Source organism: Chionomys nivalis, chromosome 26 (genome assembly GCF_950005125.1).
Source record: "Chionomys nivalis chromosome 26, mChiNiv1.1, whole genome shotgun sequence".
Lineage (NCBI taxonomy): Eukaryota > Metazoa > Chordata > Mammalia > Rodentia > Cricetidae > Chionomys > Chionomys nivalis.
In genome coordinates this window covers 35871769-35943857 of record NC_080111.1, presented here as the reverse complement: position 1 = coordinate 35943857, position 72089 = coordinate 35871769, and the positions used below count along the sequence as shown (strand labels likewise).

Below are 72089 nucleotides of genomic sequence, written 5' to 3'. Positions count from 1 at the left end.
CAGGGGGCCTTGAGTACCAGCCTCAGTGTCCCCAGAGTGCTTAGAATTGGATGTGTACAGCAGGCAAGGACCTGAGTGTAAAAGTTAAACTTAAGTACATTACCTCTGTGTCTTCTTTATTTTTCATGCAAGGGGAAAGAAATGAAGTGAAGAAGAAGGGGAAAGAAAAGAAAAGAAGGAGAAGGAGAAGAAAGGAGAGTAAGGGGAAGAAGTAGAAGTAGTGAGGAGAAGAGTAAGAGTAAGGGCTGGTCTCCATGAGGTTTCTAGTCTTTACAGACATAGTTGGAATATTCCTCAAGCAAGAACAATGATAATAGGCATATCAGAATGATAAAAACAGGCAGGTAGAACCAGACAAAGCAGGACTCCTGAGCAGGTGACCTGACCCAGGAAAGAAAGCACTAGCATTCAAGAGGAAGTACCTGACATTCCAAACCATTAGATAAAGTTAATAAACTTGCCTAAATCCTCAATTCACCCATTCTCCTTATTTAATCTCTTTGTGATAACCAATTTTGGGAATGCCCAGATTTGTTTTTTAGCAAAGGTGGGGCATGCTGTCTTACTGCTCAATGCCTGCCTTCTATAGAAATTTCTATGTGGTCTGTTAGACGGTAAATTTCTGGGACTGACAAATGTCAATTTGACTGTTAGAAAAAGGAATGAATGTTATCACTCTAAAGTCCACTGGTGTGGGGAAGCAAGGCCACACCATTGCTCCGCAAAAGTCACACTGCTGAGGTGTTTTGGGAGCAAATCCCACTTCAAAGGGAAGAATCATGGCTTCACAAAGTTAACACAGACAGGTATGACAGTGACTTTTCCAAAGGAGGAGTGTTCCTGAAGCTCAGCAAAATAGGTTGTTCCTTGTTTGGGTGCGTGTATGCACTTCCTGTGGATCTGCCTAGTGTTTTGTCACATGTGAATTTCCTGTACAGTCATGGGGTCTTCAAAATTTCTGCATTCCCTCACCTTGTCAGCACAGGTATTCCTTCATTGTCATTGAAGTCTACTTCTTTGGAATTCCAGCATATACACAAAACAGATGAGACACCCAGTCTTGTGTATCTGAGCTAGATTCTTGAACCTTCCTTTCACTGACAGCCATTTTTAGACTGCACTCTGAAAGTTATTCGCCCCAAAATCCCCATGTGATCATAGATAGATAGATAGATAGATAGATAGATAGATAGATAGATAGATAGATAGATGATAGATGGAGAGAGATTTGGTCCAAAAGTTCTATGACTGTAGAGACCCCTGACTAATATACTGTGATTTTTAGTAAATTAAATTTTTAAACTTTTAGTTTCTAATTTTTCTATTTATACTCTGTTGGATTAGAAGTCCAATTCTCAGGGAGGAGTTGCTCCAGACACCACTCACAAAGCCACAATTGATGCAAAAGCAAGAGGATTTTTATTCTGTCATGGCAGGACCCTTCAGGTTCAGAATATGAAGGACATCCGATAGCTGTTACAGTCTATCTTTTAAAGAAAAAAGCCACAGACACAAGGGAAGAAATTGTAGGTTGTTTTCCAACTTATTGGATTGGCTTATTCAGGGCAGGAGAATAGCTGCGTGGTCAGGTGATAAGGGAGAGCATCTCTGTGGTCTTCCTGACCTTGTTCTAGTGACTAAATCAATACATCAGGAACTGAGTCAACATCTGTGGGTTGTCTTTGCCTAAATTCCCAGAACAGAGTTATGTTTGAAGATTATTCACAAGGACATAGGAAGATAAGCAGTCCAGCATGTGTGTGTGGGGGTGACTGTCCCGTTTCCAAGAGTAAGGGTAAGGTTTTAGAAAAATGTCTTAGGGTTGAGGGGGCTTAGAAATGCATTTAGAGTCTTTCATTCCCTTCTGTTCTTTTGTCAAATCCCAATCTTGAGATTTTCTGAGGTCTCTCTTGAGAGCCTGATATTGGTGGGTCAGTACTAAAACTTGGGTAGTATTGAGTTGTTCACGAATGAACGTCAGGAGTTGGTATTTTCTACAGTCCTGGGACTAGGAAGAAACTAGCTGGTGTTTTTAGAGTGGAGGCTGACAAATGGCAGGGCCTTAGGACTTGGTGTGGTGCTTAGGGCCCCTGCAGGAGGGGGCTAGTTCAGCTCCCCTGCCTTGTCAAGTTCGCTTACATTCCGCCCCCCCCCCCAGACAAATATATCAGTCATAATGTCTACATGTAGGGAAGAGTCCCGGGGAGAGTTCGTTTGGTATTTTTTTAAGAGTTCTTAGTTTAGCTTTGGGTGTGTTGAAGCTTTTATCTGGAGGGTCCTGAGTCGTCCTGTGGAGGTGTCAGCTTTATGTGAGATGTGTGGATCCAAATTCAATCTCATCTACTTTGAGAGTGGTGATTGTCATAAGGAGTATGGTATAGGGTCCCTTCCAGGAAGGTTTAGGGCTCTGGGACTGATGGCTCCAGATATATATGGAATAACCAATGGATGATCTCTGGGTGTCTGGGCTGGTAGGCAGCAGCCATAGGCTTCCACACCTTGGCTTGGATGATCAGGAGGGCCTTTCAGTGGGCAGATAACAGTCTGGGAAGAACAGCATCAGGATTATATAACTCATTTGCCTTAGTGAGCAGTGGCAGCCCTCACATAGGATCTCATAAGTAGTGAGTTTAAATCGCCCAGGAGTGTTTTGAACCCAGCAAAGGACAGAGGGAGGGAGGTCTATTCAGTCATTTTGCTGGTCTCTAGAGCAAATTTTTGTTCATTTGTAAATTTTCTTTTTTAGAAATTTATTTATATTATCTATCTGACCTGAGCTTTGGGGTTGGTAAGCACAATTTTCAATTGATCCCCAATGTCTTGGCCATGCCCTGACTTACCTGGGCAACAAAGGCAGGTCTATTATCGGACATGATTACCTTGGGTATTCCAAACCTCGGGAAGATTTCTTTTATGATCTTCTTAGCCATTACATTGGCTGTCCCAGTCCTGGTCAGTGTATGATGGCTATCTTCTTTGACAACTGTGTGGCCTCGAGGAGGCTCAAAAAAATTTCCGCAGATGTCAACAGTCCTCTTTGTCTGTATATTGCTCCTTGTATGTGGGTAGTGGTAAAAGCATACCTACCGTCAGTGTAGACGTTCCCTCTACCATCTGTAGAGCTTGTATCAAAGCCACAAGTTCTGCTTTCTGGTCGGGCTGACATCCCTTCAGGGAGATTACTGGCCCAGATCATTTGCTTCCTGTCCACCATTGCTGCCCCTGTCTTCCGCTTACCTTCAGTCTTGTATACCTGCTTGGATCAGACCCCCAGCCTTCTGCCCCAGGCAAGCGTCGCCATAATTTCCAGCTCTGCCTGGCACAGCTCGGTCTGCCATTCTGCCAGTCACCTGTCCTTTCTGCAGATGCTGGTACGATCCATAGTCCATCATTGTGAGCAGGGCACAGGAGCAGCAGCCCAGTGCAGGAGGGCACCTGTGGTAGCATTGTGAGTGCTCTATCACAGTCTGACATGTGCGAGGGGAGCGAGACTGCAGGGTGAGCAGCCAGGGCTCATGCAGGCTTTAGGGCAAGCATGGCACCAAGGCAGTTGCTAGGAGGCAAGGATTTCTCTGGTGGTGTGGCAGGAGGAGGTGGTCATCCCGGTGAGGAGGGTGTGGTGGAGGCCCAGGCAGACAAGCAGCCTGCATCTCCTACAGAACTGAAAACAGCGGGGAAACAAAGTCCCTCATTTGGTCAACAAAAGGCTTTGATCATACATTTAGGGGTGATCAGGGAGGAACGAGTCATTTATTTGTTCTTTTCCCAAATTTATAGTTTGTAAGGTGTCCAGTTTGTTTAACAGTTGTTTTAGCACAAAGTGGTCAGTTCCTGTGTCCCTTAGAAAATCTCTAGAGGAATCTAATGTCCTTTTTCTTGCCATAAGGACATTGGCCTTTTTCCAAGAAGTGCCTCTGTCCATCTTCATTTGTCTTTGATCTTCTGTTGTCCAGGCTCCCTATCTGTCTGAGTCCTGTCTTTTTTTTTCTAGTCAAATTTCTTTCTTGTTTATGATCCCTCTATTTTTTCTTTTCTCTGCCTCCTGCATTTCTCTTTCTTTCGCTTCCTGCCTCTCTCTCATTTTCTCTGTCTCTCATTTAACATTTTCTCTGTCTCCCCTAATTCTGCAAGCTATAATCTTGCAACCTATCTACTTGTTGTAACTTTCTCCTTATATCTGATGCTGACTGTCCTATGAAGGCCATGGCTACCACTGCCTGCTGACCTTTAGAGGTTGGGTAAAATGCCTGTAAACCTCCATTAAACATTTAAGAAACATATATTTTAACTTGCCCCTGAAGAACCTCTTTTACCTTGGCCAAATTAGTGGGGTGATATGCCCCTGAGATTTGCCATGAGTCTGGCATTTTGACTGTCAGTTTCTCCCTTTAAGAATTAATTAGACATGGTGTGCAATGGTTGCATACAGCAGCCTTCTTGGTAGTGTATGCAGCCTGTTGCCTGTATGGGTTGCCCTAAAGGACCTTGGAGACAATTTTCTGGTGCTTATTCAAGTCTTTGATCTCAATGCTGTCTCCAATGTAGGCTCCAGACAGGCATGTGTGGTGCCTTTGGGAAGCCCCAGGGCACAGTGGCCAGGGTTCACATTGGCCAGATCATCATGTCCATCCGCACTGTGCTGCAGAATAAGGAACATGTGATTGAGGCTCTTTATAGAGCCAAGTTCAATTTCCCTGGCCGCCAGAAAATCCACATCTCAAAGAAATGGGGCTTTACTAAGTTTAATGCAGATGAATTTGAAGACATGGTTGCTGAGAAGCGACTCATTCCTGATGGCTGTGGGGTCAAATATATTCCTAATCGTGGTCCCCTGGACAAGTGGCGAGCCCTACACTACTGAGGGATTTCACGGTGCTCTCCTGTACCCTACCAAATCATGTTCAGTAATAAATCTCACATCCAGTCTGCAAAAAAAAAAAAAAAAAGAAAAAGAATTAATTAGACAGCTGCATGCTTTTAATTCCAGCACTCGGGAGGCAGAGGCAGGTGGATCTCTGTGAGTTCGAGACCAGCCTGGTCTACAAGAGTTAGTTCCAGGACAAGCTCCAAACCCACAGAGAAACCCTGTCTCAAAAAACCAAAAACCAAAAAAAAAAAATTAATTAGACATAGAAGAATGAAAATAGATCCATATTTATCTCTATGCACAAAACTGAAACCCAAACAAATCAAAGACCTTAACATAAAACCAACAATACTGAACCTCATAGAAGAAAAAAGTTTTAAATACATTTTCAAACACAGTCTCAGTGACATAGACATTGAGAGAAACAATCAATAAATGAGATCTCCAGAACTGAGAAGCTTTTTGTGTAGCAAAGGATATAATCAACAGAACATAATATTAACCTGTAGAATGGGAAGGTATCTTTATCAAAAAATTTTTTTTTTTTGGTTTTTCAAGACAGGGTTTCTCTGTGGCTTTGGAACCTTTCCTGGAACTAGCTCTGTAGACCAGGCTGGTCTCGAACTCACAGAGATCCGCCTGCCTCTGCCTCCCGAGTGCTGGGATTAAAGGTGTGCGCCACCATCACCCGGCTTTATCAATTATTTTTAAAACATTTAAGGAACTTAAAAACTTAGTCCTAATAAGAACAAATAATCCAATAAAATTATGTTACAGACCTAAGCTGTAAATTCTCAACAGATGAACTTAAAATGACTAAAAGATATTTAAAATTTGCTTAACTATAACATCCTTATTCATCGGGGAAATGCAAATCAAACAACTCTGAGATTTTTATCTTATCCCTGTAAAATTGACCAAGATTAAAAATATTGTTTGACAATTTATGCTTAAAAGAATGTGGAATAAAAATCTTCTATTTTTGGTAAAAATGCAAACTGATACAGCTACTTTGAACATTAGTATGATGAATTTTCAGAATTAGGTAACATATTACCTCAAAACTCAGCAATATTCCTTTTGGGCCTATTTACATAGCAGAATTATTTTCTCATAGACAGAATCTGAAAACAACCCAAAATGTACCTTTTTTATATCAATAATAAATGAGAATCATCGCCATGTCGGGCAACTTGGGGTCCCCACCTTATCATAAGTATTGCGAGCAGTCAAATGTTAAATTCAGATCTGAACCTGGGCACATGGGTGGCTTAGAAGCTCAGCTGGGCTGTTTACAAGGCCCTGGCCTGGGGTCAGGGCTTTTACAGCAATAGGTCTTGAAGACAGTGTAGTCCTATATCCATCTAATCAGAGCTGGGAATTTACTTTTTTCTGTACACACTGTATAGTAAGAAATATAGAAACCAACAATCTGTAGTTTTTTATAAGCACATTTTTTTAAAAAGTGATTTAGCTTAATTTTCCCCAATTTTTAAATCAGAAGCTTTACCCTGGACACAGCATGTGATGACTAGAACAGAGCATCCCTAGAAGAGAGATGCCACAGGGCTGGAAGGCCCTTCTGATGTTGGCTTGCCCTACTACCTGTTGCTCCTGAATCCACATTTGTGGTTTACCAAAAGCCACAGGTATACTTATTTGCAATCTCTCTATCTGCTGCCAAAGTGAAAAGGTCCAGGCTCTTTACAGGACTTTTGCTTTTTAATAGGTTATCTGACCCCAGAGAAACAGTCCACAGGCTTACTCGGTCCTGTGGGGAGGAATTAGCACCAGCTTGGACCCTTCTGGCACGTGTGCCTCCTGTAGGAAAAAGAGACAGGGGAGGGGCAGACTGCTATTATCAAAGTCAGGTGGAAGATAGCTTTGGTCCCTGCACTGTGCTCTGTAATGAAATGGTTTGACCCAGAGTAGGGGGGTTCTCTGGACAAGCTCTCTCAGGTGACAATATAGGGAACCTGGTCTGGGTGGACATAAGGGTCAGGCTGGAAGACTTTTTCTTTTACCTGCCAAATAGTATCTAGATTGAATGTCCCACCCTCTGGCCAGCCCACTTCAAAAGTGGGCCATTCTAGGAAGCAGACTGCTTGCCAGTATTTCTTTTGGATTTCCACAGCTTGGTCTACAGCTTTTCTCTAATGTCAGAGTTAGGATCAGAGAGGTGGTTACTTACTGACCCATGGTACCAGATTTAGACTCGAGTACAAACAGATATACAAAAACAAAAACACGACATAAAAACAAAGACACAAAAAGCCAAACCAAACTCAAAATCAGAAACTGCATGGCACTACAGATTCAGAGGAGGTGAGTGGCAAAAATCCCTGCCGCTTGGGAACTAGAGGAGTGACCTGGTCACTCTTAGCCCATTCAGATACATGAGTGTCCTCCAGATTTACAGATTACTGGATTATCCCCCCAGATTTACAGAGTACTGGAGTGTTCTCCAGTACAGATACTGACCCTACGTAGGTACAATTTCAGAAGCTGTGCAGCACTACAGACTCAAAATAACAACAAACACAGACTACAATAATCACAGAAACAAAGCAGACAGACAGACATAGACAATAAGAGTGCTCGATGTTACTTCCAACTGGGCCTGCAATGAGTCCAGAAGCAACTCGATTCCTGGCCAATGCTCCAATCATCAGGGAGGTGTTGTTCCAGACACCACTCACAAAGCCTCAATTGATGCAAAAGCAAGAGGATTTTTATTCTGTCATGACAGGGCCCTCCAAGTTCAGGATATGAAGGACATCTGATAGCTGTTACAGTCAATCTTTTAGAGAAAAAAGCCACAGACACAAGGGAGGAACCTGTACGTTGTTTTCCAACTTATTGGATTGGCTTATTCAAAGGGTTACTAGCAATGATTGGTCTATTCCAGGGCAGGGGAATAGCTGCGTGGTCAGGTGATAAGGGAGAGCATCTCTGTGGTCTTCCTGACCTTGTTCTAGTGACTAAATCAATACATCAGGAACTGAGTCAACATCTGTGGGTTGTCTTTGCCTCAATTCCCAGAACAGAGTTGTGTTTGAAGATTATTCACAGGGACATAGGAAGATAAGCAGTCCAGCATATATGTGGGGGGGGGCAACTGTCCCGTTTCCATGAGTGAGGGTAAGGTTTTAGAAAAATGTCTTAGGGTTGAGGGGGCTTAGAAATGCATTTAGAGTCTTTTAACTGTAAGTACACATCAGAAACATTTTAGCAAAAAGTTTAGTATCATATTATAAACATTTCAAGACAACAACCCTTTATACTGAAATAAGGTAAAAAACAAATGTCAAACAGTGAAGCATAGGATTGAGTGCTATTTCTGACAAAAAATATAAAACAGTATGTGTAATGGAAAAATTAAAAATGCTGCAGGATCCCCAGTAGGAATAGGGAGCAGAAATGCTGTAGATCCCCAAATAGTGGGAGCAGGTCATGTGGCAGCAGGGAGCGGGACCTGGGTGCAGCCAGTCCCAGTCAGAGATGGCTGCTGGCGCTGGTCCCCGTGCGGTTGGTCCCAGGCAGGAAGACACATGGCAGGCTGGCAGGAGACAGAGACATGGATAGAAACGACATGCAGAGTGAGGGTGAATATTTATTTGGGGGGTTATGGAGGGGGAAGGCAGAAGGATGGGGAGAGAGAGAGAGAGAAGAGAGAGAGAGAGAGAGAGAGAGAGAGAGAGAGAGAGAGAGAAGATGAGAGAGAGACAGAGAAGGGGGGAAGCAGAGAAGTGGGAGAGAGGCAGAAGCGAAGCTGCCTCTCCAAGAGGAAGTGGGGAAAGAGAGCAAGCTCAGGCCAGTAGCTAAAGATCAACCTGCCTCAGCCGATGGGGGAGGGAGTGGGCATGGCTTGTTTCTTAAAGAGACACAACAATCATTACAGTATGAGTCATTAGATCCATGGAAAGATTTGGTTATTTGTTTTAATCAAGTGGATACTTACTAGTTAGTGGAAAGCTATTTATTTATTAGTTTATTTTTGCATTCATGTGTCTACTAAAAATAGGTAAACTAATGCTTAAAAGGAAAATCAAAGCTTGTACCACCAAAGCATGGGAAAGTAAACTCTGTCTCCTGTTCTAAAGCCACATTTATAATTGTACTTGAATGATGGCACTGGAGAGATGGTACTGTGGTTAAGAGCACTGCCTGATCTTCTAGAGGAACTTGGCTCAATTCTCAGCACCCACATGGAAGCTCACAACTGTCTATAGCTCCAGTTCTAGAGGACATAACACTGTCGCACAGACATCCATGAATGCAAAGCATTATGCACATAACAAAAATAAATACACTTAACATATAGAAAGAAATTCACCATGAGTTTCTAAATGGAGGTTTCCTCTAGTGTCATCCATACTTAATGGATTTTCAGAGGTATGTGTGCATGCTTCAGTAGCTAAACCTCAAGGTATAAAATTGGAATAAAACAATCTAAAATTAAGTGTTAATAATGATGTAGACTCTAAAAAACAATATACCCAAGAAACTTTTGTGGGATTTTTGAAAGTATATGGTTTAATGAAATTTATTTTACATATCACTGTAGTACAACATCTAATTGTTCTTAATTATAAAAAGACAAAGTCAGATATTGGAATAAATTCTGAAAGATCAGAGAAGTAAAGGAGTCAAAGACTATAAAGATCTTTTATGTCTACTGAATCCTTAGACCAAAGTGGGCAAGATCGTGTTTCCATTAATACTCTGATTAAATGTGTGGGCTCCTGTCCCCTCCCACAACATATTCCTCACTCTACCAAGTCAATTTGAGCAGTATAGGTGCTAACTCTTCTTTGAAGTTCTGTTAGAATTCTGCTCTGAACTCATCCAGCCCTGGGGAAAGGGGAGCTGGGAAAGAGTCTCTGATTTTCTTTTTTTTTTTTTTTTTTTTTTTTTTTAGTTTTTCAAGACAGGGTTTCTCTGTAGCTTTGGATTCTGTTCTGGAACTAGCTCTTGTAGACCAGCCTGGCCTCAAACTCACAGAGATGTGCCTGTCTCTGCCTCCTGAGTGCTGGGATTAAAGGTGTGTGCCAGTACCACCCAGCTGGAGACTCTGATTTCCAAGTCACAGTAAGACATATGTATGTATCTTTTCATAGGTAAAGCCCAGTTACTATAAACTTTTCATAAATCAGAAATCTTGCATAGAGTATGTGATGAATTAACTCACGTAATGGAATATGTAAGATGTGGTACATGAATTTATGCTGTGGAATATTTGTTTAATGATGCAAAGATGTATTGCATTCATTTTTTCATTTGTTTAGCTATATAAAGCTGTGTTAATGTGCCTGCCTAAAACACCTGAGTAATCAAATATAGAGCTTAATAGCCAATAGCTAGACAGGAGAGAGGAATATGTGGGGCTGGTGGGCAGAGAGAATAAAGAAGAAGAGATATCTAAAAATGCAGAGGAGTGAGAAATGAAGGAGAGTAAGAGTCCATGAGCAAGCTACCCAGTCACACAGTCAGCTACACAGTCAGAAGGAAAGAGATATGTAAAAAAGCAAAAGAATATCAGAGGAAAATGTGTTAAGGAGAAATGGGACAATTTCTTGGTGGTAGTGCATTGTATCATGTGGGCTCTGTTTGCTAGAGGCAGAGGAAGGTTTCCTTTAAGAGAGGCAGAGACCTTGTAGTTCTTTTAGGAAGATCTACCATGAAATATTTAAATTGTGTTTATAAGTAGTCAGCTGCAGGCTTCTTGGTGTCTTCATGGACCTAGAAACTCCAGAGTTGTGATAATAAACGTGTCTCTCTTCAGTATCTCCTCAGTGAAGCTAGAGTCTCAGAAATCTATGGAGTGCGGTGGAGCCAGCCAACAAAGATGCAGCTTCAATCCTAGCCATGATGCTCAACAGATTAAAATTCCATATGCAGACCTCAGAGGAACTCTAAAGCACAGGTTGTGAGGACACACAGTGGAAAAAGTGGTGAGTGAACACCCATCCAGCTTGATACCCCACTCTCTAAGCCCTCAGTACATTAAGGTTCTGGTTATCCAGCCAGTCAGCAGACAAGCTTCAAGCAGTTTGGCAGCTCCAAAACTCTCAGAGTAGGAGGCTTCAAGCTAGAAGTCCTATCCTGCATGACTTCAGAGGAACTCTGAAACAGAGACTGTTACTGCACAGAGAACATAAAGAGAGAAGACCAAAACAGTGGACCAAGACAGAAGGCCAAGAGAGTCCTCAGTCACTCCCTAAGACACAAACAGTGTCAGTACAGGGCACATAAAAACAGCTCCCAAAGACACAGACAGTAACTGCAATGACTGCACCAAGAGGCAAAGACTCTGTTAGCAACAATTGGAGGAAGAGTTGGGTAGGTACAAATATAAGAGCTTATTCAACAACCTGAAAACTAACACCAGAACCCAATAGAAATACTACAGGAAGACTTGACCAGCCTAAACCAGAAGAGATAGAAAAAATAATTTTAAACATAACTTTAAGAGGATGATGGACAGATTTAAAGAGGAAATAAAAAATTCACTTAAAGAAATGGAGGAAAATGCAAACAAAAAATTGGAAGAAATCAACAAATCTCTTAAAGAAAACCAAGAAAAAAATAATCAAATATGTGAAGCAAAGAGTTGAAACACTTAACACTTAAAAACTGAAATAAAGGCAATAAAGAAAATACCAATAAGGGGAATTCTAGAAATGGAAAATCCATTTAACAAATAGGAAAAACAGATGCACACATAACTAACAAAATAGAAGAGGGGGAAGTAAGACTATCAGTAGTTGAAGATACTAAAGAAGAAATAGATTCATTAGTCAAAGAGAATTTTAAATTCAACAAATTTTTAACACAAAACATCCAGGAAATCTGGGGCATCATGAAAATTCAAACCTAAGAATAACAGGGATAGAAGAAAGAAAAGATCTCCAGCTCAAAGGCATAGAATACATATTCAGAAAAATCGTTGAAGAAAACTTTCCCAACCTAGAGAAGTATATCACTATGAAGGTAGAAGAAGCTTACAGAACACCAAATAGATGGAAACAAAAACAAGTCCCCTCACCCTATAATAATCAAAATGCAGAGCATACAGAACAAAGAGAGAATACTGATACCAGCAAAAGAAAAAGACCAAGTAATATTAAAGGCAAACCTATCAGAGTTACACCTGAATTCTTAAGTGAAACCATGAAAGCCAGAAGGTCCTGGATAAATGTGCTGTAGAGAGTAAGAGACCATGGATGGAACACAGACAATTAGCCCCAGCAAATCTTTAAATAACCATCAATGAAGAAAACATAATATCCCATGACAAACCCAGATTTAAACAATAATTACCCACAAATTCTCCCATAAAGAAAGAAATAGAAGTAAAATTCCAACTCAAGGAAGCTAATTGTACCCCCCAAAAAAGCAACAGATAACTCCCTATCAGCAAACTCCAAAGAAAGAAAACACAAGCACTACCACCAAAAATAACAGGAATTATCAATCACTGATTATTAATATCTCCAAATATTATTGGACTCAATTCACCCATAGAAAGACACACACAGGCTAAGAGAATGAATATGAAAGCAGAATATATCCTTCTGCCATATATAAGAAACACACCTCAACCTCAAGGACAGACATTGCCTCAGAGTCAAGGATTGGGAAAAGGTTTTCAATTAAATGAACCTAAGAAACAAGCAGGTATAGCTATCCTAATATCTAACAAAACAGAGCCTTCAAAGTAAAATCAATCAGAAGAGATGGGGAAGTACACTTCATAGTCATCACAGGAAAAAATCCATCAAGACTAAATCTCAATCCTGAACATATATGCCTGAAATGCAGGCGGACACACATATGTAAAAGAAACAGTGGTAAAGCTTAAATTGCTGTCAAATTCTACACATTATTGAAGTAGGAGACTTCAACATCCCAATCTCCCCAGTGAAAAGGTCAACCACGCAGATACATTTTCCCCCCACCGGGCTGTGGTGGCGCACAACTTTAATCCCAGCACTTGGGAGGCAGAGACAGGCGGATCTCTGTGAGTTCGAGGCCAGCCTGGTCTACAAGAGCTAGTTCCAGGACAGGCACCAAAGCTACAGAGAAACCCTGTCTCAAAAAATCAAAAAAAAAAAAAAAAAAGAAGCCCTATATGAGTCATATGCTCATTCAGCTGACACCTGCTCAGGAAGTCACACTCTGCATTCTTCCCTCCCAAATAAATCTCTTGACTGAGATTCATATGAACACCTTCTTTTACTGGAATGGATCAGAATATCCCTAGTGGAGTTGAACCGAGATACAGTTGACACCACCGTTTGGAAACTCACTTAGCCCAGAAGAGCACAGAAGCAATGGACACATTTTATGGGAGACTCCCTTAGGAGAGTAGAGCAGATCAGCAACAGACATTTTTGCTGGGAAGCTTTCATGGAAGAATGGAGCAGAGCCCAGCTGTAATGACTCTCTCTCAGAGAGGAACAGAATTGCTACATCTAGTGGGGCAAACTTCTTTTCACAGCTGTTGGTATTGCCTAACTTTTGGTAGTCAGTGTATCCTTCCTTCCAGAATTTTAACTCTTGCAAGATGAGTTTGAACAATAATGTAACCCTTTTAGATTTGACACTTATTGTCAACTGCATGGAATATCCAATTCAGGTGCAAATATTTATGGATGTGTACTGCCGCCTTTTTGGTTGTGACATGATGTCTATTTCAACATATAAAAACATCCTATTCAGGCCATGGTTCTAGAGGATAACAGGATCACCATGAAAGAGCCATGACAACAAGTGTCAGACATGGCACTAAAGCTGGAACTTAAGAACTCACAGCTGTAATCTTCCACATGAAGCAGAGTTTTGGAACTGGTGTATGGATGTAAATTCTGATAGACTAAATCTTCCCAAATGATACCTTCAACTTACAAGGATTATTTTCTCTTATTTCAAGTTTAAATTTGCTTTCTCTTTACATGAACCAATACTTCATGAAGAAAAACTCTGTAAGTGAGCTGTAAGATGCCTCTACTCCTATTTTACATTAATAAATGCTTACAGGAGAAAAATTTTCATGAGTGGAAAATTGCTTAAAAAATTGCTTTTATTGTAATGATGTGATGTGTGTGGGGGAATGTAAATGTGCATTCTGTATCCTGGAAAAGTTAAACAACTTAGATCTTCTTGTAGCAGAAATTACAGATAGCTGTTAAAAATCTGACCGGAGTCCTTGGAATGAAGATTTCTTAATCCTCTAGCTATGACTCTAGTGCTATAAATATTTTAATATCTATTTATATCTCATTGAATTTTGGAAATAGGAATAAACTCATAAAAGCAGAAAGCCCTATTCATGAAAACAATTTTTAGTGACTTTAGCCATCAAAGTTGTCTTCAGCTTGAAGAAAAATTATTTTTTCATCATAGCCTTTAAGGAAGTAAATTATGTAACATGTTCATTCAAGATTGATGCTGGAAACCATTGCTTTTTGGTTTCTATTTTGAAACATTTGAGGTAGGTACTAAAGTATTGTATATTGTGGCAACTCCATTTACTAAAATTTATTTTGTAGTCATTTTATTTCTTCTATGGCTTTTGTTCAGCTTCTATTGTGCCTTTACCTAGTAATAGGTATTTTTCTGATGTAATATATAGAATGTCCTTCCCATCATTGAAGTGTCCCATTGGTTATTAAAATATTGGAACATGTCTGATCATACTTTTCAAGTAAGGGTGTCAGTGAAAGTGTGGTCAGTTTTTTTCATAGTTTTGATTTTCATCTTTTTACAAAATCCCTTGTTGTTTTGTTGTTTGTTATTCATCCTGGCTTGGATGTCAGTAATGATTCAGAGATACATTTGAACTCATGATGCTCATATGTCTGCCACCTGAGGAAAAATTCAAGGGTAGATGATGAACTCCCAATGTGTTCTGTTTTCTCAACACAATTTAACAATGTTAATGTTAAAATGACTGAAAAATGTAATTATAAGAACATTAAATACCTCATATATGTATTCAAAAATATTTTCATTTATGTGATATTAATATAATAAAGTAAGATAATCAGCAATCAGTTGTGTATCTCATACCATAGCTTGATGTTCTACAGATATTAAGGTTAGGTTTCTTGCCTAATATACAACAGTTTCTTCCCACAGACCTATATCATTGATGATCAAATTTGGTTTGAAGAAATACTACATTAGTAAATTATTGTCTTTTTTTCAGATTGTAAATGTAAATTCATTCAAAGGTATAAGGACCCCGAACATCTTGAATAATAAAAGTTCTTTGCATATAAAAATATTTACACCCTCATACATATCTAATTTGTTCATTCCAAGGGCTAAATATTTATTTATAACACTTTCTGAAAACATAAGAATTGAATTCTTCAGAGAATTCTTCAGAGAATTGCCTCATTTAGTAATGTTCATTGCTACTAAATCTGAGAACCTGAGTTCTATCTCTGGGTTACCGATAAGACTTCTACAGGTGTTTCGCATATTTTCTCTTGGGTGGTTCCATGTGCACACTTCTATATGAGCACATTGGTGAATAATTTTTAAATACAAAGAAGTGCCAATGAGGTCACTTGCAGCCAAATAATTCTCTAGGTATCATTACTAGAACTCACAAAGTGGAAGTAGATCATAGACCTCTGTTAGTTTTCCTGTCAGTGCTACATACACATCATGGTACAGGTGTATTCACACAAACACACTTCAAACATTTTTAAATGGATGGAATTAACAATACAAAGAAAATAACCCATTATTGAGAATATATGAAATGATTTGGGTATTCAAATTATAGAATTTCAAGAAATATTGCTATTTATGAAAACAATGGTGCTTCCTCTAAATCTTATTTTATTTCTTTCTCTGATTCAATGATAAGTGCTTTAAAAACACCCATTTCAGCTGGACTTCGAGGTGCATGGCTATTATCATAGCATATAGGAGTATGTGTGGGGCCCATCTCAGTAAGTTTGAGGTCAACTTGTTCCCCATCATGAATTCTTGAAATCCCTGGCTATGTGAACTTTTCCTAATAAAAATCTGGCTTGACTCAGGTTTATTTTAACCAAGTTTTTTTGTCTTTATTCACATAAAGAGATCAGTTTTAACAATGAAGATAAAAAGCAATATAGAAATTCCATTCACATTCAGTCCATTAGATCCTTTGACAACCATCTAGATGTGACTTTATCTTTCAAGTGACAAGAGACAGAAGGAAACTGGGACAACTTCAACTTCAGCATTATCATGACATATATGGGAACTGGAGAGTGGTCTCAGGAGTACTGGTCCTCTTGGGTACCCAAGTCTGATTCCTAGCCCACACTTCAGATTGGTCAGAACTCCCTGTAATTGTAGGTCCTGAAGATCTGGTGCATTGTTCTGGCTTCTTTTGGCACAAGATATGCAAATGCTGAACAGAAATGTCTGTATGTGATCCTATACTTATAATAGGTTTTCTTCATGTGTCTGTTATCTTCAAAAAGAATGAAGTTTAATATAGATGTAAACAGGAAGACGGTGTCTAATCCCCTCTCACTGGAATTACACATAGTTGTGGGTGCTGGGTATCAATGTTAGTCCCTGTGGATGAGTCACCAATGTTCAAATTGCTGAGTCTCATCAACATGTCAGTAACAGTGTGGTATGAATGACTGATCTAAGTTCTTTACCACAGCCTTGATGACCTGGAAGAAATAAAAGAGGGGTAGCATGGGAAACTGACTTAGGCTTTCTTTTTTTTCTGTTTGACATTTTTATTTTAGTTTTTTAATTATTTTTTATTTTTTCCATTCAAAAATTTCCACCTCCCCCATCCCCTTACTTCCAGTCCCAGGATACCCTGCCCTGTTGGAAGTTCAAGGTCCTCCCCCTCCATTCAGGCCCAGGAAGGCAAGCATCCAAACAGACCAGAATCCCAAAAAGCCAGTACATGCAGCAGGAACAAGTCCCAGTGCCATTATCAGTGGCTTCTCTGCCAGCCCCTACAATCAGCCATGCCCAGAGAGTCCAGCCAGACCACAGGCCTGCTCAGTCCCAGTCCAGCTGGATTTGGTGAGCTCCCATTAGATCAGGAACATTGTCTCTGTCAGTGGACCAACCCTTCTCCACCCTGACCTTCTTGCTCGTCCTCTCCTTCCCTCCATCCCTCAACTGGACCCTGAGAGCTCACTCCAGTGCTCCAATGTGGGTCCCTGTCTCCATCTTCATCCATCCCCAGATGAAGGAACCATGGCAACATGTGAGATACTCATCAGTGTGACCATGGGACAAGGCAGGGGAGGATGTGAAGAAAGAGGAGCACTCGTCCATTGGTGGAGGGAGTGTGGGCATGTGCAGCCACTTTGGAAATTAGTGTGGCAGTTTCTCAGGGGATTGGGGGTCAGCCAGCCTCAGGGTCCAGCAATACCATTCTTGGGAATGTACCCAGGAGATGCCCAGTCACATTAGAGTACTACTCAGAGGAAAAAACAAAACAAAACAAAACAAAACAATGACGTCTTGAATTTTGCATGCAAATGGATGGACATAGAAAACATTATCCTGAGTGAGATAACCCAGAACCAAAAAGATGATTATGGTATGTACTCACTCATTAGTAAACTCTTTTCCCACGGACAAAGGACATTAAGCCTAAAGTTCGCAAGCCTAGGGAAGTCAAATAACAAGGTGAACCCAAAGAAAAGCATAAACAGATCCTCCTGGAAATTGCAAGGAAGCAAGATTGCCAGGCAAAAGGTGGGAGCATGGGGGTGGGAGACGGAGAGAGGGGGAGAGAGAAGGGAGAAAGGAAAGACTGGAGAGAGCTCGGGGGAGTGGGGAGGTAGAGATGGAAGAAGGGTGGATATAGCAGCAGGGAACAAGATATCTATATTAAGGGAGCCATGTTAGAGTTGACAAGAGACTTAGCTCTTGAAGTGATCCCAGGTGTCCATGGGGATGTCCCCAGTTAGGTCCCTGGGCAGCAGTGCAGAGGGTGCCTAAACTGGCCTTGCCCCTCTATCACACTGTTTATCTCAAATATCACCATAGAATCTTCATCCGACGATGGATGGAGATAGAGACAGAGACCCTCATCAGAGCAATGGACTGAGCTCCCAAGGTCCAATTGAAGAGCAGAAGGAGGGAGAAGTACTCTAATATGTATATATTCCACACTATCTTCATCCATTCTTCCATTGAAGGGCATCTAGGTTGTTTCCAGGTTCTGGCTATTACAAACAATGCTGCTATGAACATAGTTGAACAAATGCTTTTGTCATATGATAGGGCATCTCTTGGTTATATTCCCAAGAGTGGTTTTACTGGATCTTGGGGTAGGGTGTTCCCAAATTTCCTGAGAAATCGCCACACTGATTTCCAAAGTGGTTCCACAAGTTTGCATTCCCACCAGCAATGGATGAGTGTGCCCCTTACTCCACAACCTCTCCAGCAAAGGCTATCCTTGGTGTTTTTGATTTTAGGCATTCTGACAGGTGTAAGATGGTATCTCAAAGTTGTTTTAATTTGCATTTCCCTTATCGCTAAGGAGGTTGAGCACGACCTTAAGTGTCTTTTGGCCATTTGAATTTCTTCTGCTGAGAATTCTCTGTTCAGATCAGTGCCCCATTTTTTAATTGGGTTAATTAGCATTTTAAAGTCTAGTTTCTTGAGTTCTTTATACATTTTGGAGATCAGACCTTTGTCTGTTGCAGGGTTGGTGAAGATCTTCTCCCAGTCAGTGGGTTGTCTTTTTGTCAGAGAAGCTAAATAAAAAGGTGAACCCAAAGAAAAACGTATAGTCATCCGCCTGGATAGGGGAAGTAGACAAGATTGCCGGGCAAAAGCTGGGAACTTGCGGGTGAGGTGGCATGGGGCTAAGGGGAAATGGGGTGAGAAACGTGAGAAGGAGAGGATGGGGGGAGCTTGGGGGAATGGGATGGTTGGGATATAGGAGGGTGAATACGGGAGCAGAGAAATATATCCTAATTAAGGGAGCCATCTTAGGGTTGGCAAGAGACTTGACTCTAGAGAGGCTCGCAGGTGTCCACGGAGAGGTCCCCAGCTAGTACCTTGGGCAACGGAGGAGAGGGAACCTGAAATGACCCTATCCTATACTGATGAATATCTTGCATATCACCTTAGAACCTTCATCTTGCGATGGATCGAGATAGAGACAGAGATCCAATCTGGAGCAGCGGACTGAGCTCTAAAGGTCGAAATGAGGAGCAGAATGAGGGAGAACATGAGCAAGGAAGTTAGGACCACGAGGGGTGCACCTACCCACTGTGACAGTGGAACTGATCTATTGGGAGCTCACCAAGGCCAGCTGGACTGGGATTGAATAAGCATGGGATGAAACCAGACTCTCTGAACATGGCGGACAATGAAGGCTGATGAGAAGCCAAGGACAATGGCACTAGGTTACAATCCTAATACATGAACTGGCTTTATGGCAGCTTAGCCTGTTTGGATGCTCACCTTTCTGGACCTAGATAGAAGTAGGAGGACCTTGGAATTCCTGCAGGGCAGGTAATTTGGACTGCTCTTCAGTGTGGAGAGGGAGGGGGAATGGAGTGGGGGGAGGGGGAGAGGAGTAGGGAGAGGGTGAGGGGAGTGGGGAGATGGGGCAATGTTTGGGAGGAGGGGGAGGGAAGTGGGAAACAGGGAGGAGGCGGAAATTTTAATTAAATAAGAATAAAATAAAAAAAGTAGAAAAATAGATTTTTAATAAAAATGTGGCTTGAGAGATAGCTTACCAATTAAGAGCAGTAGGTGTTTTTGAAAAGACAGAGGTTTTGTTGCTTGAACTTCTGTAACTCTTCTGGTCTCAGCAGGTGCTGCACACAGACACAGGTGAGCAAACATTCTTTTTTTTTTTTTTTTTTTTTTTTTGGTTTTTTGAGACAGGGTTTCTCTGTGGTTTTGGAGCCTGTCCTGGAACTAGCTCTTGTTGACCAGGCTGGTCTCGAACTCACAGAGATCCGCCTGCCTCTGCCTCCCGAGTGCTGGGATTAAAGGCGTGCGCCACCACTGCCCGGCTTGAGCAAACATTCTTATGCATAAAATGAAGCTTAAAGAATGAAATCCTGTAGAGTAATTCAAAAGCCTTGAGACAGGCAGTAGTCAGGACTAGTTAAGATGAACTCTTTTCAGGCCTTCGCAGAAGGATCTCTGGCCTTTGTCTGAACCAGCATGTTCAGTGTCATAAGAAAGCTTATTCTGAGGTTAGAATAGGTCAGAGTAGCTGTTTATTTAAAAACAAATTTTTCAAAGTGGATAGCAGCTTTCCATTTTATTTTGTATTCTTGTTCTATTTTGTTTGAATGTTGATAAATATTTTAAATATATTTCTTACATTATACATTATGATGTATCTTTTAACCATACATTATGATATATTTAGATTATCATGCATAATCAGAAGGATAGTTTTGCTCTGTAAATCTTTATCTGCCTCAGTGGTTAAACACCACTTCTCCTGGAATTTTTTTGCTTTGTTCTGTTTTGTTTGTTAGTTAGTTTGTTTGTTTTTTGCAACAGGGTTTCTCTGTAGTTTTGGAGCCTTTCCTGTAAGTAGCTCTTGTAGACCAGGCTGGACTTGAACTCACAGAGGTCCACCTACCTCGGCCTCCCAAGTGTTGGGATTAAATGCATGCACCACCACTGCCTGTCTAATCTTCTCCTTTATAAAGCTGTTCACTATATAAACTTGGGCTTGAATCCAAAAGAGACTTCACAATGACAGCTTATTGCTAGAACTTCAATCAATATTTTGAAGATATATGGAGAGAGTGGACAGCCTTGTCTTGTTCCTGATTTTAATAGAATAGCTTTGAGTTTCTCTCCATTTAATTTAATGTTAGCTACCAGCTTAGTGTATATTACTTTTATTATATGTAGATATGATCCTTGTATCCGTAAACTCTCCGAGACCTTTATCATATGGGATGTTGAATTTTGACAAATACTTTTTCAGCATCTAATGAAATGATCCTATGTTTTTTTCTTTCAGTTTATTTATATGATGGATTACATTAACAGATTTTTGTATATTGAGCTAGCCCTGCATCTCTGGCATGAAGCCTACTTGATCATAATGGATGATTTTTTTATGTGTTCTTGGATTCAGTTTGCCAGTATTGTATTGAGAATTTTTCATCAATGTTCATGAGTGAGATTGGTCAGTAACTCTCTTTCTTGGTTGAGTCTTTGTGTGGCTTTGGTATCAGGGTGACTGTACTTTCATAAAAAGAATTTGGCAATGACTCTTCTATTTCTATTATGTGGAACACATTAAGGAGTATAGGTATTAGCTCTTCTTTTATTATTATGGTAGAATACTACACTAAACCCATCTGGTCCTAAGCTTTTTTGGTTGGGAGGCTTTGGATCACAGCTTCTATTTCCTCATGACTTATAGGTCCATTTAAATTGTTAACCTGGTCTTGATTTAATTTTATCATATGATATTTATTTAAAAAATGTCCATTTCTTTTACATTTTCCAATTTTGTGGCATATAGGCTATTGTAGTAAGACCTAATGATTCTCTGAATTTCCTCAGTGTCTGTTGTTATGTCCTGCTTTTCATTTCTAATCTTGTTAATTTGAGTGTTCTCTCTCTGTCTTTTGATTAGTTTGGATAGGGGTTTCTCAATCTTGTTGATTTTCTCAAAGAACCAGCTCTTTGTTTCATTGATGATTTGGATTGTTTTCTGTGTTTCTATTTGTTGATTTCAGCCCTCAGTTGGATTATTTCCAGTCTTCAACTCCTCCTGGATGAGTTTGCTTCTCTTCTTTTGAGCTTTTAGGTGTGCTGTTAAGTCTCTCATCTCAGCTTTCTCATTTTCTTTATGTGGGCACTTAGTGCTATGAACTTTCCTCTTATCACTGCTTTCATATCACCACAGGAATGGATAAACATTTAGAAAACTACACAAGCAGCCGGGCAATTGTGGTGCATGCCTTTATTACAAGCACTCGGGAGTCAGAGGCAGATGTCTGTGAATTTGAAGTCATCTTAGTCTGCAAAAGCTAGTTCCAGGACAGGCTCCACTCCTACAAAGAAACCCTGTCTCAAAAAGAAAACAAAAAAAAGAAAGGAAAAGCCGGGCGGTGGTGGCACACACCTTTAATCCCAGCACTCGGGAGGCAGAGGCAGGCGGATCTCTGTGAGTTCGAGACCAGCCTGGTCTACAAGAGCTAGTTCCAGGACAGGCTCCAAAACCACAGAGAAACCCTGTCTCGAAAAACCAAAAAAAAAAAAAATGGCAAAAAAGAAAGGAAAAGAAAAAAGAATAAAACCAGACAAGCAATGTTCACAATGATTTTTATGTACATTTGTTTGTATGTGCCAGTGCACGTCTCTATGTGCATGCATGTGAGTATGTGTGTGCATGAGTGTGTATATACTTGTGCAGATGTGTGTATGTATAGGATTGTGTATGTGTGGATGTGCATTTGAGTATTTATGTGTGGAAGATAGAGGAAAACCATTGGTGTAAGTACTCTCACTGAATTTTTATTTTTTTGAGTTGGGGTCTTTAATTGCTCTGTAACTTCCTAAGTATAAAAGGCTTGCTGGGTAACAATCATCCAGTACCTATTTGTCTGCATGTCCCAGTTCCATCGCTGGTGTGAAAATTCCTTGTGACCATACTTTTTTTCTTTTTCTCTTCAGCATGGATTCTGGGGGGCTCAAATTGAGATTCTTAAGCTCACAAGACAAGCTCACCTGTCTTCTCAGTCATTCACAACTCCAGTCATTTTCTTGTCACTGTGTGGTTTTGATTTAGTTTTTGAGACAGTTCTATGTAGCCACCTAGATACTGGTCCCTCAAGTGCAGTGTAACATGTCTGTCTGAAAGCCAGATGTTGATATGAAGGTTCTTCCTCAATCTCTCTCCCCTATTTATTTGTTTGTGACAGGAACTAACACTGGAGCTCTATGATTCTCCTACTGTAGCCAGTCAAAACATTCCAGGGATTCTCTTGTCTACATTTCCTCCTTAGCTTGGATCACAGGCCAAGGAACCCACAACCTGATATTTTATGTGGATTCTGGAAATCCTCAATTAGGTACCCTATTATTGCACACAGCACTTTAACAACCCCTCAGGCACCACAGACACCTCCTAAAAAGCAGGCTATAAAAACATAATATGAACAGATGAATACTTACTAGATAAACAGATTGATATGTGACAAGATACACTTATTAAATGGCTATCAATTGTGAAGTCTATGTGTGGAGTGTAGGAGTGTATCACCATTGTTACAGTTTGACCATGAGATGTTCCCACAGTTCATGTGCTCAATGCCTCATTTCCCAAATGGTGCCAGCATCTGGAGGTTGTGGCATCTTCAGATCCTGGCCTTTCCTGTATTTTTCCCTCTGCATTCTAGTGACCATATCATAAGAAATTCCAGAGTAACTTGTTTCAGCCACTGTGATTTTCTGCCCAAGGGCACAGGACTAAGGAACTGTGAACAGATGTCCCAGGAGGTAGCCACACCTATACTGTATCTTCTATAAGACTAGCTAATTGATTAGAACCTCAGTAATTGTGGTGAGGTTAAGAAAATAGAGGTCCAGAGCATAATGATAGTTTAAATTAGATTTATATTTAGCCCCATTAATACCCAGGACACCTTCCCTTACAGCTGTAGGTACAGCATGACTAGCTGAGATGTTAAGGTACCTTTAGTTCCATTTGTATAACACTTGTAGGCGTATCTGGACTTTCCAACAAGTTAGAATACCTTTTTCTCCAGAGTTATAACACTTTCAGGGATAACCTGACATCCTGACTGTTATTATTTTTTATTATTAATGCGGGGGGTGTTGTTCGGGAGGGGGAGACACGAGACGCGCGGGGTTGGGGAAGGAGAGACGAGACACGCGGGGTCCCACGTGGGTAAACTTTAATGGGGGAGGGTAACATACAAGGAATGGGAGTGAAGAGACGAAAGGGAAAGAGGAGGGGAGAGCGAGAGAGAAGAGAGAGGGCGGGTTGGAACGCCCATTTTTAAAGGGCTCTGGGCATTTTGGGGTTTGTAGTCCACTTGGAGACTGTATTTTTTGTGCATGTGTGGCCTTGTCTCCAAAGGAACAACATTCCACCCTTTTGGTTTTATTAAAAAAAAATTGAGGGGGGGGTTGAGGGTCTTAACGGGTAGGGAATAGGGGCGTAGCCCGGTCTCTCATGACTGCTTCCTGCTGACTTTGGGCGTCGAGGGGTCCGGGGAGCGTCCTATTGTCCTGATGATGTCATATCGATGTTTTGTCCGCTGGCATCAAGTGGCTGATTGAAGAAATCACATCTGTCTGGAGATTGTATCTGTCTGGCTCTTGAGTAGCTGGGTCACCGTTAGGATGCTGGAAAACAAAAGTTGCATTAGTAGAAAGAAAAAAAGTTAGAGGGGAGATTTGGGGTGGAGGGGGTGGGCTTCAGGAGGCCAGGGGTTAAGAATAAGAATAAAAAAGGTAAATGATACTTATTCCGTTAATTGAATGATACTTATTCCGTTCTGCTTGTGTCTGCTTTGTCCAGGTGAGTCAGGCTGGTTTCTTGGAGCTTAAAGAAAATGTCTCAAAAGAAATAGATTTTAATCATATATTCCTTAACATTTTAGGGGTCACTGCTGCAGTCAGTGACAAACCTGTTATGTCAGGAACTTGGTTAAGCATTTGCTTATCACCTGAACCTCTTGGCTCTGTGTTTGATGATGATTCCTGTAGAGACAACTGGATGGTTATTTAGGAATTTAGAAAAGGGAGGGTGTATTAGCACAGGAGGAAAAAATGAAAAATGAGACCATCGTTTTCCTTAGGCTGGAGTAGAGGGGGTTGGACCTGTTGTCCTTTGGAACTTGAGGGAACATGGTCCCGTCTGAGTTACCGTGTAAGGAGGATTGTTCTGAGCTGTAGGGATGAACGGTTTCAGATGTGACAGGTGAATCCAGTGAGGAATTCCCTCGAGCTTGGCAGCTGTGGGAGTTAGAAGAATTACCCTGAGAGGACCCTGCCATTTAGGGGAAAGGGGTGAGGGACGTTGACCTGGAGGTGAGAATAAAACCTTATCTCCTATTTTAACCGGCGGTGGACATGTGTTAGCACATGGTTGAGGTAGTGAGTGATCCGTGAAGTCCCACAGCAGTGAACGTAGGTGGAAAAGGAGGGGAGTGAGCAGGTGATCAGGAAGGGGAGAGGTTCCCGATGGGAGGCCAGGGGTTAAAACTGGCCGCCCATACATGAGTTCAAAGGGTGAAATGAAAAGGGGTCCCTTTGGGAGAGCCCGGAGCCTGAGAAGGGCCAGAGGCAAAAGCCTTACCCAGTCGAGGTGAAGTTCTTGTGACATCTTAACGAGGGCATCCTTTAAAGAGCGGTTAGTCCGTTCTACCTTACCTGAAGACTGGGGGTGGTATGGTATATGAAAATTCCAGGGGATTCCAAGTGCCCTAGACAGATTTTGAGAAATCTGGGAAGTAAACTCTGGGCCGTTATCTGACTGAAGAGAAGTTGGGAGCCCGAACCGCGGAACAATTTCTCGGAGGAGGATATCAGAAACTGTCTGGGCTCTCTTGTTAGAGGTGGGGAAAGCTTCAACCCACCCAGACATTGTATCCACCAACACCAGGAGATATTTAATTTTTTTAACTGTGGGCATATGAGTAAAATCCAGCTGCCAGTCAGTTCCCGGAAGGGAGCCCCTGGCTTGGTGAGTAGGGAAAGGAAAGCTACGATATTTGGTCCTGGGATCTGACTTTTGGCAGATCTCACAGGAGGCAGTGGTAGCCTTTAGGAACCTGATATCCTCAGGGAGTGAGCGAGGCGGCGGGCGGGAGTGGAGCCCAGAGGTGCTTTGGAAGATCGCGGCCGAGGGACGGGGCGGGAGGGGGATGGGGAAGAATCCGAAGACGTTTTCGACTGTCTGTATGTCCTGCGGTGGGGGCGGGTGGAAGCCTCCACCCCCCCATGCGACCTGTGGTGGGGGTGGGGAGAATTTTCCAGCCGCTCCCGGGATCGCTCCCGGGATCGGCGGGGGCGGGTGGAAGCCTCCTCGGAGGAACTGGGCGAAATCCCTGTAGATCCAGAACGGGAGCTTGTTGGGGAACTAGACGGAGAATGGTTAGGTGACCTGGAGGAGGATTTTCTGTGCCTAAAAGAAACTTTGGAGGAAAGGGGAATGGAAGAACCATCGTTAGATCTGGCAGAACGGGAAGGAGTAGCCCCGCGAGGCCGGGGAGGTGGAGGTTCGTCCGCGGGGTCCATAGCAGGAGCAGGAGGTTCCGGGTGGGGCGGCATTGCTAAGAACATGTGAGCAGGTGAGCACTGAGAGACAGTAGAAGGATAACAGAAGGAATTAAGGCGTGGGGCTGTAGAGCTTCCAACAGCTGTCCCAGAGGAGAGGAAGGGGGAATTGGTTTTGAAGACTTAGCGCCCATGGCTAGAACCGTGAAAATATCCGCAGAAGGCACCCGAAGATGCTCCGAACACAGTTGCTCTGGGCACAGGCATCAGAGTACCCAGGGGACCGTGCTATGGGCTAACTGACCCAGTCCTAGTTTTCGACGGGAGACGGGGGTCTCGGCTAGGAGGGGACAGTTAAGCCCGAAGGCTGCCCGTTGCAGCCGAAATGAACACCCAGGCCCTGTGAAAAGGCGTCCGATTTCACAGGGGGGGTGGTCAGGCCGCACCGGCGGCGGGCCGCACCGTAGCGGCGGTCACGATGAAGAAGAAGAAAGAAAAGGAATGAAACAGAGGACAGAGAACCAAAAGCCCCGGGCTTTTGGGCGCGGATAAAAACAGGTCTAGCCTAGGGCGGAAGGTCGGGGGAAGAGGGGGGGTTAGCAACCACACCCAGGACACGCCAGAGGAAGCCGGGAGCTCGGCCGGCCTCCTCCAGGTGAGAGGGGATGGTTAGCCAGCCCAGGGAAACGGTTGGAGAGGGAGGGCCGTGTCGAGATGGCTGGAACACGTGGAGTGGTCGCAGGTCGTCCGGTTCTGACCTTGTCCCGGGGGAGGCCCCGAGCTCCAGGAGGCGCCAAAACCCAGAGCCGAGGCCTCAGGTGAGGGCCCCGGGGCGAGAAGGTCCCCGAGCAGACGGCACCAATGTTATTATTTTTTATTATTAATGCGGGGGGTGTTGTTCGGGAGGGGGAGACACGAGACGCGCGGGGTTGGGGAAGGAGAGACGAGACACGCGGGGTCCCACGTGGGTAAACTTTAATGGGGGAGGGTAACATACAAGGAACGGGAGTGAAGAGACGAAAAGGAAAGAGGAGGGGAGAGCGAGAGAGAAGAGAGAGGGCGGGTTGGAACGCCCATTTTTAAAGGGCTCTGGGCATTTTGGGGTTTGTAGTCCACTTGGAGACTGTATTTTTTGCGCATGTGTGGCCTTGTCTCCAAAGGAACAACACTGACAAGTTAGGACACTTTTCTTCTGGAGCTGTAACACTTGCAGTGCACACACACCAGCATTCATACACATACAATCATACTCATGCATATGCATGTTACACACTCCCAAACTCACCCAGAAGAAATAGAAATTCTGAGTAGACTTTGTTCTGATTATTATCCATTAGCTTGGCACAAGCTAGGGTTATCTTAGTAGAGAAACCTAATTGAGAAAACACCTCTATCAGATAGACCGAAGACAATTCAGTAGAGAATTTTCTTGATTAATGATTGATATGGGAAAGGCCAGTTTTATTCTGGGTCTGGTGTCCCTGGGTGCTGTAAAAAATCAGATTGAACAAGCCCTGAGGAACAAGCCAGTAAGCAGCACCCTACCATTTCCCCTGCATCAGCTCCTGCCTCGAGAACAAGGAATAAGTTGTTTCTTCCCCATGTGCTTTGTGGGCATGTTGTTTCCTCAAAGCAGTTAGAAGCAAACTAGGCTAACTTGTCCTCAATAAAAAGGTGGAATTGGCAATAATAAAAAGTAGAAGGCCAGTTACTTTTCTGGTCAATTTACCAATTGCTCATAAACTGCTCAAAATAATAAAAAGAAAGATGCCAAGGAACATTTAAAGACATCTTTATGAATTCCAAGGGATGAGAAACCTTACACAGCTGCTAACTTGGAAAATTAGGCAGCTGCTTTGGAATAGAGCCTAGTAGCTCTTCATACATGAACCAGAGTGAAATATCTAACAGTATTGAAAAGGAGAAGAGCAGTTATCTTTGTACAGAGTGGAAGCAACTGTTAGCATCTCACCACTATTTTTGAGAATTCTCTACAGACTTTTCATGGGAGAGATAATTTATAAAATAAGATTAGGACAGAAGCTAATGCAATGTTTGATGATTTGCCTTCCCCCCCACTGATTTTGCTATGATAATTTTCTATAATCCAATATTTCTTTTAAAATGTTTTTTCATAGCCGGGCGGTGGTGGTGCACGCCTTTAATCCCAGCACTCGGGAGGCAGAGGCAAGCGGATCTCTGTCAGTTTGAGACCAGCCTGGTCTACAAGAGCTAGTTCCAGGACAGGCTCCAAAACCACAGAGAAACCCTGTCTCGAAAAACCAAAAAAAATATATATATATATTTTTCATATCTGTTGAAAACCACCATTGAATGCCACAGAAATTTATTTAAACATTCTTTTCAAATTGCACATCAAATTTTTATTATTTTTTGTAATGTGGATTAACATATTTTGTGCTGTAAGTAAAATTGGAACACATTAATCACTGAATTAACCATATCTTTTTTTCTATGTCTCTCTGTGTGTGTGCATATGTGCACGTGTGCACGCATGTGGATGTGTGAATGTATTTCATGTATTCCAGTCTGACCTCAACCTTACTTTGTGCTTGTGGAGTTTCTTTAACTTCTAATCTCTCCATCTCTGTCTCCTTAGTATGAGAATTATAGTTATGCACCACCATGCTATACATGTGCCCTTCACTTTTTCTTAAACAAGATTCCTAGTAATGGTAGAGAAGGATGAAAAGATCTGACATTTAAGGTCCTATCGCAATTACTGTATATGAAGTTTATATTGATTTATTGCCCCCTCCCACTTCTTAGTTAACAATGGACACATAATCAAGAAAAACTGATTCACTAAGTGTGTAAGGGAAGACGGTATCTTGTCAGAGACTGAATAGAAAGTAGCATAGCCATACTGCTGCCAGCTCCGAATCGTGCATGCTCAGATGATATTCATGAACAGTGGCAACTCCCCCTCGGGACTCTGTGTGTATCAACTACAGTGGAGGGAGATTAAGTCCAACATCGCGACCAATCCCTTGGGGACATCTCTACTTAGGAACCACCACTTGGGTAAAATTAAATCTTTGGCTACACAATAGAAAACCATTTTCAGTAAAATTCAAAAAGACATAGAGGGAAAAAGTGTGTATAAGTAAGATAGGTACTACATAGAGAGAGACACTGTGCTTAGGTGTCCTTACAATAGATGCTTAAAGATTTGTCACATAGCTTAACGGATATAATTCATAGTTGGGTATAGTGGTATATGTCTTTAATCCCAGAAGTTTGAGGCATCTGTCTCTGGTGGCAGCAACATGGTTTATCCTCTGACTCTGTCTACTCTTTCTATATATTAATTCATTAACCAATAAAAGCAACTGTATATTGAGGGACTTCCCAAACCACAAAGGCAGGCTGACACTGGTCTACATAGTGAGTTCCAGACCAGCAATGGGCTACAAAAGTCCTTGTCTTAAAAAATAAAAAATAAAATAATGCAATTTATAAAACTTAAAGATTTTGTACAAATTGAAAGTAGAAGTATATGAATTTAAAAATTACTTATTTTCTGTATATTAATATTTGCCTGCATATTTATATGCATATATATGAATCCAAAAATTACTTACTTTCTGTATATTAATATTCACCAGCATATATATATATATATATATATATATATATATATGCATCATATTTATGCAGTGTCCATGGAGGCCAAAAGAGGGTATCGGGTCACCTGGATCTATGTTGTGATCTGCTATGTGTGTGTGAATCCTCTGCAGAACAGTAAGTGCTCTTAACTGCTGAGTCATCCTTTTAGGTTTTATTCCTCATCTTCAGGTATTTCCTTTGGAAATGTAATTGTAAGGTGTATTAATTAGATTTAGAAATGAGTATGGTATGCTAACACAGTAAAATGCAAGACACAGACATTCTGGCCCTAATTAAAGAGAGTTGTCTTTTTTTTTTGTTGGTTTTTTGAGACAGGCTTTCCCTGTGGCTTTGGAGCCTGTCCTGGAACAAGCTCTGTAGACGAGGCTGGTCTCGAACTCACAGAGATCCGCCTGCCTCTGCCTCCCGAGTGCTGGGATTAAAGGCGTGCGCCACCATTGCCCGGCTTGTGGTTAGGGTTTTATACATTTATTTTTACCCCAGCAACAAGGTTTCTCTTTGTAACCACTCTGGCTGTTCTGAAACTTTCTTTGTAGTCCAGTCTGGCCTTAAACTTATGGAGACCTTTGTGCCTCTCCTTCCTGAATGCAGGGATTGGAAACATACAACCCCTTCACCCATCTTGAGTTCTTGATTGTTTTGAACATTCTCTTTGAGATATCTTTAGAATGATGCATACTGCCTCTGCAGAAAATCTGTGTTTTATCACTTGTGTCAAATTTTCCTGACTCTTAGTGAGGAAAATATACCAACTAGACCCAACGGGGAGCAGTTTCTACCCCTTGTCCTGCTCCTTTATTTCCTTCCTCTTTCTAGCCTGCCTCACTGAGTCCCAGTGGACAGAGGCCAACAGAAAAGGGCAGACAGAGTGCTTTTGAGAGGCTGTGGTGGCCTGGACTCAGTTAGTGGGAGGGTCACACTGATGTTTTGCATTTAATACACTGACTGCACCTCAAGCAGCTTCTGTCCCAAACAGCAATTTCAACTCCACATTTACCAGCAGCATTTTGTGCTATGGGATATAGAAATGAAGGAATTCTGTTCCCTCAGACACTGGCCTCTGACTCACAGAGATATGAGATAGGGGATCCCAACAAGACACTAAGAAAATCTATATCTAAATCTCTTATCCTTCTATTTAACTCAGAATTTAAGTGTTGAGGGAAATTCCTGCTAGCTGAGAGAGGTTGAATAACAAGTTCCTAATGTGTCCTTGTTGCTTGCATTTATGAAAAGAGGAGTGTCCTTCTACTCGGCCCCCAATTAAAAACTCTCACTACACTCAGTTTCTCACTACAGCTTCCTGTCAGATGGTTGCTGATGCAGCCTGTTGACCACAGGTTAATTTTATTTAATCAAAAAATGTAAACCATGTTTGCATCATTAAAAAGGCAGCAAAAAGTATAGAGCACCTTTACACAGTGAAAATAATTATCCACAACAGCAGACCACTGTTGCAGGTCAGATCTCACTCCATATGGTTGGATGATGTATAAATAGAGACTGTACTTTTGTTTGCTGACCTCCCAGACCTGAATAATCACACAAAATGATATTAATTACAACACTATTTTGTCAACAGCTCAGGCATATTGCTATATAGTTCTTACATCTTAAATTAACCCATTTCTATTATTTTATATTTTACTATGAGGGTCATAGTTTCTTACTTCACATCATGACTCTTGGGTGGCTACATGGCATCAGCATGACTCTGCCTTCTTTCTGCCTCCATTCAATTTAGTTTTCCAAACTAGCTATATTCTGCCCTGCCATAAGCCAAAGAAGATTCTTTATTAAACAGAGGTAATAAAGCATATTCTTACCATACAGAAGGGAATCCCAAACCAATGATGTCTACCATTGAGGCTTGTGTGCATGGGGAGTGCACACCCTCAGTGTCTCTGAAGCTCCACCTGCTCATAAGCTCTCAGAAAGGAACCCTAGGGAGGTTGGGCAGCCACCAGGATAGATGTGGAGAGCATAATGATAACATGATGAGAGGTAGAGCAAGCCCCCTCAGATGAATCAGGAATATTGAAAGATGCAGTTGTTGTTGAATAGGGTTGGAGAGGAACCCCAGTTTAATGTTGGTGAGGGTGTTTGGTGTTCTCTTACCAGACAGGTCTGGGTTCTTGTGATTTTTGACAGACCTAACTTCAACCTCTGCTGACATCTCCCAGAAGTCCAAGTTTTGCCTAAACTGTAAGAAATTCATCCAGCTTTGTTCATACTCGAAGAGAACACCATGCTACCATGAATGTCTCTACATAATCATGTTCATATATGCACTCCATAAAGGTATACAAGGTCTGGAATTGAGCCAGACTAGATATTAGAAGAGTAGGATTTTTGTTCCCTGATCTTGATATAATATTACAAACCAAGGGGTAGAACAGAGACAGCAAACTCCATTGGAACAGATACAGGGGAGTAACTGAAGACTGAGTGAGTCAGAGCCAGAGACCACTGAGGGTCCGGTCATAAATCTGGACCTTCAAGGGAGTAGACCTAAGCCAGGATCCTTGTTTGTCTAGGCATGAGTCTAGGACCTCTGAGGAAATAGGTCTGAGCCAGGACCTCTGCCACTCTGGGAATGAATCTGGGACCTCTGAGGGAGTAAGCAGAACCAGCGATCTCTGCAGGGCCAAGTGTGAGTCGTGAACCTCAGAGGGAAAAACGCTGATCCAGGACCTCTGTTGCTCTGGCCATTGGTCTGGGACATCAAAGGGAATAGAGAGGAAACTGAAACCTCTGTGGGTCCAAGTGTGAATCAGTACTCTGAGGGAGTAAGCCTGAGCCAGGTCTTCTGCGGTTCTGGGCACACCTGAGCCTTGGAACTCTGAAGCAATAGACCGGAGCCAAAGACCTTTGCAAGACCAACTCCAAGCCAGGGACTTCTGCAGGAGAAAATCTAGATCAAGATTTACAGAAACAGGTCAAAGCTGGTAGCCTAGGCCAAAGTAGTCCTGAGACAGCAAACTCCAAGGGAGCAGAGCAAAGCCCAGGAGTGTGGAGCTATCTCCAGGAACACAGGTTAACAAATGGGGTAACTAGAACTATGGTACTGATAGTACCACAAACCAAACATCTGAGCTTTGGATTCATGGACACCTAGTAAATTAATCAACAGAATCTCAGACAGCTGCAACATGCACCTACTAGAGTAATAAAAGAGTACAAAAGGAAAAACCACATGCAATACCACAAAGAGCAATAAAACACCAGGAAAACCTAAAGAACCTTCAACAGCAAGACTTGAACAATCAAATATAGACGAAGCAGAAGAAAGTGACCTAAAAAATAAATTCAAGAGTTTGAAACTCATAAAGAGGAAATGAGAAATTCCCTCAAAGAATTGGAGGGAAAATCAAACAAAAAAATTGGAAGACATCATCAAACCCCTTTTAAAAAATCCAAGAAAAAGCAATCAAACAAATGAAAGAAACTATTCAAGACTTGAAAACTGAAATAGAGACAATAAAAAAAAACACAGTCTAAGGGGATTATAGAAAAAGGAATAATGAGAAAATGATCAGAAACTACAAACAATCATGAGCAACAGTATATAAGACATGGAAGAGAGAATCTCAAGCATTGAAGATACAATACAGGAAATAAACTCATCAGTTAAAAAAATATTAAATGTAACAAAAGCTTAACCCAAAATATCCAGGAAATATCAGACACCATGAAAAGGCCAAATCAAAGAATAATAGATATAGAAAAGGAGAAGCTCAACTCAAAAGCACAGAAAATATATTTAACAAAATCAAAGAAGAAAACTTTCTCAACCTAAAGAAATATATACCTATGAAGATAAAAGAAGTTTACAGAACACCAAATAGACTGGATCCATAAAAAGTCCACTCAACATATAATAATCAAAACAGTAAACATATAAAGAAAGAATATTAAGAGCTGCAAAGGAAAATGGCCAAGTACCATATAAAGGTAGACCTATCAGAATTATACCTGACTCCTCATTGGAGACAATGAAAGACAGAAGGTCATGATCAAACATTATGCAGACATTAAGAGATCACAAATGTCAGCCCAGACCACTATACCCAACAAAACTTTCAATTACCATAGAAGGAAAGAGCAAGACATTCCATGAAAAAACTAGATTTAACTAGTACCTAGCCACAAACTCAGCCCTACACAAAATACTAAAAGGAAAACTGGCTTAAGCAACAAAACACAGACAACTGATGGTCGCATAGCAACAAATTCCAAAGAAGGGAAAAATGCACAAGTTAACATCACCAACAATGAATACTAAATTAACAGGAGATAGCAATCACTGGTCATTAATATCCCTTAATGTAAATGGACTCAACTCACCTATAAAAAGACACAGGCTAACAGATTGCATATGAATACAGAATCCATCCTTCTTCTGCATACAAAAAAAAAAAAACACACATCTCAACCTCAAAGACAGACACTGTCTCAGAGTAAAGATTAGAAAAATGGATTCCAATTAAATGGACCTAAGAAACATCAGGTATAGCTATCCTAATATCTAACAAAATAGAATTCAAGCTAAAATTAATCAAAAGGGACAAAGAAGGTGATTTCATATTAGTCACAGGAAAAATCCATCAAGAGAAATATCATTACTGAACATCTATGCCCCAAATGCAAGGGCACCCTGATATGTAAAAGAAACATTTCTAAAGCTTAAAACATACGTTAAACTCCACACACTAATAGTGGAAAACTTCAATATTCCCCTCTCACCAATGGCCAGGTCAATCAGACAAAAAATGAACAGAGAAATAAGAGAACTGACAGATATTATGACTCAAATGGATTTAACATACATCTATATAATATTCCATTCAAAAGAAAAGAAAATACTTTCTTCTCAGCACTTAATGGAACCTACACAAAAACTGACCACATACTCAGTAACAAACCAAGCCTCAACAAATACAAACAAAAAAAGGAATACTACAATGTACTTTCTCAAATCATCATGGTTTAAACTAGAAATAAACAGCAAAACTAATTTCAGATAACCTACAAACACAGGAAAATTAAGCAGTGTTAACCTGAATCATCAATGGGTCAAGAAAGAAATAAAGGGAGAAAATAAAACTTCCTAAAATTCAATGAAAATGACCACACAACATACCCAAATTTATGGGACACAATGAAAGCAGTATTAAGAGGAAAGTTCATAGAACTAAATGCCTATGTAAAGAAGCTGGAATAATCCCACACGAGTGAATTAACAGAAAATTTAAAGTTTTGGAACAAAAGAAGCAAACTCACCTAAGAGATCTAAATGGCAAGACATAATCAAATTAAGAGCTGAAATCAACAAAATAGAAACAAAGAAAAATACAAAGAACCAATGAAACAAAGAGTAGGTTCTTCTACAAAACAACAAAATAGACAAAACTTTATCGAAATTACCCAAAAGGCAGAGAGAGAATATCCAAATTAACAAAATCAGAAATGAAAAGGGGGACATAGCTGCAGACACGGAGGAAATACAGAGAATCATCAGGTCATATTTTGAAAACTTGTACTCTACAAAATTGGAAAACAAAGCAAATGGACAACTTATCAAATATCACTTATCAAAATTAAATCAAGACCAGATAAGCAAATTAAACACACCTATAACTGCTGAATAAATAGACACAGTCAAATAAAGTCTCCTAACCAAAAAAAAGCCCGGGCCCAGAGGGTTTCAGCTGAGAATTCTACAAGTCTTTCAACGAACTAATACCAATATTCCTCATATTATTCCACACAATAGAAACAAAAGGATAATTGACACACTCCTTTTATGAGGCTATAATTACACTGATACTCCAACCACAGAAAGACATTATAAAGAAAGAGAATTACAGCACAATCTCCCTTGTGACCATTGATGCAAAAACAGTAAATAAAATACTGGCAAATCAAATCCAAGAACACATCAGAACCATTATCCAGCATTATCAAGTTGGCTTCATACCAGAGATGCAAGGATGGTTCAACATATGAAAATCTGTCAAAATAATCCACAATATAAACAAGCTGAAAAATAAAAACCACATGATCATCTCACTTAGATGTCAAAAAAGCTTTAGAGAAAATACAACATCACTTAAAGATAAAGATCTTGGAGAGAACAGGGATACAAGGAATATGCTAAACATAATGAAGGCAATATACAGCAAGACAACAGCCAACAACACACTATAATGGAGAGAAACTCTCAGCGATACCACAGAAATCAAGAGCAAGAAAAGATCATCCACTCTCTCCATATCTATTCAACATATCTCTTGAGGTCCTAGCCAGAGCAATAAGATATGAATGGGAAATCAAGGGGATACAATTTGGAAAAAAAGAAGTCAAACTCTCACTGTTTGTTGATGACATGATAGTTTACATAAGCAATCCCAAAAATTATACCAAGGAACTTCTACAACTCATAAACACTTTCATTCAGTAATGTAGCTGGATACAAGATCAACTAAAAAAAAAAAATCAGTATCATTCCTATACACAGACAATAAAAGGTCTGGGAAATAAATCAGAGAAATACCACCCTTCAAAATAACCACAAAAAGCATAAAATATCTCAGAATAACTCTAACCAAACAAGTGGAAGACTTGTATGACAGGAACTTTGAATCCTTGAAGAAAGAAATTGAAGAAGACAGCAGAAAGTGGAAAGATCTCCCATACTCTTGGGTAGGCAGAATTAACATAGGAAAAATTGCAATCTTACCAAAAGCAATCTACAGATTCACTGTGATGCCCATCAAAGTCTCAACAAAATTCTTCACAGACCTCAAAAGAATGGTACTCAACATCATATGGAAAAGCAAAAATCCCACGATAGCCAAAATAATCCTGTACTATAAAAGAACTTCTGGAAGAATCACAATCCCTGATTTCAAACTTTACTACAGAGCTACAGTACTGAAAACTGTCTGAAATTGGCATAAGAACAGACAGGAAGGCCAATGGAACTGAATTGAAGACCCAGATATTAATCCACACATCTTCAAACACCTGATTTTTGACAAAGAAACAAAAAATATCAAATGGAAAAAAGAAAGCATATTTAACAAATGGTGCTAGCATAATTGGATATCAACTTGTAGAAGAAAGAAAATAGACACATATCTATCACCATGCCCAAAACTTTAGTCCAAAATGGATCCAAGACCTCAACCTAAAGCCAGCCATACTGAACCTTATAGAAGAGAAAGTGGGAAGTACACTTGAAAGCAATGGCACAGGAGAACAGTTCTTTAATATAACCCCAGCAGCACAGACAATGAGAGAAACAATTAATAAATTGGACACTTTTTTAGATGAATACCATATACCAAAGTTAAACCAGGACCAGGTAAACAACCTAAATAGACCTGTGAGTCGCGAAGAATTAGAAGCTGTTATCAAAAACCTCCCTTCCAAAAAAAGTTCCGGACCAGATGGTTTCAATGCGGAATTCTACCAGAACTTCCAAGAAGACCTAATACCTATACTCCTAAATGTATTTCACAATATAGAAACTGAAGAGTCATTGCCAAATTCCTTTTATGAAGCTACAGTAACTCTGATACCAAAACCACACAAAGACTCAACCAAGAATGAAAATTACAGGCCAATCTCACTCATGAACATCGACGCAAAAATTCTCAACAAAATACTGGCAAACCGAATCGAAGAACACATTAGAAAAATTATCCATTATGATCAAGTAGGCTTCATCCCAGAGATGCAGGGCTGTTTTAACATACGCAAATCTATCAATGTAATCCATCATATAAATAAACTGAAAGAAAAAAACCATATGATAGTTTCATTAGATGCTGAAAAAGCATTTGACAAAATTCAACATCCCTTTATGATAAAAGTCTTGGAGAGATTAGGGATACAAGGGTCATACCTAAATATAATTAAAGCTACTTACAGCAAGCCGACAGCTAACATAAAATTAAACGAGAGAATCTTAAAGCCATCCCACTGAAATCAGGAACACGCCAAGGCTGTCCACTCTCCCCATACCTCTTCAATATAGTTCTTGAAGTTTTAGCAATAGCAATAAGACAACATAAGGGGATCAAGGAGATTCGAATTGGAAAGGAAGAAGTTAAACTTGCGTTATTTGCAGATGACATGATAGTGTACTTAAGCGAACCCAAAAACTCCACCAAAGAACTTCTACAGCTGATAAATACCTTTAGTAATGTGGCAGGATACAAGATCAACTCCAAAAAATCAGTTGCCCTCTTATACACAAAGGATATGGAAGCAGAGAGAGAAATAAGAGAATCATCACCTTTCACTATAGCCACAAACAGCATAAAATATCTTGGGGTAACTCTAACCAAGGAAGTGAAAGATCTATTTGACAAGAACTTTAAGTCTTTGAAGAAAGAAATTGAGGAGGATACCAGAAAATGGAAGGATCTCCCTTGCTCTTGGATTGGGAGGATCAACATAGTAAAAATGGCAATTCTACCAAAGGCCATCTATAGATTCAATGCAATCCCCATCAAGGTCCCATCAAAATTCTTCACAGATCTTGAGAGGACAATAATCAACTTTATATGGAAAAACAAAAAACCCAGGATAACCAAAACAATCTTATACAATAAAGGAACTTCTGGAGGCATTACCATCCCTGACTTCAAACTCTATTACAGAGCTACAGTAATGAAAACAGCGTGGTACTGGCATAAAAACAGAGCAGTCGACCAATGGAATCGTATAGAAGACCCAGATTTTAACCCACAAACCTATGAACACCTCATTTTCGATAAAGGAGCTAAAAGTGTACAATGGAAGAAAGAAAGCATCTTCAACAAATGGTGCTGGCACAACTGGATGTCAACCTGTAGAAGAATGAAAATAGACCCATATCTATCACCATGCACAAAACTAAAGTCCAAATGGATCAAAGACCTCAATATCAATTTGAACACACTCAACCTGATAGAAGAGAAAATGGGAAGTACCCTACAACATATGGGCACAGGAGATCGCTTACTATGTATAACCCCAGCAGCACAGACATTAAGGGCAACATTGAATAAATGGGACCTCCTGAAACTAAGAAGCTTCTGTAAAGCAGAGGACACTGTCACTAAGACAAAAAGGCACCCTACTGACTGGGAGAAGATCTTCACCAACCCCGCAACAGACAAAGGTCTGATCTCCAAAATATATAAAGAACTTAAGAAACTAGACTTTAAAATGCTAATTAACCCAATTAAAAATGGGGCACTGAACTGAACAGAGAATTCTCAACAGAAGCAATTCAAATGGCCTAAAGACACTTAAGATCATGCTCAACCTCCTTATTGATCAGGGTAATGCAAATCAAAACAACTTAGATATACCATCTTACACCTGTCAGAATGGCTAAAATCAAAAACACCAAGGATAGCCTTTGCTGGAGAGGTTGTGGAGAAAGGGGTACCCTCACCCATTGCTGGTGGGACTGAAAACTTGTGCAACTACTTTGGAAATCAGTGTGGTGGTTTCTCAGAAAAATTGGGATCAACCTACCCCTGGACCCAGCAATACCACTCTTGGGAATATACCCAAGAGATCCCTTATCATATGACAAAAGCATTTGTTCAACTATGTTCATAGCAGCATTATTTGTAATAGCCAGAACCTGGAAGCATCCTAGGTGTCCTTCAATGGAAGAATGGATGAAGAAAGTGTGGAATATATACACATTAGAGTACTACTCTGCGGTAAAAAACAATGACTTCTCGAATTTTGCATGCAAATGGATGGAAATAAAAAATACCATCCTGAGTGAGTTAACCCAGACCCAAAAAGAAGATCATGGGATGTACTCACTCATAATTGGTTTCTAGCCATGGATAGGGGGCCACTGAGTCTGTAATTTGTGGTCCTAAAGAAGCTAAATAAGAGGGCAAACCCAAGGAAAAACATAAAGTTATCCTCCTGGCTATGGGAAATAGACAAGATTGCCAGGCAAAAATTGGAATCTTGGGGGTAGGGTGGGATGGGGGTAAGGGGAGATGGGGAGAGAAAAGTGTGAAGGAGAGGATGAGGGGAACTTGGGGAAATGGGATGATTGGGGATATAGGAAGGTTGGATAGGGGAGCAGGGAAACTCATTTCTTAGATAAGGGAGCCACCTAGTTGGCAAGAGACTTGAACTTGGAGTGGCTACCAGATGCCCAGGGCAATGTCCCCAGTTAGTTCCGTGGGCACCTGAGGATAGGGAACCTGAAATGAACCTATTCTATAGCCATACTGATGAATATCTTGCATAGAACCTTCATCTAGCGGTGGATGGAGATAGATACAGAGACCCACACTGGAGCACCGGACTGAGCTCCCAAGGTCCTAATGAGGAGCAGAAGGAGGGATAACATGTACAATGAAGTCAGGACCACGAGGGGTGCACCCACACACTGAGACAGTGGGGCCGATCTATTGGGAGCTCACCAAGGCCAGCTGGACTGTGACTGAAAAAGCATGGGATAAAACCAGACTCTCTGAACATGGCGGACAATGAGAGCTGAAGAGAGGCCAAGGACAATGGCACGGGGTTTTGATCCTACTTCAGGTTCTGGCTTTGTGGGAGCCTAGAGAGTTTGGATGTTCACCTTCCTAGATCTGGATGGAGGTGGGAGGACCTTGGACTTTCCACAGGGCAGGGAACCCTGACTGCTCCTGGGATTGGAGAGGGAGGAGAAGAGGAGTGGGGGGAGGGGGAGAGCGGCGGGAGGAGGGGGAGGGAAATGGGAGGCGGGGAGGAGGCGGAAATTTTTTTTTTCAATAAAAAAAATAAATAAATAAAAGAAAGCATATTTAACAAATGCTGCTAGCATAATTGGATATCAACTTGTAGAAGAAAGAAAATAGACACATATCTATCACCATGCCCAAAACTTTAGTCCAAAATGGATCCAAGACCTCAACCTAAAGCCAGCCATACTGAACCTTATAGAAGAGAAAGTGGGAAGTACACTTGAAAGCAATGGCACAGGAGAACAGTTCTTTAATATAACCCCAGCAGCACAGACAATGAGAGAAACAATTAATAAATTGGACCTCTTAAAACTGAAAAGCTTCTATAAATCAAAGGACATGGTCAATAAGACAAAATGACAGTCTGCAGAATGGGAAAATATCTTCACTAATCCCACATCATACAGAGGTCTGGTCTCCAGAATATACAAAGAACTCAAGAAATTGCTCATCAAAAGAACAAATAATCCAATTAAAAAAACTGAGCACAGAACTAAAGAGAGAACTCTCAGTAGAGGAATCTAAAATGTGTGAAAGACACTTAAGGAAATGTTCAACATTTTTAGTCGTCGGAGAAATGCAAATCAAAACAACTCTGAGATTTGATCTTACACCCGTAAGAATGGCCAAGATCAAAAACACTGATGACAACTTATGCTGGAGAAGTTGTGGGGTAAAGGCAACACTCCTGCATTGCTGGGAGGAATGCAAGATAGTACAACCCCTTTGGATGTCAGTTTGGTTGTTTCTCAAAAAATTAGGAAACAACCTTCCTCAAGATCCAGTAATACCTCTTTTGGGTATATAACCAAAGGATGCTAAACATGCACAAGGACTTGTGCTCAACTATGTTCATAGCAGCATTGTTCGTCATAGTCAGAACCTGGAGAGAACCTAAATGCTCCTTGACCAATGAATAGATAAGGAAAATGTGGTACATTTACATAATGGAGTACTACACAGCAAAACAATAATAATGACAGCTTAAATTTTGGAGGAAAATGGATAGAGCTGGAAAACATTATTTTGTGTGAGGTAACTCAGACACAGAAAGACAATTATCACATGTATTCACTCACAGTTAGTTTTTCAACATAAACCCAAGAAAACTAGCCTACAAACCACAATCCCAAAGAAATTACCCAACAATGAGGACACTAAAAGAGACTTACATAGATCTAATCTACAGGCAAAGTAGAGAAAGACAGAATCTCCTGACTAAATTGAGATCAAGGTCCCATTTTGGACCTTGTGGGAAGGATAAAGGGGGTAGGGAAGAGGCGGGGAGGAGAGTAGAGAGAAATGTAGAATTCAATAAAAATTAATAAAAAATACACTTTTAAAAATGTCATCTGGCCATAAACAATATTAGAAACCAAGGATACAGGAGGGAGATAATGAGAGGAGAAAATGGCTTTGAGCCTAAAGGGAAAGAAAGGTCAAGTGTTCTTCAATGAGTGCTGATAATAACTGTCTCACAAGAAGAACGCAAGAGTTTGTGGGGCAGGGAGATTAGGGAAGATCAAAACACACATTTGTCAATTTTGTGTGACTGTGAAAGTCTGGGAGAAGGCTAGGAACTATGCAGGCAGGCAGGCAGTTGTGAGGTCCTGCTGATGAACATCTTCTTGAGAGAAGTGAGGAGCCATTTGTGACTGTCAGTCAGGAAATGTTGCACTCTTAAGTAGTACTTAAAATGGTACTCCCAGTGACCCACTGAGGACACATTAAGAAAGGAAATACTAATGTCTAGTATCTATTTATTTTCTTGGTACTGGTCACACTATATAGCACGGGATGACATTAATTTAACCATCAATCTGCTTTTGCCCCACAAATGCTAGTATTATAGTTGTGAATGAAGGAACCTAGCGAAGGCTGAAGTCTTGAGATTAGATCACATTAAAGTGCTGAGCACTAGCTCACACAAGTTAAGGAGAGGAGAAAACTGGGGAGTCAGATTGACAGTTTTAGTGAGACAGACTGTGTCTCTACAGTGGGGGTACCCATAGTTCCATAATCTGCCCTGCATTGGTATTGGCTTTTGATGACAGAGACAGAAAGTCAAGCTCCCTATCTTTGCAGATCACTGCCTGCTTCATGGGTGTGAAGTCCACAATGCAGAGGACTATAAAGACCATGTTAGAGATATAGCCCTTTGTGTTCATAGGTTTCATGTACATGAACATGATGATACTATAGAAAAATAGGACTACAGCAAGGTGCTCCAAGCAGGTGGAAAAGCATTTGCAGGGCCTGCCGGCTGAGAGTACCTTTAGGAAGGTAACCAGGATTGGTATGTCAGAAAGGCAAATGAGGTACTTGAGTAAAGGTAGCAGAAGGATGGCATCCATAAGGACAAAGTCATTACTAACTGATGTGTCACCACAGGCCAGTTTCAGCACACCCAGGACCTTGCAGGTGAACTTTCTGAATACTTGGTGGCCATACAATGACAGTCCCATGGCAATGACTGTTTCTGTCAACTACCTGATGACATAAAATACACAGAACGCTCTTGGAGGCATTGAGAAAAACCTGTGGCTCATGTGCACAGGTACCTGAGTTGCTGGCAAATTGCAAGGTAGTGAACACAGGCCATGATGACAAGCAGCAGGTACTCTGTGGAGCCTGTGGAAAGTCTCAGATGCATCTGGATGTCACAGCCATCAGAGAGATGGTCTTCTGGGATGAGAGTAGGTGGAACAGCATTAGAGGCACAAAAGTAGATGTGTAGCAGATTTTCTAAATGGAAATATTACTCAGAAATAGTATATGGGTATGTGTAGGCAGGGATCCAACATGCACACAGTCATGAAGTCAGTGTTCCGAGCAGGGTCACCAGGTACAAAACTGAGCACAGAGGAAAGAGTAGGTGCTCCAGGGATGAGTAGTCAGAAAATTCCTTCAAGATAAATGCAGAGACTTTTGTCCTGATTCTGAGCTACATAATGCAGTTATGCCTGGATACACAATAGAGTGGAAGGACAGAGGATGCAGTGTATTGAGAACACAAAAATGTTTAAGGTCTTTTCCAACATGGATACACGTTCTGTGACTTGGGGACAGTCTCCTCATCTTCTGTAGGTTACATCGCATCCATGTGAATAGTGAGGATGATAATCATAAGAGGGTATTTATGGAAGTATGAATAGGCAGAATCACAGAGAGCCACAGCTGAATGAGAAATAAAGGTCTTTATTGTAGGACTTCTTAAAACGTTTAAATGGCTGTTTATTGGAAGCTCTCCAAAAGCAATGTAGACTATGCACTTCCAAACTTATCTGAACTTACATCCACTTCACCTCCTATCCTATCACAGAGAAGTGACCTGCAAACAGCATTTGAGAGCTGGTAGCCTGGATCAGAGGTCCTAAAACTTACACACATACTGGAATTATTTGGAAGACTGTCAAAACACAGTGTGTTTTCCTTCCAGAGTTTCTGGCTTAAGGCAGATGTGTGCTGTTGCTGCTCTGATGGCACAGGGTGAATGTCTCTAAAGGTCCTGCTGACTTTGCTGCAGCCTCTAAGCCATGGCTTACACTGTTCTCACTATCTGGAATATTTTTCATTTTTCCCTCACCTGTAGTAGCTGATCTGTCTCTTCTGGTTCTGTTTGCCACACTGAATGCTTTGTATCTTAGGAAAAGGGCAGCTACTGATCTGTAAACCTGTGAGGAGGCACACCCCCAGAGAGATAATCTGTTAGGTGCTTTGTATTGGCTACAGCTTTAGAAGATGTCTTTTTGTCTTTACATCTCTACTTCAGAATCAGAAATAATTTTAGAATTAGACAATGTCTATGCTTCTCTAAATCCAAGCATAAAGTTAAAAGAAAAATTCAAAACTCTGTCTCACGTCAACAGCCTTCAGGTATGGGACAGAAAGAAGATCAATTTTAAAGGAACATTTTACTTTATTTCATGCTCATTTTGTCAATATCATTTATCTTTCACTGAAAATATGTCTACATGAATAATGCTTACATTTTCAACAAAGAATAGCTTCCAAGAAGAAGACATTAGGGCCCCACAATGTCTGTACCTGGTTGATATGATGGCATGATGCATAGCACTATGAGACTGATTTATGGGTACAAGCTGCAGATATCCTGCACCTTCTTACAATGTTCTGGCCAGAATTCCAAATAAGAACTTCAAAAGAACCCTATCGAATACTCAGAAAACTTTTGCAATTATCCAAAACAGCAATCTTGAAATTTAACCATCATATTACCTTTATAATATCCCATAGAAAAAACATCGCTCGCATGACATCTGGAAGCAATTCTAGAAAATGCCATTCTCTCTCCCAACAAAGTTTGTCTTCACAGTCAGAGACAACATTTAAGAGTTGATTATTACCCATATAGAGTTGGGTGAAATTATGGACACCCAGAGATCTCAAAAAGAGGGAAAATGGAATTGGATAATAGGTAGATTACTTACTCACACTAATAATAACAGTTTGTAATAGAAGGAATACTTGTGAACTATTATTTATGGATTTACATTGGTATAGACTTTTGTATATTGACACAAATTTAAATTATATTTATTATACCATCCTCTTATGATCTAGTTAAGCCATTTCTACTACAACATGGACTCCTTAGGATAGAATGCTTATCAAACCATTAGGATGTATTCCTTCCTTAATATTGATTATGCTTATTGTAATTCTAACTTTACATTTGACATCTGTTTCTTGTGGACATAGTTTTGTATAGGGTTTAGAGTTTCTTATTAAGCTAAATGGGTAGGTGCTGTTAGAGCTCCTTCAGTCAATAGCTTTAAGATATCAATCCACTTGGGCATGGTCTCTTACATTATAAATGAATCTGTAAATTGTGTGGTTGCTTTCTTGAATCCAGCTGTTGATTCTGGATGCTAACTATATTGTATATAAGATCCATTGCTCTGTAGGTGCTCATCTGACCTAAAAAGCCCAAGATATTCTTACACTCTAACTTGGTGTTTTCAAAAGTCAAAGATTCAATTAGTACTGACAGAGTTCAGGGTTTGTCACTCTGACTTGTACAGCCTTCAAAATTCATTATTAAAACATGAACTCAGGCCGGGCGATGGTGGCACACGCCTTTAATCCCAGCACTAGGGAGGCAGAGGCAGGCAGATCTCTGTGAGTTTGAGACCAGCCTGGTCTACAAGAGCTAGTTCCAGGAGAGCAACAAAAACCACAGAGAAACCCTGTCTCGAAAAACAAAAAAAAAAAAAAAAACAAAAAAAAAACATGAACTCAGTGTTACATGATGAACTTTGAATGAATGCAGCTATATTAAGTAAAATCAAGCACTTCTGTCTCATGTGTTTGTATGTGTGATTATAGGCTTGGGAAGATTGGGTGATATGGTACAAATCTTTAATTTTCTTTTGGAAAATGTGTAGATTGTTTTTAACTAAATATCATAAATCAATCTGCCTTAGCAAGAGGAAGTATTTCATTCAGCTACAAAATTAAGCAAAGTTCCATATCTCAGCTATTAATTTTATACTATCACTTTGTATAATGCACCCATGAACAGCTGTGTATCAAGGATTTTTTAATTGTTTTTTATTCAACTATATATTTATGCACTACTCACCCTTCGCCCCCCCCCTTCTCCCATGATTCACATGTTCCAAATTTACTAAGATCTTGTCTTTCTCTATGTTCTATATGGAATAGATTTATGTATGTCTCTGTTTGTTTCCTCTTTGTTGAATATGTTCTGGGCATTGTGAATTGTAGGCTGACTGTCCTCTGTTTTATATCTAAAAGCCACCTAGGAGTGAGTACATATTTTTTCTTTCTGGTTCTGGGTTAACTCACTCTTTTATGATATTTTCTAGATCATAAATTTGCACCTAAATTTCAAGATGCAATTGTTTTTATCCACTATGTAGTACTCCATTGTGTAAATATACCACAATTTCTTTGTCCATTCTTCAGTGGAGGGGTTGTTTTTAGGTTCTGGCTCTGACAAATAATGTTGCTGTGAACAGAGTTGAGCTTTTGTCCTTGTGGTATGATTGAGAATCCATTCAGTACATATCCAAAAGGCATGGCTGGGTTTTAGGATAAGTTGTTTCCTAATTTTCTTTCATTCTTTTTTTTTTTAATTTTTGGTTTTCCAAGACACGGTTTCTCTTTAGCTTTGGAGCCTGTCCTGGAACTAGCTCTTGTAGACCAGGTTGGCCTTGAAGTCACAGAGATCTATCTCTGCCTCCCAAGTGCAGGGATTAAAGACATGCCTCACAACCAGGCAGGTGGCTTTCTAATTTTCTACGGAATAACCATATTGATATCCAAAGTAGCTGACTCAGTTTGTAACCCCATCAGCAAGGGAGGAGTGTTCCCTTAACTCTACATCCTCTCCAGCTTAAATTGTCATCAGTGTTTTGATCTTGTATATTGTTACAGATGTAAGAGGGAATCTCAGATTTGTTTTAATTTTTATTTCTCTAATGACTAAGGAGTTTGGAAATTTCCTTAAGTGTCTCTCAGTCATTTTAGATTCATATGTTTAAAGTTTTTTACTTAGTTCTGTAGTCCATTTTTATTGGATTATTTGTTCTTTTGATGATCAATTCTTTAAGTTCTTTGTATGTGGGGGTAGGTAAATATCTTTTCCCATACAGGCTGCCTTTTTTTTTTTTTTTTTTTTTTGGTTTTTCGAGACAGGGTTTCTCTGTAGCTTTGGAGCCTGTCCAGGAACTAGCTCTTGTAGACCAGCCTGGTCTCGAACTCACAGTGATCCACCTGCCTCTGCCTCCCGAGTGCTGGGATTAAAGGCGTGCGCCACCACCGCCCGGCTACAGGCTGCCTTTTTTGTATTGTTGATAATGTCCATTGTTTTACAGAAACTTCTGCTTCAGGAAATCTCATTTATTATTTTTCTCACTGTCAGTAATGTAATACCTGGGGTTATAATTTGAAAGTGGTCCTCTTTACCAATGTGTTAAAGTGTAATTCCAATATTCTGTTTTATGTAGTTCAGTTTGTTTGTGTTTATGTTGTAGTCTTTGATCCATTGGGACTTGAGATTTGTTGATGATGATAGATGTGGATCTACTTTCATTCTTCCCCACATTGATATTCAGTTAAGCCAGCACCATTTGTTAAATATGTTTTCTCTATTTTATATTATTTGGTGCTTTGTCAAAAATCAGGTGTAGCAGGCAAGTGGATTGATATCTGGGTCTTAAAATCAGTTCCATTAGTCCTCCTATCTGATTTTGTGCCAACACCAGGCTCTCTTCAATACTGTAGCTCTGTAGTTGACGAAAGAAGTCAGGGAAGGTGATGCCTCCAGAAATTATTTTTTATATAGGATTGTTTTGGTTATCCTGCATTTTTTGGCTTTTCTATATGAAGTTGAGTGTTTTTATTTTGAGATCTGTGAAGAATTTCTCTGATATTTACATGGAAATGGTATTGAGCCTGTAGATTGCTTTTGGAAAGGTTTTCACTTTTACTATGTTGATTACTACCTAATGAGGGCAAGGGACATCTTCCCATTATCTGGTTTCTTCTTCAAAGATTCCTCACATCCAAAAGATTATGATAATATGCACAAGCTTTCTCAGATGACTACACACAAAGTCTTACTTGTAAATGAAGCATAAAACTTTATGAAACTAAATTCATTTACAGAGTTTCAATACAGTATGATTTCTTTTTCATGTTTTTGAAAAATACACAAATTAACTTCAGGGTTTCTCTACAAAAGGGCTCGTATTATGTACTTGGAGATGACTGTGAAAAAGAATTTACCAGATTCCATTCACGGATATCTCTAGAGTATGTTACATTTTAAGCCTTTTAAGTGTACAAAGGTCTGCAAAGGCCTTATCACAGTGATATCATTCATAGGGTTTCTCTCCAGTATGTGTTCTTCTATGCATTTGAAGAGTACTATGTTGTGCAAAGGCCTTACCACACTGATTACATTCATAGTGTTTCTCTCCAGTATGTGTTCTTTTATGCCTTTGATGATCACTGTGATGGGCAAATGCCTTACAACACTGACTATATTCATAGGGTTTGTCTCCAGTATGTGTTCTTTTACGGCTTTGAAGATGTCTGTTTTGTGCAAAGGCCTTACCACAATAATTACATTCATAGGGTTTTTCTCTAGTATGTGTTCTTTTATGGTATTGAAGAGAAATGTTCTGTGCAAAGGCCTTACCACACTGATTACATTCATAGGGTTTCTCTCCAGTATGTGTTCTTTTATGCCTTTGAAGAACACTATGATGTGCAAAGGCCTTACCACACTGATTACATTCATAGGGTTTCTCTCCAGTATGTGTTCTTTTATGGCTTTGAAGATGTCTGTTTTGTGCAAAGGCTTTACCACACTGCTTACATTCATAGGGTTTCTCTCCAGTATGTGTTCTTTTATGCCTTTGAAGATCACTGTGATGTGCAAAGGCCTTACAACATTGATTACATTCATAGGGTTTCTCTCCAGTATGTGTTCTTTTATGCCTTTGAAGATGTCTGTTTAGTGCAAAGGCCTTACCACACTGATTACATTCATAGGGTTTCTCTCCAGTATGTGTTCTTTTATGCGATTGAAGATTACAGGGCTGGCCAAAGGCCTTACCACACTGATTACATTCATAGGGTTTCTCTCCAGTATGTGTTCTTTTATGCACTTGAAGATGACTGTGACGTGCAAAGGCCTTACCACACTGATTACATTCATAGGGTTTCTCTCCAGTATGTGTCCTTTTATGCATTTGAAGATGACTGTGACGTGCAAAGGCCTTACCACACTGATTACATTCATAGGGTTTTTCTCCAGTATGTGTTCTTTTATGCATTTGAAGATAACTGTGACGTGCAAAGGCCTTACCACAGTGATTACATTCATAGGGTTTCTCTCCAGTATGTGTTCTTTTATGCAATTGAAGATTACAGGGCTGGCCAAAGGCCTTACCACACTGATTACATTCGTAGGGTTTCTCTCCAGTATGTATTCTTTTATGCAATTGAAGGTAATGATGTCGTGCAAAGGCCTTACCACACTGATTACATTCATAGGGTTTCTCTCCAGTATGTGTTCTTTTATGCCTTTGAAGATCACTGTGACGTGCAAAGACCTTACCACACTGATTACATTCATAGGGTTTCTCTCCAGTATGTGTTCTTTTATGCCTTTGAAGATCACTGTGACTTGCAAAGGCCTTACCACACTGATTACATTCATAAGGTTTCTCTCCAGTATGTGTTCTTTTATGGCTTTGACGTTTACTCTGGCATGCAAAGGCCTTACTACACTGATTACATTCATAGTGTTTATCTCCAGTATGTGATCTTTTATGGATTTGAAGACTACTCTCTTGTGCAAAGGCCTTACCACACTGATTACATTTATCAGGTTTCTCTCCAGTATGTGTTCTTTTATGCAATTGAAGATGATTATGATGTGCAAAGGCCTTACCACACTGATTACATTCATTGGGTTTTTCTCCAGTTTGTATTCCTTTATGTGTTTGAAAAACAGTACATTGAGCAATGGCTTTACCACATTGATTATATTCATAGGGTGTCTCTCTAGTATATATTCTTTTAATCTTTTGAAGATGACTGTGATCAGAAAAGACCTTACCATGCAGATTACATTCATATGATTTCTCTCCAGTATGTGTTCGTTTATTACTTTGATGAGTATCATAAAGAAAGTCTTTATCATCTTGACCATATTCATGGGGTTTCTCTCCAGTGTGTGTTCTTTTATGCATTTCAAGATGATTGTGATAAGAAAAGACTTCATCACATTGCTTAATTTCACAGCATTTTTCTCCACTATTTGTTTTTTCATTCCTTAGAAGATGAGTGTTATAAGACAAATCTTTACCACAGTGAGAATATACTGAAAACTTCTCTCCAGTTTGATTTTTTTCAATCCTGCAAGGATAATTTACACATGTAAAAGCTTTACCACATTCAATGCAGTTGAACCTCATACCTATATGAATTAATTTCATGTTTTTTCAAATTGTAAAAAGGAATCAAATATCAAGGTTTTATAGCTTTGTTTAAAATCATGTTTTGTTCTATTATTAGGGGTCATTTTACATCTAGAAAAATATTTGTGATGAGAAATTCCATTCTGTCATGGTTTATCTTTTCATCTATAAGTATACCTATATTTTTCTAGGTTTCTTTTTACTGAGTGCTTTACCAACTTTACTCCATTTATAATTTTACTATATTGTGAATCATTATACAATTGGTAAGTGAACTAAGACACCGAGAAGTATTTGCATAGACCTAGAACTCATGTTTGTTTGTTTGTTTTTGGTGTAATGTGAGTTTTTATTTATGTATTAATCATGACGATACAAAATAAATTAACTTTGTATTTTTGGATCAATTTGACATGTACATCTACATAGGAACTACAGTTTATCTTCTTAATTCTTCTTAAGGAAAGATATGATAAATCTTTCTATATTCCTATGCTCATACACTTGTGTCAAGAGTGACATATCATATATATATACATATATATACATATACATATATATGTATATATATGAAAAAATAATAGTGTATAAAAGATTTTCACAATGAATCCACAAAGTTTTACTTTCACAGACTTGTGGTATAGATATTAAGGTTTCCCCACAACAACTGCCCCTTGACCCTTGATTAATCTGATTTCACTAAACTTAGCACAGTTACAAAAAGTATACAAGTGATACAAAGCTTACCATGGGCTATTGAATTAGTAGAACGTTTTGCAGCTATACTCAACATCACTGAAATATTTATATATTTTCTGTCACGAATAGCAAGAAGCAAATGAAGCTGCAGTTCTACAACATAGCTCTCATAGTGCTGTGAATCAAATGGTGATATCTGTTTAGGAATTGCTACCTAGACTTTTTCTTAAATGAAGGCTTGTCAGATGCAATTCACATACATGAAAATGAGGTATACGGATTTGTGAGAACTTAATAACCATCAATGCATTTAAAGCTGTGCTTATTTGCACTGTTGCTTTTGTTTTAAAGTTCCAGAACACATTACAAACTATTCAAAAGAAATTGTTATGATCTTGCCCAATAAAATTACCTTGCATGTCTTCTAGAACAGTGAGAATGCTCTTCGGTGTTAAGGTCTTCCCAAATGTATCCTAAAATATAGTACCAGAATATCTATGTTATATTATTTAATAATGTGCAACAATTAGTTTATTATCTTAAGTGCACCTAAGAACTGTGACTGTGTTTGTTATTTACCTCATTCTTCTTTCTCTAAAACAAATTATAGAACAAAATCATAAACCAAGGAAAAGTTGTCTCCATATTTTGAAACATGAAAGAAATTCATTTTCACCTATAGTAGTTAGGTTCCTATAGGTCTCCAGCATCACATCTTTGTAGAGATTCTTCTGGGAAGGATTCAGCCAACCCCACTCTTCCTTAGTGAAGTTGATGTGCACATCATCATAGGTCACTGCCTTCAAAATATACCAAACATGAGTACAATGTAAGTATGACAGTGAAATGCATACTTTTTTGAAAGTATAGTTTTATGATTCTGATGTTCCCCATTCTTGTTCCATGACATAGACAGTCACTTTAGAAGGAAATTGAAAATGAGAATCAATTCTGTTATTTCTGTGTCCTTTGTATAGGATACCACTTTATAAGAGGAGTATCTATTCACAGGGAGAGGAAAATGGAAAAGATCAACAGGGCGTTGTATGCATGAGAAAATTAATGGCTACAAAAAAGAAAAAAAGATGGACAAACTGGGCATATTGGTGTATTTTGCCTTTACCATAACACTCAGAAAACAGAGGTGGGTATATTTGTCTGTAAGACAAATGCCAGTCAAGATTTAACAGAACTGCTTATCCATTTTTGGATACTATGTATCTTGTCACAGGTTGAGGCAAGAGCATGTCTTTGCCCAAAGGCCAGTTTTGACAACAAGAAAACAAGCTCCAAATGTCTTTGGTGCTCAACATTCTCTGGAAAATAGATCAATGCTACCAGTAGTAATCGTGTCTCACTTCAACAGTACCTTAGGTTATTTAAATTCCATATTTCACAGCTCTTTGAAGTGTTTGAAGATTACCTATCTATACAAAATATATTCTTCATGTGTCTAAAAGAACCTGATTATTCTAATTATAAGTAAGACAAACATAGATGACTATTGATCTATAATTCTAATACCTATTTAACTTAAAGACTAAGACTTCATATTAGAATATTGTACAATAAACAACAATGGGCTCAAAATGTAACCAATGAATAAGTATCTTGATCAGTGGAAGAAATGTACATTGCAATTTGAGAAGTATATTTATCAATTATAAACTGTTTTAAGCAGAGGTAGAAGCATGAATGCATACAATATTCAATATTTAACATTATATCAATATACAAAAATCTAAAAGCAATTGCCTATAAATTATAACTCACAAGGATTCACTCTATTACTCACTATTATTATTAATGTATGCAAACTCACAATATCTTATTCCATAGAATTTTCTTTTTTTTTAAAAGAAATCCCTCAGCCCATAAAATTTCCCTTACAACCCACAACTCTATACCAATTATAATCAACCCCTAAATGATGTCCCTAACACTAGAACAAACTTTGTTGGAAGAGGGGATGTAGTCTTTTAGAATTACTTCCAGCTGTCATGGGGGCGATGTTCTTTCTATGGGATCCTGTGAAAGTAAAATGATGGTTAAATTCCAAGATTACTGTCCGGTAAAATTGCAAATAGTCTCTGAGTATTTTGTAAAGTTTTTCTGAGCTTCCCCTTATAAGGTCTGTTCAGAACGTTGTAAAAAGTGCACCATTTCAGCTAAGCAAGTCAGAACCATCTTGAGCAGCTGGTGGACAAACAGGTCTGGTAGTAGCACTGTCATCATCATGCCATCACATCAACCAGGTTGAGTTGTCGTTGTGGGGCCCCAACTTCTTCCTGGAAACTTCAAAAATTACTGCAGGAAAATTAATTCTTTATTGTGCAAAACTTAAACAATATTTATATAGTCATATACAGACATATATATTCAATGACATGTACAATAGAGACAAAAATAGAAATGTAGAAGAGTGAAAATTTTTCTAAATTCTTTTTTCTTTCTGTCCCATCCTCCTGACATGAGAGAGAAACTCTGAATTTTTATTTTAACAACATGCTTGGATTTATAGAGGGACAGAGCCAGTGTCCATCTCCAAAATCAGCTCTATATATTCATAAATATACATCCATTTACTAAAGGACTCAATGAAATAATAGGATAAAAGTGTAGATTACTGAATCTAAAAAGAATAAAGGGGCATATATGTGTATGATGTAAAAGTGTAGATCACTAAAATTGATTTTAAAAAGTAACTACTTATTTATATATTTTACATTGATATGTAATGCATATGATATGGATGCTCCCTTTTGATATAAAATTGACATTTTTATCAAAACATACTGTCTATGATTTTTATATTCTTACTCAAACTCTTTTATATAATTCAACTCACTTAAACGTGTAATGAAAATTTCTAGTCCTTGAAAGTTATTATTATAAACCAATTAGGATATAAAGTACCGCATGTTAGTACTTTGTTACTTATTACAATTGAAATTATACTCAAGTTAGGTATGTTTTCAACATTATTTGGAATTTCATTAGCTTATTCAAATGTAAATACTTTAGAGAAAATGGTTCGTGAAGTAAAGGAAACTTTGTCTCCTTGGGGATTACTTCTGAAAATATACAAAAAGGTGGTTCTATTAATTATTCAGCATATAAAATACTTTTATAAAAATTTGAGCCCAAAAGTTAAAAATTAGGAGAGATTAATTGTGGAATCTTAATAATTTTCAGAAATTGCCGCAAGACATTGACCATCTATATCCCACTATTGGAGTAAAAAATTGAAAACAGTAATTAGAACCAAACCATAAAAGGTGACAAGGATTTAAATAGTCAAAGAGAATTATCATCTAAAGCAGAGAAAAAAAATGGTTTAGTGGAAAGAAAATTATAGGAGGCACTTATGGTTTGTTTGGATGTGAAGTTTGGTTACATTCAAGACTTTTTTTGATACAGGTTTCTTTGTTGCTTTGGAAATTGTCATAGAACTAACTCTTCTAGACCAGGCTGGCCTTGAACTCCACCTGCCTCTGCCTCCCAAGTGCTGGGATTAAAGGCTTGAGCCATCACCTCCTGGCCTTCATTCTAGACATTTTATGTTCTATGCATACCCTATAGAAATTTTACTGCAGAGGAAAGATATTATCTTATAATCGATATTTTAAACATATAAACATACTAAAAAACTAAAAAGTTACATGGGAAAAAACTGAGTTGTTTTTAAAAGAAAACTGAAACTTCATCTATTAGCAAGAATTTACCAAGGTTAAATTGTAGCATGTTTTGCTAATGTTGAGATTGAATCATTATGGACAGGAAGTGAACATTGGCAAAGAGCTTACAGTAATTTCTTGGGAGAGATTAACAACAAATATCCCTGTAGCCATAATATTAATGATCATATAGGGAAGTAACTAATTCTAAGGAAAGGTTTCATCTAGCTTCCTGTATTTAATTTTGGGTTTGAGTCTCTATCTGATATCTAGGCATACATAACAAATACTCATCCTTTAACCTCTTACAGATCTGCTCATACGACAATTAAAATGCTTAAGTTTTTTGCAATAAAACATGACCATGCATTACAGTGACCTCTGAAGTCTCCAAAAGAAGTGTGAGTCATGCAAGGAAGATTTCAACTGCACTATTCTATTGTTTCACCATCTAAACATCAGGGTTGGACTACAAACTGCTCGGGACAATATCAAAATGGTACATTGAGATGATTGAGACTGCTAGGAACATATATTTTAATTAAGTAAACAGTTAATTTTGGAGGTTTGAAGACGAGATGATGGACAAAAACACAAATAGGTTGAATGATGGAATTGAATCAAAGACCCAGATATTAATCCTCACACCTATGAACACCTGATTTTTGACAAATAAGCTAAAATTATACAATGAAAAAAGAAAGCATCTGCAACAAATGGTTATGGCATAACAGGATATCAACATGTAAAGGAATGCAAATAGATCCATATCTATCACCATGCACAATACTCAAGTCCAAAGATGATAAAGACCTTAATATAAATCTGTCCACACTGAAATTGATAGGAGAGAAAGTGAAAAGTAGGCTTCCAAGCATGGAACAGAAGACCACTTCCTAAATATAACACCTGTAACACAGAGTCTGAGAGGAACAATTAATAAATGGACTTTCTGAAACTGAGAAGCTTCTGAAAAGCAGAGGACACAGTCAATAACACAATAAGGCAGCTTATTGAATGGGAAAATAAATTTCCAATCCCATATAAGATAGAGGACTGATCTCCAAAATATATAAAGAACTCAAGAAATTAAACATCAAAATTTCAAATAATTCAATTAAAAATAGGGTACAGAACTAAACAGAGAATTTTCTATAGAATAATCTCTAATGGCCAAAAGACACTTAAGGAAATGTTCAACATCCTTAGGCATCAGGGAAATGCAAATCAAAATGATGCTGCAATACCACCTGTCAGAATAGCTAAGATCAAAAACACCAATGACTGCTTATGCTAGAGAGGATATGGGAGGAAGGGGAAGACTCTTCCATTGCTGGTGGAAATGCAAAGTGTACAACCACTCTGGAAAACAGTATGGCAGTTTCTCTGAAAATTAGGATTCAACCTACCTCAAGACTCAGGAATACAAATGACAATAGTGTGAACTGTCTTATACATTAATATTGGTTGAAAGTAAAGGATATTCATGCTACAATCCACAGACACAGAGTTAGTTAACAACAAAGGATCAAGGGAGGGATACATTAATCTCGCTGAAAGGGGCACTAGAATAGGTCTTTTGAATTGAATGGCAGAAGTTGGGTATGGGAACAGGAGAAAGCAGGATCAGGGTGCTTGAATGTAGGGAGAATGAAGAAAGACTACAGGAATTGGGAACATTTGGGAGTTAGTATGGTACCTAGTACAGTAAATACTCATTAGATTGTATGAAAATGCCACTAGCAAGGACTTTTAGGAAAGAGGGATAAGAAGCCTCTGGAGTCTTCTCTAACCAGCAAAGTATTCAATGTTGGGACTGGGACACCAACCAGCAACAGTTACATCTACATCTAGTTGTGCTTGCAAGATATATTGAGTTATTTGTTCCCCAGAACTTGTAGGAGTAAACAACAAATAACTCATGAAACTTCAGGCCTATTCCATTAGAAGGAGACAATGTCCATCCTAATTGGATGTCTAAGACCTGAAGCTCACTATACTACAAGTCTATTATAGAACCAAATAAGATAGGAAAAAAGTCCATGAAATGATTTCTCATGATATTCTGTTATTCTCCTAGAATGGTGCCTCAGCCAATTGTTATCAAACTGGCCTAATCCAGGAACTCAAAGCAGCAGGAGCAGACACAGGCAGTCAAGCAATAAGAGGAGCTAAGGAGACCAAGCTGCCAATGGGGAGGAAGTACCATAGCAACAGCCTCCCACCTTGGTTGAGGACACTAGGTTAACACAGCCCACAGAATCAACTAAGCAGGAGTTATTGGTGCTCACTGAGACTCATGATCCTGTAGGGGCCTGTGCTAAATGCTTTGCATATATGTTATCAGTTTATACTTTGGTGTTTTGTAGGACTGCTAAGACTTGGTGCGTGTATATGTGGGGTGTACTTTAACTCATTTGACAGCTTTTGAGACCACCTTTCCTCATACTGGGTTTCTATATCCAGGCTTTATATGGATACTGCATAGTCTTACTTTAACTTGTTGTACCATGTATGTGGGCTGGTTTTCCATGTCTACTTGACAATGACCTAGAGACATCAGAAATTAGGGAGCCTCAGAAAAAAAATGCTTCCATGGGATTCAGAAATGAGACATTCTCTCAATGATTGATCAATGGCAGAGGGCACAGACCATTGAGAGTTATTCCATCCCTGGGCTGGTCCTGGGTTCTATAAAATGAGAGGATGGGTAAGTCCTATGAAATAAGAAAGTAAGAAGCACTCCCCTCTCATATTTGCATCAATTCTTGACTCAAGGATCCTGCCCTCCTTAAGTTCCTTCCCTGATATTCTTTAGTAGTGAACAACAATACGGAAGTATAAGCCAACTAAACCCTTTTCACCCAATTTTGCTTTTTGTTCATGGTGTTTCTTCACAACAGCAGAATCCCCAATTAAAACAAGACACCATGTTTTGTTGATATGTATGAGATTCTAAAGGTAAACAAAGAAAAAAGAATCTCCCTGGTAAGCAACCAGCTCGTGGTGCTACACAGATTATTAGAAATGGGCTAATCAAGATGTGAGAATTAGCCAGTAAGAGGCTGTAATTAATGGGCCAGGCAGTGTTTAAAAGAATACATTGTCCATGTAATTATTTCAGGTAAAGCAAGCCAGTTGGCGGGAAGGGGCCCGCCGCTTCTCACAATATATCAGCACTATCTGTATTAGCTTGATAACAACCTAAACATTCCCTGACCAAAGAATGGATGAGGAAAATGTGCTGCATTTACACAATGGAGTACCGCGCAGCAGAAAAAAATAATGACGTCTTGAAATGGCAGGGAAATTTATGGATAAAGAATACATCATACTGAGTGAGGTAACCCATACCCAGAAAGACAAATATACAATGTCCTCACTCATAAGTGGCTTTTAGACCTAAAGCAAAGAAAACCAGCCTACAATTCTCAACCCCAGAGAACCTAGATAACAAAGAGGAATCTAAGCGAAATACACATGGATATAATCTACAAGGAAAGTAGGAAAAGACAGAATCTTCTGAACTAATTGGGAGCATGGGGATCATGGGAGAAGGCAGAAGAGGGGAGGAAGGGAGGAAAGCAGAAAAAATATATACCTCAATAAAAACAATTTTAAAAAAACAAGAAATGACATAAACCACTGACTGCCTGGACAGTCGCCCAAGATTCCACTGTACTGTTGGACTTTAAACTTTAGCCTATACACGTAGAAGATCTGACCAAGTTTCTGTGAAGCAGGAATTTTGAAGGATTCTCCTGTTTTGCCATGGCAATGCTCAGCTGTCACTTTCTTTTGTGTCCTGCCTATCGAACTTGGGCAGTATACTGTCAGTAGTTAAGTCAAAGGGCAGTTTCTTGCCAGTGCCTAAGTCTTGCCAGCAAGAAAGTTATCTACATTTAGTCATTTCTATGATATCCATCATTTCTCTGAAGTAGATTGGTGTTGTCAGGAACAGACATGTCTTGCCATAAATTTCTTATATAATCATAACATCTTAAATGCCATATTTTGAATAGGAAATGTTTGATGACTTATTTAAAATGTATTTTTGGCCAGGGAGTGATGGTGCATGTCTTTAATCCCAGTACTTATGTGGCAAAAGCAGGTTGATCTCAGTGTGCTCAAGACCAGGCTGGTCTACAAAGTGATTTCCAAGACAACCAGAGTAATACAGAGGAACACTCTCATGAAAAAAAAAATGAAAATGAAATGTCTTTTTGTTTCACCTTGAAAACCTACCTAACATGAATATAAGTATGATTATAATATGTAAGTATTAACTTGTAATTTTATTAATTTAAATAGCTTATAATAGTAATTTTCAGGACTAGAGATTTATTTTACATCGTAAAGTGACTTGGACAGAAAATCCTACATAAGAGTAAAAATGTGTGTACCATGTGTTTTATCAAAAATAACCTTGAATTTCCATGAATTTACAAAAATATGTTAAATAAGATTAGAAACATCTACAATATAACAAAAATAATCTCAAATATATAAATATACAAAAATCCATACTAATGTAAAATATTTGATATAAATAGTATTTTATTTAAAGTCAAATTAGTAATATATCGTTTATCCTATAATTTATTATTTTTTTGAATGAGTTGGTTTAATTCAAAGTGATACAGAATTCAGAGTACAACAAAGACAAAACAGCAGGCTCTGGCACGATTCCAGACTGGCTTCACTTTTAATTCACAGCTGAGGTAGGAACTGCTGAACACTAAAGACAATGAGCCATTGTATTATTTATTTATTATTATTATTTTTTTTTACAAAAGTTTATTACAATGTACAACAGGCTCCAGGATAACACTTCATTCTAACTATAGGTGGCAATAATGTTATAGTAGGGGATCCAGATGTTTAACAGGCTCCAGGATAACACTTCATTCTAGTTGTAGATGGCAAAGATGTTATGGCAGGGAATCCAGATGTTTAAATAGGAATGGAAGAGGGTCACCATCATCTCAGATATGAGGAACAGATTACTTTTTGTCAGATTTCTTAATTCCACCTGTGGCTAGGGGTCCCTTCCCCGCGGCCTTGGCTTTTAGCTCCTCGAGTTTCTTCTGCTCCTCTTTTTGTTTCTGCTTGTAAGCCTTATCTTCCTCGTCCATTTCCCTGGCCTGCTTCTTGGGCTGTTTCAGGTGCTTCTTTTTGCCACCTTCCCGGCCCGACATGGCGCCTCCAGACACGCCCTTCTCCAGACCCTGATCCTAAGCCGTATCCTATAATTTCTATATCTTCCCTTTTTCTTTTCAGAACAAGATAACTAAATATTATCTCCTTTGTTTATATTTTTTACCATTACCCATAGTAACTTGTTACCACCTCCACCTCAATGATGACATAAATCATGACCTAATGAATGACCAAACTGCTTACCCCAACTCTTGGGAATATGGGAACCATGCTTTTGAAATTATTTTTTGTTATCTGTGGGCAATGGCATCTATAAGGTTCCCTGAAATAAACCTGGGATAATTTCAATTCATGGGAGAACTGCCTGTATTATCTCTTGCCAAGTCTTCGTGTAATGGGAAAGTGGAGGAATTATCTCAAGTTCTGGCTAGTGTAGTGCATGAGGACCATCTTAGATAGTAATCTTGGAATTGTCCTGAATAATTTATAGCCCAAAGCTGACCTTTGGAGGAGGGTAGTCAGTTTAGTGGCATTACCACACTCTAGGAGGAATCAGTGGTGTGGGGCCCTAAGCCCTTGTTTAAGATGTTAATGGTCACTGCTCAGAATGATAATGGTTTACTGTAGAAAACCTTTTAAGTGCTATATGTAGTAAAGCTCAAAGCAGTTAAAGGAGCATAGTTTTTTATTTATGTACAGAATTCAAAAACTTAATTTTAAGTTACTTGATAGAGATTTAGACCCAAAATCATGAACAGGAATTAAAAAGAAGCCTTTTATTTAAATTAGATTTTAGATGTAGTGCAAACTGATCTTATTCATAAATCCTGTAGTCAGAGTGCTGAAAGCTGAAAGATCAGAGAAGCACAGCATCCAGCCACTAGATCTTAGCTCTATAAAGTTCCCAGTCCAATGTGGGAGCCCATGTGTGACTCATTTTCCATCTGGAGTCATTTCAGACTTAAAGATTCTATTTGAGTCCAAGATACCTGCTGTTCTTCTTCTAGTAACATTGAGGGCTGTGAATAACACCTGTGTTAGCCAACAGAAAAAGCATTTTGCCCAGCTCAAAAAGTCCATTTTTTTCTATTAAGATTTGGGCTAGTGTAGGCCAGCCAGGGGGACTCCTTGTTAGTGATTAGAAGCTGCTTAGCGGAATCAGATAATGCATAGGTTTGAGCTGCCTCCAAGCACAGTGCAGGGAGGTGGGGAGCTGACTGTACTGCTTTTTGATCTGCCTTTTGACTGTGTTCAGTATATATGCTGGCTGAGAAATAATCTTGGGCTGTTTTCTATTGACCTTTTGTCCTCTCAGTCTAACCTATGATTCTGTCTTCATTTCTCTTAATCTAACTTTTCCTTAGCCTCAGCATTCCCTCCAAGGGAAGTCCCTAGATAAATGTTGTTAGACTCACCAAATGGGGTATCCTGTCTCTGCAATTCCTCAGACTGAATGCTGTTTCTACAAAACACTCAATCCTCAGCTCCTCTCTCTTACCACCTTATATTCCTCTCTCTGCCCAGGCATGCCACTTCCTTTCTGCAACTCCTTACTGATAGAATTAAAGATATGAGACACCAGCATTGACTCTACAACAAACTAGTGTGACTACTGGGATTAAAGGTGTGTGCCAATATTGCCTGTGGTGTAAGGCTGGCCATGGCATCTGTTTTACTTTATGATCTTTAGGCAAGCTTTATTATTAAAATATAAATGAAAAAATAAAATAAAATAATTAGAAGCAAGCATCTGAGATCAAGAAGAGAAATATAGAACTGTTTATCACCAAAGAGTATAAAAAATATTCTGAGTACAAACTGGGAAAGGTCCATCATTTTCACAAACAATGAATGATATAATTAAATTATGGTTCACAAAATCAACAATATGGATGACACCACTGACAAAACAGGGCACAAGCACAAATCTACACACACACACACACACACACATATATAATTGTTTCTTAAAGAAGAACAACAAGGTTCTAATCTAATTCACTGAATCACTGGCCATCACGCATCCTTTACACTCCTGTTCTCTCCTTTACCAATAATAGATAATGGGTTCGGTGAGAAGGGCTGTTTCACCAAAGTTTACAATATTCACTTGAAGTCTTCTGATGTTTTTACCCTACAGAAAACAGATTTGATTACTGAAAGCATCTCATTCTCTTTTGATAAAGAAAATGATGTCTGTTAGAATCACTACCATATTGTTTCCTACAATTGGTGATGGAATCCAAGTCTGCATTACAGTGAGGAAATGAAATCTTTTAAATGGAATTTCAAGAGAACAGATTTTTAAAGAATCAGTGTACATGTAAATCAACTTGATTTACTCCATCTACTTGGTGTTCCAAGCACTTTTGAAATCAAGGTTACTGCTATTTTTTGTGTATGTTTGTGTATTTTTTGTGTATGATATTCTCTGTATGATTGCTAGAAGTGATCAAAGCTTCAGGGAGTCAGGGAGGGAGAGGAACAGGATGAGAAATTAAAGGAGCTACAAAATGAGATAGAGAAGCAAATAAATAAGAGTACCACCCCAGGCAATGCTGGCTCAGTGATCACATCTCTTGGGGGGAAAGATGGAGGCTGATGCCAGTTCCATCTAAGTTGTCAATGTGGACTATGGTGCAACAGCAGAAGAGCTGGAAGCTCACTTTCGTGGCTGTGGTTTCAGTCAACCCTGTTACTACAGTCTGTGACAAATTCAGTGGCCTTGCCAAAGGGTTTGCATATATAGAATTCTTAGACAAAGAGTCAGTGAGGACTTTCCTGGCTTTTGATAATTCCCCATTTAGAGGGAGATAGATCAAGGTGATTCCCATCAGCACAACAGACTGGTTTTCCATGTGCCCAATACTGTGCCTGAACTACCAATTGCAGCAGCACCCAATCTTGATTCTACAGTGGTTTAAACAGCTGGCCCTTGGATCAAAAAAAGAATTTAAAAAAAGAAAGTAAAACAGAAGGTGGAAAATTATTTTTTAAAAAAGATATACTGTAGAAGGGGGAGAATCCCATAACTAACTGAGGAGGGACCTGCTCTGGGCAGTAGGGCAGGCCCAGGGAGTGACATATTCTCTCTGGAGATTCGATATGGACACTTCTCAAATGTGCAACCTGCTTCCGTTTTTTCTGCTCCACTTCACTCTCTTTGGGCCTGCTCAAGTGTAGGTGGGCTCGGATGATAGGAGGCCTTTTTTTTAACCTAGTGCTCTGGAGGGCACCAATCTGTTTAGCTTGTTTCCTGCCCTCATCTTCTCTCTGTCTTTTGCAGTCTCTGCCTGCTCCTGATTTACCAGGTCTAGGCATACACTACCCTTCTTTCCTCGAGGCTCCTGCCACTCCAGTTTGTCTGGTCAATTTTTTTGGTTCCTTTTTGTTTATTTTTCTGTCTTGAATGTCTTTCTATACAGATTTTTGTAGCAGAAAGAACTCACTCCCAGTGGATTCAGTGTAAATTCTACATACCCCAGGGGAAAAACACTATTTTGTTTTGGGAAGTTTTGCAGTGCTGTTTTTTTTTTTCTTTTTTTGGTGTTGTTGTTTATCAGAAGAAGTGGGAATAAGGAGGCGGGAGCTGCATTTTGTTTATTTTTTAAACTCAATCACAAGGAATGTTGTTTTTAAAAATATTGTGTCATGAGGAAAGTTGTTCATTAAAAAAAGAAAAATGATTTAAAATTTATTTTTTCCTGCATGGACTGTGTCCCAAGATGTGGATTATGCTCTATCTACCTGCCCACACAAGTCACACCTGAGAAATGTCTGCAGATCATAAACGCCTTTGTCCCCTGGAACTAAGCTTCATTGGATCTCACCATTGCAGCTAGTGGCCGTATCACATTAAAAGCATTCTGAACATGCATTGCTAGAAGATAAAATCATCATTTCCTACCAGTTCCTAAACTATTTGTAATCTTTATAACACAAATCTGAAATTGGAATGCAATATTAAAAACTTCTGGAATCTAGACATTCAGTTTTCTAATGTCTCTTCCCACTGCACACCAAGAGCAGTGCCCATGTGTGTACTCTGGACAATCACCACCATATCCTGAATTTCCAGAGACTCCCCTGCCCCAATAAATTCATATACAGGGAGGCTCAGAGGACAAGGGACACTGCCAACATGAACCACATGGACCAACATACCTACAGTCTGCCTCATGATCAGTCCAAGTCACAGCAGAAATGACAGTTCAACAGACCTGAACACCCAACACTCACCATGGTATAGCTTGTGATCTTCCTTCCTACTCCTACTGCAGAGGCAGAACAGAATCATGGAAAGAACCCACAAACTGTCTGCTACTAGTACTCCCCATTGCTAACCCTTCTCAGAATTCCTCACTGGCTAGGGCCACCTATAGGGACTCACAATATTAGCAGCTCCTCTATAGGAGGATCAGATCAAATGACTCATACAGCACAGTCCTTTCAGTTCTGCCCTCCCAGCCCAGCAGACAGTGCCCTAGTTTAGAAAGTTTGTATTCAGTACACACAATTTGACTCTCCTACAGCACATCCTGTTTCTCATCCAAAGACCAGGGTCCTTTGTGTGCACATTCCAATGCACACTCACATTCCAGTGCAGCCATCCCATTGCCTCAGAGATGGGAAATCCTGAAGACAAATACAGGTCACATTCATAAAGGAATCACTGTTTCTGTGTAACTGTGGTTACTTGGTAACTGTTGTTAAACAAAAACAGACCGTGAATTAGAAAACAATCAGGATCATGTTATGGCTCGGAGGGAGCAAAGACAATGTGAATATGATGCAGTTTTAATCTCAAAATTATTTTGAAAACTTGAAATAGAGTTTATGGCCATGTGCTCCAGAGACTAAGGATTTGTACTAGAGCACAATAAATATTTCTCACGTATTTTCCCTAACGATGAACACCTTACTCCAGAAAAGTAACAGTCCTGTTAAGCAGGGCCACAACATTTGACCCAGATAATCTATTTTTGATGAACTATTGTAAATATCGCAATTAGGTTTCAAAATAAGGTCAGTCCCATACCTAGGTTGTCATTGTCTGTGGCCTGCAAACAATGGTCAATCAGGACAATCATACAGTATCACAATTGACCTCCTGATTCCACATAAGTAATCTCAGTTGAAGGAGGAAAGCTTTACCCTCGGGCCAACCTCTCACTTCCTGTACTGTCTCCACCAGCTTCAAAGTTGGTCAATGAGTTCAATTCTTATACCAATCCCTCTTCATTTCTTAGTCCCTAATAAAAGCCATAATGATTAGCAGACACTCATTAACTGCTCTATTTTTCTTTTTCACTGACTAGTGAAGGACAAACCTGGAAGAAGTTGCAGGGCTGTCTTCCCAGAACTGGGCATTAGAGGCAGGATTAGGTGTTCAAAATAATTCTCAATTACATAGCATGAGGCAAGCCTAAAGTATAGGAGACATTGCTCGACAAAGAAATCAATATAACTTGAAAGAAATGAAATGAATCTCTCAATGACTTAGAAACTTTGGAAAGCAGAAACAAATAGAAATGACAGCAGCAATACACATAAGAAAGTATTTGAAACTGATACCAAAAAGTGATTTTTAAACTGATGATAATAATGTACTTTTTGCTGGGCAGTGGTGGCTCAGGCCTTTAATCCCAGCACTCTGGAGGCAGAAGAAAGTGGATGTTTGTGAGTTTGAGGTCAGCCTGGTCTACAAGGGCTAGTTCCAGAACAGGCTCCAAAGCTACAGAGAAACCCTGTCTCAATACATCAATAAATACACATTTAAGATTAAATAAAATTTGCTATATTGATTTTAAAAAAGAGTAGGCCCTTCCCTAGGAGAGGAGTTGTCATTAACAAGAGGTAGATTGAATGTACCCATACACATATGTTGACTGCTGAGATTTGTAACCGAATACATAGAGTTAGTCAATGGCCTGTTTTTCAAATCTCTGAGCCGACATAACTCTGTCAAGCAAGATCGATCATATTTCTTACCAAAAGCAATCTATAGATTGAATACAATGCCCATTAAATTCCCAGCTAAATTTTTCACAGACTTCAAAAGAACAGCACTCAAATTCATTTGAAAAACAAAAAACCCAGGATAGCCAAACCAATCCTATACAATAAAAGAACTTCTGGAAGCATCACAATCTCTGTCTTCAATCTTTACTACAGAGATACATTACTGAAAACAGCCTGGTATTGTCATTAGAACAGACAGGAGGACCAATGGAGCTGAATAGAAGACCCGGATATCAATCCACATATTTCTGAACACTTGATATTTAATAAGAAAGCAAAAATTATCAAATGGAAAAAAGAAAGCATATTTAACTAGTGGTGCTGTCATAACTGGCTATCAACATGTAGAAAAATGAAAATAGACCCATATCTATCACCATGCACAAAACTCAAGTCCAAATGAACCTCAACATAAAGCTAGCCACAGTGAAAATTATAGAAGAAAAAGTGGGAAGTACACTTGAAGGCATTGCCACAGGGAACCACTTCCTAAATATAACCACAGTAGCACAGACCCTGAAAAAAACAATTAAATATGATGTCCTGAAACTAAAAGGCTTCTGTAAAGCAAAGGACATGATTAACAAGGCAAAACGACAGCCTCCAGAATGGGAAAAGATCATCACTAACCCCACATCAGACAGAGGTCTGATCTCCAAAATATACAAAGAACTCAGGATATTGGACACCAGAAGAACTCATAATCCAATAAAGAAAATGGTGTAAGACCTAAACAGAGAACTCTTGACAGAGGAATCTAAAATAGCTGAAAGACAATTAAGGAAATGTTCAATATCATTAATCAGAGAAATGCAAATCAAAACAACTCTGAGATTCCACCTAACACCTGAAAGAATGGCCAGGATTAAAAACACTGATGACAACTTATGCTGGAGAGGATGTGGGGAAATGGGAACACTTCTGCATTGCTTGTGGGAATGCAAGATGATACAGTCCCTTTGGATGTCAGTGTGGCAATATTTCAGAAAATTAAGAAACAACCTTTCTCAAGACCCAGTAATACCACTTTTGGGTATGTAATCAAAAGATGCTCCACTGTTCCACAAGAACATGTGCTCAACTACATTCATAGCAGCTTTGTTTGTCATAGTCAAATTCTGGAAACAACCTAAGTGCCGCTCCATAGAAGAATGGATAAGAAAAGTGTGGTACATCTATACAATGGAGTGCTACACAGCAGAAAAAATATAATGACATCTGGAATTTTGCAGGAAAATGGGTGGAGCTAGAAAACATTATTTTGAGTGAAGTAACCCAGACACAGAAAGATAATTATCACATGTAATCACTCATGGGTGGTTTTCAAGCAGAAAGCAAAGAAAGCCAGCCTACAAATCACAAATCCAGATCTTAGACAAAAATGAGGATGCTAAGAGAGACTTACAGAGTTCTAATCTACATGGGAAGTATAAAGTATAAAAAGACAGAATCTCCTGAGTAAATTGGGTACATGGGGACCTTGGGAGAGTGTTGAAGGGGGAGTGGAGAGGCAGGGAGTGAAACAAAGAAATTGTAGAGCTCAGTAAATATCAATAAACAAATATCGATCATATATGCAGAGGATAGTTGCCTAATTGCAAATTCTGTGTTCCTTGACTCAAGATAACCTTCCTAATCTGGACACCCACACAATCTGGTCTGTGTTCATTCACATAACATTAATTTACACATGCTGGGCAGTTACAAACCTCTCCTGCTACCATGGTCAGGCCTTTTTCATAGTGGTGGCTCCAACAGCTTATTGCCTATGCTGTGCCCCCGCAGTGCACATAATAATCTATTCTTCTTATTGAGGTCTGAGGACAGAAGAAATGCTCCATATGCAAATTTTTTCCTTCAACTGCATTGGGCAATCAACTACATGGCTCAAATGCATTATTTTATTTTAATTTATTGGTTTTGTTTGAGACATGATATCTCTGTAGCTTTGGTGCCTGTCCGGGAACTAGTTCTTGTAGACTACACTGGATTCAAACTCACAGAGACCTGCATACTTCTGCCTCCCGAGTGCACCACCACTGCCAGGCAAATACATAATTTTAAAACTGTGAATTGGTACAGTCATTTAAGAACTTTGAGGGTGTAATATAGAGGACACTCAACGTTGCCCAGGAAAGCAACAGACAGGGACCAAGGACATCTGAGTCAACATAACAGAAGTTGTCTCAGAAAGAATATTTCTTTTGGGATGGAAATACAGCTCTTCTAGAATTAATAAGCCTTTCCACTGAGAAATCACAATACACACTTAGAAGATTAATAAAGAAAACTTTCTTTAATGATGTTATGCATTGATCTTTGTCCAATGCTCAAGGGGGGCTAGGTTAGACAGATTTTGCATTCAATATATGCTGTTATCCATAAGTATCCCTTAGGATAATGGTCCAGATTAAACTTTGAACAATTGAAATAGAAACAGGCAACTAGCCAGTCTAAATGTTTAGGCAAAAGTATTCTCAGAATATTCTTTAAGTACACCAGTGACAAGTTACAGTGGTTCATTCTTCACTGACACAGTTTTAAGGTAAAGATCACAAGGGAAATAGAAAGACTGGACTGGACAAGTAAAAGATAAAAAAGATAGGGTGGGGAGGTGTTGCAGAAGATACGTTCCACGCCTAGTAACCTTCTTAAGAAAAATAACATCTTAGGCAGGCAGTGGTGGGGCACGCCTTTAATCCCTGCACTCAGAGATTTTTCAAGACTGGGTTTCTCAGTAGCTTTGGAGCCTGTCCTGGAACTCTTGTAGATCAGGCTGGCCTTGAACTGAAAGAAATCTACAAGCTTCTGCCTCCAGAGTGTGGGAATTAAAGGCATGCACCACCACCACCAGGCAGTGAGTTTTTATTTTTAAATCGGTGATGGCTTCTTTGAAATGGTTTGGAGTCAAATATTTGGACAATCCTGGTAAACAATGTATACCCAGGCATTCTAATCTCTTCCAGTCCTGATTAGCATATTCTTAAAGTCTGGGTGTTTTAGATGAAGTTCTCCCTCTGCTAAATTCTACTTTGTGAGACTTAATTATTTTTTAAGCATTGTTCAATCTATTGTATCACCAATTCTACTCTTCTACATTATGGTGCAGTAGAGGAAAGCTACACAACCTGTGAGATGCCTTTGATAACCTCCAAAAATTTAAATCTCAATTCAGATCATTCTTAAAGCTTAAATGTAAAGTGCTCGATATCGAGAAGATAAAGGAGAAATTAGGTTTCTCTGAGTTTGGCAACTTATTTCCATGAATTCACAAGCCCTGTTGAAGTTGACTAGGAAAGTGTTTTTAAACACAGCTTCCTGCTCCCAATACTCTAAGGAGATGAAGCCACAGAGCAAAGTTATTCAGAGGCCTGCCCTTAGGCCCAGGAGTTAGCAGGGACCGTGAGGGACTTCACATACAGGGAATATGGCAGCAGGTTCCCACCCAGACCCATGGAGGTAACACCATAGTGCTTTTGGCACCTTGCCCTCTGCTCCTCCCCATCAGGAGACAGCATTCCCTCACTCACCATGTGGTGCTTCTCCATTTTGCCAAAGTTCTCAGTGCATTGTATCCCTGCAACAGCAACTGCACCCGAGAACAGGAATCCTCTGGTGACAGCTCCTCCTCAAAGCCAAGACTGAAGATGGCTGCCTGGAAAAGACCTGCACTGCTTCTGACTGGCAGGTCACCTGGAGTGCATGATTGGCTAGTGAGACTTGAGTGACAAGAGTACCTCACATAGGGCTATAGTGTGCTTAAAGAGACAGAATACTGGTTGCTGTCCAATCCATTCACCCCAACAGAGAACTTCTCCAGATCTGAGAATACATACATTTCAATAGCACTTGCCCCTGGCTACCAAAGCAGTCAATGTTATCTTCTTGCACTCCAGAGGACCTTTCTCTTCTTTTTCCATCACACTAAGGTGATTTGTATGGTGCACTGTGCAAGGTGGGTGGAGTAATTTCCTGTCCCACAGAGGTAAAGATGCCTAGAACATTAACAACTAAAGAGAGTTTTAAAGTTACAAAATGAAATATTTGTTCTGTGGCTTCAATCTGAGGTCAGATAACTGAAGATACTTTTAACTGAGTTTTCACATGGATTTTATACAACAGGAAAGAGAAAATCAGGAACCAAATCTCAAACAAGATGATTGGTCTTTCCCCCATTGGAAAGCTGGATGAAGACTTCATTGTTTATGGGTTTTATTCCTTAAATTCGAAGCAAACTCCAGACAAATGAGTAATAATAGAAAGAGTAGTGTTCATGGAAATTTGAATATGTAGAGAGTAATGGAGCTAGGAAGAATGTCTTCATGAGCACTATTGTTAGCTAGCACATCTTCGTCCAACACTCAGGTGAAAAAAATATACAACTGCAGTATTCAAGATTTTCTACATGGCCGGGCAGTGGTGGCGCACGCCTTTAATCCCAGCACTTGGGAGGCAGAGGCAGGCGGATCTCTGTGACTTCGAGACCAGCCTGGTCTACAGAGCTAGTTCCAGGAAAGGCTCCAAAAACCACAGAGAAACCCAGTCTGGAAAAAACCAAAAAAAAAAAAAAAAAAAAAAAAAAAAGATTTTCTACATGAACAGGACAGGTAGAATGAATCTCACCAAGTATTTTAAAAGTGGGCTTATTAGAATGTCTCACAAGCTATGGTTCAGGTAACTTAAGAAGAGCTGCCTACCAATGGCAACTGAAGAATCCAATAGATTGCTTCTCAGCCTTTTGTCTCAGATCAAGTGAAGAATTCAGTAGTTGTTCAGCCCACAAAACTCGGCATCTCAGCTGGTTTTACATATTCACTAAAATTACAATGAAGTAGGCTCTAATGCTAGTATAGGAATCAGTTTGGTAACCAGAGCTAGAGCACAGAGGCAATAAAGAGACTTTTCTTCTTCAAAATACTTTATATGTGACTGCTACTACCAGAATGTAAGATGTTGATTAAAGTTCGCTCATAGTCTTTGTTTGATTTAGTTTTTTTTGTTGTTGTTCCTGTTGATTTCAAGACAGGATTTTTCTGTGTAGCTGTAGAACTCATTCTGTAGGCCAGAAGGGTCTCAAAATCCCACTACCTCTGCTCATGAGTCATGGTGTTAAAACTGTGCACAGACACGGGCTGGAGAGATGTCTCACTGGTTAAGTGTGCACGATGCCAAGCAGCTTAAGGTGGGTCCGATCATTTCAAATAATACAGATTAATGGAGGACTTTCCCATTTCAAAACCATAAAGTAAAATCTCTCTCAGAAATAATCAGTTCTTTGTCTATCAGATGATGCCAGAGGTAGTCAGTTTTGACTACCAAAAATAGCCATTTCACCAGCCACAACAGAAGAAATGAGAAAAAAAAATCTTGTCTGCAGGAGGCACAAAGAGCTAGGGAGTTGTTTTCAGAATAGTGTTTTTCCTCAACAAAGGAAGCATGGAGATTTTATGTAGGGAGTCTGAACATGCTCGTTTAATGTTCTCCCTTTCCTTAAGAATGCTCAGTTAACAAATCCACTTCTAGACATAATCACAATGTAAAAGCAGAGACACTTAGAGACATTCTTACCTCAAAATCATGTAGGAACAAATGTGAATTAGACAAATGGTGGAAAGAAGTGCCTCTGGCATGTTCAGACTGTATCATGCGGTCTTCCTTGAAAATCAAGTAGCTTTCAAATGAAATCAAGTAGATTTCACACTGTCAAAACATGATTATCAATCTTGATGCTTATTCTAAAAGATAAGTTTACCAACACCATAATTTTCACAAACACAAAAGATAGAGAACACAAAACCAGAAAACTTCTAGGAAAAGTCACCTCACAGCCCTCTATACAGTGCTTCTGGAGGAACAATGATGATGATGATCTCTATTAATCTCAGAGACAGCTGCTTTTGCTCTGAGCAGGCTGACTAGGAAGAAGGCCACAGCTGCTACATAGTCTATAATAAAAAAGAAAATCACACAATCCAGGAAAATGAGAAAACTGAATAACATATAAAGAAAGGAGCACTGGAGAAGTGGAACA

General features: G+C 39.5%; 1 protein-coding gene, 1 non-coding gene and 1 pseudogene across 2 annotated transcripts; 1 reads left to right on the top strand and 2 right to left on the bottom strand.

Annotated features, from left to right (window-relative positions):
- Positions 1-4361: 4361 nt before the first annotated feature.
- LOC130867158 (small nucleolar RNA SNORA70) lies at positions 4362-4497 on the top strand. The gene has a single exon (XR_009056423.1). It is a non-coding gene; the product is annotated as a small nucleolar RNA SNORA70 (small nucleolar RNA).
- A 38015-nt stretch (positions 4498-42512) lies between these two features.
- On the bottom strand, positions 42513-57410 carry LOC130866865 (zinc finger protein 431-like; annotated as a pseudogene).
- A 2085-nt stretch (positions 57411-59495) lies between these two features.
- LOC130867092 (translation machinery-associated protein 7-like) lies at positions 59496-60075 on the bottom strand. The gene has a single exon (XM_057758833.1). It carries the CDS (start codon positions 60073-60075, stop codon positions 59881-59883), a length of 195 nt encoding a protein of 64 aa, XP_057614816.1. The 3' UTR covers positions 59496-59880.
- Between the last annotated feature and the right edge of the window lie 12014 nt (positions 60076-72089).

Bases quoted from the DNA above. Each gene is read 5' to 3' on its own strand.
- LOC130867092 (XM_057758833.1), bottom strand. From the start codon at position 60,075: ATGTCGGGCCGGGAAGGTGGCAAAAAGAAGCACCTGAAACAGCCCAAG.